The following is a 68,506-nucleotide window of genomic DNA, read 5'->3' as shown; positions in this document are numbered from 1 at the left end:
GCTCCCAGAGCACTGGGAGAGGAATGATGGGTGCACTGGGGATGGATCAGAACCAAGGAGGGGACAACTGAGACCTAAACAATGTAAAGATGGGCCTGCAAAGTCTGGGGCCAGATGTTGCAAACCTCAAGTTTGGGCAGTGTTTAGATCCAGGGTTTTGATTCATTTAACGGAAGGAGATAGAGTTTGGGCATCTCCAAATTCAGTGGTGTTCAGGCCCAAGTTTTGGTTCAGGCCAATCTGGAGAGAGGCGAAACCAAACCGGACTCGGGCCTCTTTGGAAAACATGAGTTAAACTTTTTAGGGGGTTGATTCAAATCAATGAAGTGCTCCAAGAGCAGCTGCTCTTGTAGGATTTCCCACCCAGTTGAAACCAGAAGGCGCTGGTGAGACAGCCTTGGCTCCCGAGCCGACCAGCCTGATTCTCATCCCAAAGAGATTCAGCCAAGTTCAGCTCCTAGGGGCATCTCCAAGAGTTTGAAGGAGCTACATGCTTCGAGTTATTCTCGCTTTTGCATTCCTTGTTAGACCTGTTATCTATCTACCTTTTAGTCTTAGGCTTCTGGTCAGAGACCATTGGCAAGTCCTAGGTGGAAAGATCTGCTGCAAGTTCCCAAAGCCCCCTGCACCAGCGTGATCTGCTGGGATTTTAGTGTCTTCTTAACCAGCTAGGAAGGGCAGAGGTTTGAGAACTTGTTGCCAGTTTCCTGAGCAGCGCCCAACCCTGACTCTAAGGCCTGGTCTACACTACGACTTTAATTCGGATTTAGCTGCTTTAATTCGAATTAACGCTTGACCCGTCCACACAACGAAGCCATTTAATTCGAATTAAAGAGCCCTTTAATTCGATTTCTGTACTCCTCCTCGACGAGAGGAGTAGCGTCAAAATCGGTATTGTTAATCCGAATTAAGGTTAGTGTGGCCGCAATTCGAAGTTATTGGCAATTCAATGTTATTGGCTACCCACAATGCAACGCTCTGGAAATCGATGCTACTACGGTAGCTTGGACGCACACCACCGAATTAATGGTGCCTAGTGTGGCCGAATACATTCGAATTTATAAAATCGGTTTCCTAAATTCGAATTATATAAATTCGGATTAATCCTGTAGTGTAGACATACCCTAAGCATGGCCAACCAGATCAAGGAAAAGCCATGTCTTCTTGTCTGGTCACATCTATGGTCATGTACATTTGCTGAGGACATGGTCAGCCGCTAAACAGCACTCAGTCGCCATGGGAAACAGGACCTTCTGATCCCAAACAGCCTTCTGCCCAGTGAGCTGAAGGAGATGCTCCATTGGGTTACAGCTCTTGTTGGTCTTTAGCCACTAGGCAGGGGGAAAAAACCCTAATAAACCTGGGAGGGCTGAGTCCAGCCAGCAGAGCTGCACGTAGGCATTAGCCACTCCATTACACCTCTGCTTATCGTAAGCTGCATCCCAGGTTCTGAGCCCCAGTGGGATGGTAGCAACAGGTACCAATCAGCCCTTCAGAGCTCCCAGCTTTGTCCCTCTGAAGGTTTTTTTCATGCCATGGTTTTAGTTTTGTCCAATTTCCTTTTTTCAGAAAATTTTAGTGATGCCAAACATGGATGATCTCATCATTCCCATCATGCACTCCGGCTTGGACCCCCAGCCCCCCATGGAGGGGTCCTTCAAGGACCTTCCAGCGGATAGTGAGAAGTGGCTCTGAAAAGTGACCCACTGGCTGGGTCAAGACACTTGGCAGAACTCTGGAGGATTTGCGGAGATGCCCAGCTAACCGGGGCCTGGCCACCAGTCGCCACACAGGAGCCAAGACACTAATCTGAAATCTCCGGGTTCATCTCTCCACCTCATCTTCAGCATCCCCCAGCCCAGCAAAGGAGCCTCTTCTTCAAATATGATGCAGCACGTTAAGGACAGAAACATACACCCCCAGGGGAGGAGCAAGTTGGAGTCACCCAAGCATACAAAACTCCAGGTAGCTCATCCATCACCACCAGGTTCCTCTGGATTAATACAACTCCCTTGTGGCCAGGTGGGCATCTTCTGTGCCAGCCGGGGCAGGAACTTGCTCAGCACTGTCTGCTTTACAAAGGGGGGGTGCAAGAAACCCCAGGGAGGGGGGAAGCCTGAGGTCCAAGGAGTGTTAATCAGATGTTGCGATCAGAAATGGTCCACGCTTATTGCATCAGCACTGGACATCCTTTAAACAGGCAGCCGGGTCTGCCAGGAAAACTGCAGGCAGGAAATGAACTGAAACACACACACAAAAACCCATAACCCCCATTGCCCCTACAAGTGTTTTATTGTACTCTCAGTCTCACCACCACGCAGCAGGCAGAGAGAGAGAGAGAGTGTGTGTGTGTGTGTCTGTGTGTGTGTGTGTGTCTGTCTGTCTGTCTGTCTGTGACAGGCTGCTTTGTATCTGTGTCTGGACACATAACAGTGATGTTACCTGGCTCTGACAGCCCCCAGCCCGGGGGAGGGGAGGACCATGTGCCCCTCAGCCTGGGGAGGAGCGCGTGGGAGGTACAGGCAGGGATGCACAGCCCTGCTCCTGGCCGGGCAATGGCTGTCACAGGGGGTTAGTTGAAGGGCGAGAGTGGGGAAAGCAGCCATTTGATGGTAACCAGGCAGCAGCAGTGCGGGGAGGGACTGAAACAGTCACATGTCAAAATCCACCGACTGTTCCGTCAGGCGAAGTTGGGGCAGAGGGTAGGGACGTGGGGGTGAATCCCCCAATACCTAAGGGGCGGGGAGCCTGGGGGGGAAGCGCTCAGTATGTCAGGGAAGGGAGCGGAGGGGAAGTCCCATGAGCCTCAGAGAGAGAGAGAGAGCGGCTTGTAGCCAAAAAGAGAGGCAGCATTGTCAGCTGCCTAGGTTCAGCCCGTCCTGAGCTCATGCCCTCAGCCCAGGCAGTGCACCCTGCGCCTGGGGAAAGCGGAGGCCATGGGAATGCCTGGGCACGAGCCCCCGTGCAGGTCAGGGCTCGTGGCAGCACCTCTAATGGGTCAAAAGCAGGGGAGGAGACAGCAACAGCCCTCTTCTCCCATCCCAGGCCCAGGGGAGCCCCCAAATGGAGGACTGGAGTGAGCCAGCCTCACTGGGGATCAGGAAGCCGGTGGAGCGGAGGTCGGAGGGAGATCGAGTGGTGTGTGTCAAGCTTTGCAGCCATGTGAGAGCACTGCCGGGCATTAAGGGGTTAACGCTTCAGCTGGCACAGCTTCCCTTGGCCCGCCTTTGTCCACACTGACGCTCACCGACATTGTGCCCCGAGTCCATCCTGCCCTGGGAGTTACCCCTGATGGGGGCATTAGCAGGAGGAGCCTGGGCTCCCTTGGTATTGAAGCCTCACTGCACGAGGCCTGTGCCCCACTGAAGCTGGCCCCCTCTGCCTTGCAGTGAACGAGGCAGAGAGAAGTAGCCTCCTACCGGCATTTTCGTTTGCTCCATGCTTCCTCGCTGTGGCGCATTTCAGGAGAGACACATCTCAGCCGCCAGCAACGCCACAAGCATCTGAAAACACCAAGAGGACCAACCCTGAGCTGGGCAGCGATGGAAGGCGCCCGTCTGGACGACAGCACGAGGCACGAAGTGGGACCATTTGATCCTCCATGCAATAAAAGTAACCGATTCTGTCAAGTAATGTCACGGCACCGCGTTAAAACAAAGGGCTTTGCAGACCAGGTGGATGTGTAAGAGAGAAGAGCTGAACTGAAGCAATAAAGTTTGCAGTCATCCACCAGGGATTCAGGCTGGGATGTGTTTGTTGTTATATTTATTGTCCTTCGTGTCTATATTGCCATTTCAGTGTGGCTTTTCTTTATAGCCACTCACTAAAGACCAGGATGTAGAACTCCCTATCCATGGTCCATCTAGGCCAGTAGCTCATCTTCCAACAGGGGCCGGTGCCAGATGCTTCAGAGCGAGTGAATAGAACAGGGTAAGATATTGAGTTATCCATCCCCTGTTGGCCAGTCCCAGCTTCTGGTAGGCAGAGGTTTAGGGACACCCAGAGCCTGGGGTTGTACCCCTACCATCTTGGTGAAGAGCCATTGATGGACTTGTCCTCCAAGAACTTATTTCTGAACCCAGTTATACTTTTGACTTTCACAACATTCCCTGGCAATAAGTGCTATAGGTTGATTCTGTGTTCATAGAATATCAGGGTTGGAAGAGACCGCAGAAGATCATCTAGTCCAACCCCCTGCTCAAAGCAGGACCAATCCCCAGATAGATTTTTGCCCCAGATTCCCTAAATGGCCCCCTCAAGGATTGAACTCACAACCCTGGGTTTAGGAGGCCAATGCTCAAACCATTGAGCTATCCCTCCTGTGAAGTATAGGTTACATACCAGTTAGTAGTTTTGCAATTTCACAAATGAGTTCCTTCAGAACTCTTCGGTGAATCCCATCTGGTCCTGGTGATGTATTACTGTCGAATTTATCAATTTGTTCCAAAACCTGCTCTGTTGACACCTCAGTCAGGGACTGACTTCTTCGAGTGCTCCGTTAGCACCTCGATCATCCTGTGGCACCACTGATTGTTTGGCAGCCTTCCTGCTTCTGATGTACTTAAAAAAAAAAAAAAATTTGCGGTTAGTTTTTGAGTCTTTGGCTAAATGCTCGTCACATTCTTTTTTGGCCTGCCTAATTATACTTTTACACGGTACTTGTCAGAGTTTATGTTCCTTGCTATTTTCCTGGGTAGGATTTGACGTCCACTGTTTAAAACACGCCTTCTTGTCTCTAACTGCCTCTTTTACTTGGTTGTTTAGCCACGGTGGCTTTTTTTTTGGTCCTCTTCCTATTTTTTTTATTTGGGGGTAGACATATTGTTTGAACCTCTATTATGGTGTTTTTCCAAAAGTTTCCATGCAGCTTGCAGGCATTTCACTCGTGGGTTTTTTTTTATTTCCATTTAACTAGCCTCCTCATTTTTGTGTAGTTGCCCTTTTTGAAGTAAAATGCTACTGTGGTGGGTTTCTTGGGTATTTCCCCCCCATGAAGGTAAATTTAATTACATTAGGGTCATTATTACCAATCGGTTCAGTTATATTCACCTCTTAGACCAGATCCTGTATACCACTTAGGACTAAATCAAGAATTGCCTCTCCCCTTGTGGGGTCCAGAGCTAGCTGCTCCAAGAAGCAGTCATTAATGGCGTCTAGAAATTTTACCTCTGCATCCCGTTGTGAGGTGACATGTTCCCAGTCAATATGGGCATAGTTGAAATCCCCCATTATTATTGGGTTTTTTGTTTTTGTAGCTTCTGTAATTTTCCCAGGGATTTCACAGTCACCATCACCATCTTAGTCATGTGGTCAGTAGAATATTCCTACTGCTATACTCTTACTGTTCAAGCATGGACTTTCTATCCATAGAGATGCTATGGTATTGTTTGATTTCTTTAAGATTTTTACTGTGTTTGACTCTATGCTTTCTTTCATATAGTGTCACTCCCCCACCAGCACGACCTGCTCAGTCATTCCTCTATATTTTGTACCCTGGTATTACTGTGTCCCATTGATTATCATTGTTCCACCAAGTTTCTGTTATGCCTATTATATCAATATCCTCATTTAATGCCAGGCACTCAAATTCACCGATTATATTATTTAGACTTCTTGCATTGATATACCAGCACTTATAAAATGTGTCCATATTTAGTTGTCTGCCTTCATGTGATGTAATTGAATGGGATTCTTTTTTATTTGACTGTTTCTCTTCCATTCCTACCTGTACTTTACCAACGTACTAGGATATAGAGTATCCCCTTTAATAAATCCACCCTCTCAAGGGATGTGTCTGTCCGAACCACATGGTCCTCCCCACCTGTCGGCTTCCCCCAGCCCTTAATTTACAAACTATTCCCAGCTTTGGCTATTTCCCAACTCTCCAATCTATGTACCTTGGTTTACTTGTGTGTAAAATGGGAATAATATTATTTCCTTACCTTTTATGGAGTGGACACGAAGTATTACTGACGACTTTGTGAAGTGGGTTGAAGTCCTCTGAACGGATCCAGGGCTATCTTCCCTCTTTCTGTGCTAGTATCACAGAGTTCAAACAGCGGCCTAACCTCGCACCATTCAGACTGGGAACAAGGCGTAAATTGGTAATGGTCAGAGTAATTAACCATGGGAACAATTTACGCAGGATCATGGTGGATTCTCCATCACTGACCATTTTTAAATCAAGATCGGATGTTTTTTTAGATCTGCTCTAGGAATTATTTGGGGGGAAGTCTCTGGTCTGTGTCCTACAGAAGGTCAGACTAGATGATCGTAATGATCCCTTCTGGCCTTAGAATCTATAAATCTATGATCATGGCTCTGAGGGGCCACGCTAGGGTGGACCCCTGTCATTCAAACACAAGGGAGAGGTTTTTGATTGCTCAGCGTTCCTTTTCGGAGAATAATGAGCCAATCTCCTCTCCTGTTCTCTGCTCATTTTGTTCTGTTCTATCCGGGTGCCAGCCCGGCGTGGGGCTCTGTAACGATTTGTGACAGGTGATGACGCTGTCCCAACCACGTTCACTTCTCATCGTCTCCAGCAAAGGCCTGTGACAGGCAGCGATGCAGACGGACAATGCTGCATCCTCAGGAGCCCCTGCAGCAGCAAAGTGCCTGCCTGCCTTCCCTTGTAATCAGCTGGGTAAAATGTCAGCTAGCGACAGTGCAGGAGGGAGCCAGAGCCCTCCCCCTACCTCCCTCCTGAGGCATGTGAACACAAATCGCTTTAGACTAGTCCTGCATGAAAGGACATCTCTCTCACCCTCCCAATCGGTACCAATGGGACCTTCCCCTCCTTCTGCAATTGGCACAATCCTGAGCCCCTGCTAACGGCCCCATCTCCCCATTTGTACAATGGATACTTCCCCCCTCCCTTGAGATCCAGGGATGAGTAGCTCATAGATCCATGGGGTTAGAAGGGACCATCTTGTCTTACCCCCTGCTAAGATGCAGGATTTGTTGGGTCTAAACCATCCAGGACAGATGCTATCCAGCCTCCTTTGGAAAACCTCCAGTGAAGGCGCTTCCACGACCTCCCGAGGCGTCTGCTCCATAGGCCGACTGTTCTTACGGTTAGGGAGTTTTTCCTGAGATTTAATCTAAATCTGCTGTGCTGTAGTTTGAACCCAACGCCTCTTGTCCTGCCCTCCATGGCAGGAGAGAACAACTTTTCTCCATCCTTTTTATGGCAGCCTTTCAAGTATCGGAAGACCGCTCTCATGTCCCCCCTTAATCTCCTCTTTTCCAAACTAAACACACCCTGTTCCTTCAGCCTTTGCTCATCTGGCTGCATTCCATCCCTTTGATCATCTTCGTCGCTCGCCTCTGGATCCTTTCCAGTTTCTCCACCTCCTTTCTATATCTTGGTGACCAAAATTGGACACAGTCCTCCAGCTGAGGCCTAACCAGCACCGAGTAGCACTGGGCAAGTGCGTTACTAGACTCCGCAGAGCATCTGGAGCTGGGGACGAGGCGTCCTGGGGAACTTCTTCCTCTCCACTGCTGCTGTCCAGGAAAAGCAGGTTCTTCAAGGAATTCATCTAGTTTCAACTTCCAGAAAAAAGTATCCCCTCCTTGTTGGACCCGTTTTTCTGGAAGTTGAAGCAAGACAAATCCAGACAGGAAATAAGGTGTACATTTTTAACAGTGAGGGTAATTAATCATTGAATACCTTACCAAGGGTCGTGGGGGAGTCTCCATCACTGGCAATTTTTCAATCAAGATTGGATGTTGTTCTAAAAGCTCTGCTCTAGGAATGATTGTGGGGACGTTTTCTGGCCTGGGTTATCCAGGAGGTCAGACTAGATGATCACAATAGTCCCTTAAGGCCTTGGAATGTGTGAATATGCAGTCCACTGAAGTCACAGGAAATGTACTTGCTTCCACTCAGGCTGAATTTTGACCCTGGTCACATACATAGACAAAGCCGTGGTGCATATTATCATGCTGAGCCAAATTCTGCTCTCAGATACATCAGTGTAAATCTGGAGTAGCGCCAGTGAGGTCAATGGAGTCACTCTGGATTCATAGATCACTGTAGTCAGAAGCAGACCGTGACTGATACTAGCGAATCAGACAGAGTAAAAATCCACTTCAATAGCCTTGTCTGACCCTTCCATCCTTCTGGCCTTGGAATCTATGAATCTATGAAAGATGTAATCATCCTGGCCAAACAAGGCAGGGCAGAACCAGCCTTGCTGACATGCCCGGGTTTTCCAGGCCTTACAGGATTCATCTGTGCCAGGTCTTCTTTTCCTTTCCTGGAACAGATGCCAAACACTGGGGCCTTGATCGGACAGGGATTTCTCCTGAGCACTGAGGAGGACGGGGAAGCCTGGTCAGATGGGGTCTCACCTGGGAGGGAAAAAGCAAAGGCAGCATGTCAGTTGCAGAAAAAGTCCCCCAGCTGGTGCTCCCGGTAGAGCAGGAGTGACTCTGACGTGCCTCTTCTGCAGCTTTCTGGAGGATTCCCCCCACTCCTGGCTGTGCCCAGCCTAGCAGGAAGGATGGGAGAACTCGATGACCTGAGGACAGGCTTTAGGCCCAAGTCTCCATCCATGGAAGTCGATAGCAAAACTCCCATTGACTTGAAAAAGGGTCAGTTAGCTAACGAACCCCAGAGCGGCCTCATTAGGCCCACCATAAACAGCCCTGCGTGGAGTGGCGCAGTCACCTCACTTCTGGGACCAGCCAGGTGTAAACGGCTTCTCCTTGCACTGCCAGCAGGGGTAGTGCACAACTGATGCCTTGTATCTCAGAGCGCCAATGGCCATTCCCTAGACAGCCCAAAAGAGTTAGAGGACAGGACCTAGGGGATGTTCCTGAGTCACAACAGACCCCTATACAGCTCAGCTAAGAAAAGGCATCTCCAGGTCTCACTGGACCAATTTCCCCCGTGACTGTCCTCTCGGCAGCCTGTGGATATCAATACATGGGGAGAAGACTCTGGGATTGACTGATACCAAACTCTCCTTACACCAGACACCGATAACAGAGGCTAGTTTAAGCTTATTAATAACGGCGCCAGAAGAAAGACAGAACGGCTGAGGCCTGGTTTGAAGTCCCTTTATTGGAGGTGCCAGGTTAAGGTGGCCATGTGTATTTCAATCCTCTACAATTCTTCCTGGGATTCTGGCTTCTCCTTCACCAGGTGTTTCTTCTGGGGGCCCTAAAACACAAGTGAAATGGTGAGAAGAAGAGATCCCATTGCCACAAGCTGATGAGTTCAAGATCCACATTACAAGCCTTCCCCAAGTGTTACCTAGAGAGGCAGTAGGTGAGCTGGAGGCTGTGGAATTTCTATTCAGACATGACCCCTTTTCACTGCACAAGGCTTGCAACACTAGCTGTTCACTTCTATTCCCTGGCTGCTAACTCTCAGCTCTCCTCCTGAACGGCAGCAGCTGTGTAGCTGTGGGCTCTAGAAACCCTCCGAACCCTGGAGGAATGGGGGTAATGAATTGCCCGTCCCTGAGCTGGCAGTTTGCTTAGCTGAGCAGCATGGAAAGCTGGCCTATGTGCTTCGAAGACTGGTTTGCTACTGAGCCCGGCAAGCTGGCCTGGGGTGATGGGGAAGATTGAATGGTAAAGTAATCATATTGATTACACTATTATAGCATCATGACTGTGACCGGCTAGATGAGGTTGTGTCAGGAGAATTTCCTATACAATCCCCTGTTTCAGGAGGTTGCATATGACAACTCCTTCTGAGCAGAATTTTGGAGCAGAAGGGGTTTCTGGTTTGGGTTACCATCAAGGGGATAGATTCTCAGCTGGTTAAATCGGCTGAGTCAATGAAGCTACACAGATTTACACCAGCTGAGGACAGGGTCCCAGCTCTTCTAGTTTACAAGAGTGGGAGGAAATGGTGGTTTTGGGGCTATTGTTTTGCTTCTGCCCAGCTAAATGTTACTGAATTAAATTAAAATGTGGGGAAGGTTCTGCAGCTTTAAAATAACAAGCTTAATGGAGCAGTCTTCCTGTGGCCACTTAAGACTTAATCAATGTCACCGTGCTGCCACCCTGGCCACTCGGAGGTGACAGCAGGGACAGAACTCTCATCTTCCTGCTCCAAAAGCTCAGCCCCCTAGCACATGAGCAAAAGGAGAATCTCCAGCAGTGGTTAGTGCAGAAGCTACAGCCCTATGCATTAACCTCCAGCCATCCCGAGAGTGATGTGAAGGGGTTTCATAGCCAGTCCTTCTTACCTGGAGAGAAGTTAAACACATGTGAAACTGACTAGCCTAGTAGTCAGTCGGCCAGATCCAAACCTGGTTTAAATCAGCATCGCACTATTGGAGCCAGGCTGATTCACACCGGCTGTGGATCTGGTCCACTTCGTATCTAGTCAATTTCACTTTCAGATTGCTACCACAGCACAAGGTGGTGGCGGGGTGGGGGGCAAACTCTATAAAGGAATGTCTGTCTGGTTTTTTGTTTATAAACCTGTTTCCGCTGGGATTTTTAAAAGGTACATGATTTGGGCATTGAAAAGCTTATTTACACAAAATCCCAAATATGAGGCCAAATCCGACCTGACCTTTTTCCTTTAAAAACATTAAAAGTTTAAGGCAATCCAACCAAATCAAAGAAATGTACAATTCGGAGCGAAAGACACCATATGTCCAACAAGATGCTGCCAATTTAACGGCTTGTTGAATGCATCCCACTGTGGGTGCAAACTGGCTGACCATATGGTGCATTATTTGCTGGCTTTGGCTGGCTTGTATGACTCTCTCAACCATCATGTTCCCTCCTTAGCATTGTTTCTGGCAGCTGAACTGCCTTTTATGCAAGACAGTCCTGTTCATTCGTTTGGTGGTCTTTATTTTCTGGGCCAGGCCCTCAGCTGGTGTTAATCGGAGCAGCTCCTTTGAAATCGATTGAGCTAGGTTAATTGACACCAGCTGAGAACCTGGCCCTTTGATTGAGAGAATTCACTCACCATGAAAGCTCTCTTCTCTTGAGCAGTCTGGAAGCAGCCGTGGCCAAACTTGGAAGTGGTATCAATGAACTTCAGTTCGATGGGTTCCAGAGCCCGACGGCTGCTGTGCCCCAGAAGGGACTGGAGAGGAAAAGTCACAACACATTAGGCTTATGTTTAACCAGAGATTTGAAAGCATGCTTTGATGTGAGTGGAGTTAAGACATTTCACGCATGTCCATCAGCCAATCACTCCAGCAACAGTGGTTTCCTCGGAGACACACCCAGAGTAGCATGACTTTGAGTGCCATTGCTTCTCAGTGCCCACTTGGAACTGAAACGAAGTAGCCGAGTGTGTCAGATCATGCAAGGATCGCTTCCAATGAACAGCAAAACAGTTCCTAAGGGAGACGAGACTGGCTGATCTGAAACTGGAAACACCGTTATCAGCGAGAATGGCCTGGCAACACACCTCTCTGGGAAATGGCCCCCTGGAAAATCACTACATGACTCACAAAGTCAGCTCCTTCCTTATGTGTGCGCAGCCTCAGCACTTAATTTCGAAGGGGGGAGGAGTTTACCTTTCTGAGAGTGAGCACACGTTTCTTAGTGCCCATGACGCAGCCCTTCAGCATGATGAAATCATTGTTGACTGCACCGTAGTGAGGAAATCCACCCTGTGGGGAAAGGCAGAGGTCAGGATTGCAGTAGTGAGATGTGTGGCTAACAGATATGCATCAGCAAGTGACATTTGCTATAGCAAAGCTGGGTATTTATTATTTAATTATTAATCATCCTAATTATTAACTAACCATTAATATGCTTTGCGCTTATCATACACAGCGCAGCCCGCCCGTGAGGTCTACAAAATACTATTATCATTTTACACGGGGACAAGCTGTCACCGAGGATAGAGCTGGCTGCAGTTTTTTGTTCAAAGCCATTTTTTAAAAAATGGGAAATTGACTTTTTGTCCAAACTGACATTTCCAACTTTGATGAGATTTTTCTGGGTTTTTGCTGACAAACCAGAAGCCTGTAAGGCAAAAACGCCAGCTGAAAACAATTGTTTGTTGTTGTTTTTTGGGTGTGGAAAAGCAAAACCTCTGCAGCTTTTCGTTACTAAAAAGAAAACAAAACAAAAAGGAAGACAATCAAAATTTGTGTGGCCAGAAAAAATATTTCCCAACCAGCTTTTCCCCAACAGAAACCATAAGTGACTTGCCCCAGGCCACGTCCCTGGACAGTGGCAGAGTCGGGAATGCAGGAGTCCCAGCTCCAGCCCCACCACTTCCTATTTCTTTAGCCCTTTTACCAGCGGCGTGATCATCTTCTCGGTGACGTCGTAGTTCGTCGCGGCGCTGTTCTTCACTATTTTGCCATCTTGTACGTGGACCCCACGGCCAATACGGTAAATCTGGGTGAGAGCCCAGGTTGAAATGGAGTTAATGGCTTTAGGCCACATTTGCAAACAAAGTGTCACAAACTGAGCACAAAAAGCAGAGATGCCGGGTTGGGACAAAACTCATAGGCTCATCTCAGATGTCGTCAGCAGGCAATGGATAGAGCACATCCCCGCCCCCAGGCACAGATCACTGGGTCTGGACGGTGCCTAGCACAATGGGGTCATGGTCAGTGACTCAGGCTCCCAGGCACTATGGTAATAAAAATAACCAATAACAATAACACCACCAAACGAAGCCCTAAATTCCCTCCTGCCCTGAAATTATGTGCATGACAGAGATAGGACAGGAGAGGGAAGGGAGCTCGAAAGAAGGAGAAGCTGCACTAGGCCCAAGGGAGGTGTCGCACCGGTGCCATACCTTCTTGTTGAGCTCCGTGCGATGGTGGTAGCCCTTCTGGCCAGCCCGGGCAATGGAGTAGCCCACCCGGGCTGGATGCCAGGCTCCAATGCAGGCGACTTTGCGTAAGCCTTTGTGAGTTTTCCTTGGGAGCTTCTTGGCATGCCAGCGGCTGGTCACCCCTAGGAAAGCAGGACAGGATGATGCTGTCAGAGGAGCCAAGGGGGACGGGTGCTGGTGCCTCAGAGCCAGAAATCAGAGCAAGTGTCTGTGGGTTTTGTCTTATGTTGCATCTCAAGTTATGAGAAGCCGGTGGGTCAGGTTGAGGCAAACAGCCATTTTCAGAATCAAGGGCCCATGGACAGAACTGTACTCGCTCCGCATTAAACTGACTGGACTATGGTGTGTCCTACACACACACACACACACACATACACTGGTTTTGTCAGCACTGAAATGACTTTTTGTCCTTATTTTGTTTACTTCAGATTACGGCAAGCCAAGTGCCCTTAGGGCTCCCATGGGACCTAAGCCCATAACTGATGACAGGGCATTTTGAACCAGGTAAATGGAACCAAATCTGCTAAAAAGAGAACAGACGTATGGGTACAAATCCAGCGACTCTTTGGTGTCCCTCATGAAATGAGTTGGGGGTCTCTTAGTCTGGCTGCTGCTCAGCCTACATCTCAAGGACGACCACCAATACTGGCACTAATTGTCCCCAACGTTGGTCGTTTTGGCTGTGAGGCCGAGGATGAAATGAGGGAATGAGAAATGAACTCCCCTCTTGTCCTCCGGAAGAGGATCCCCAGGACATGGAGGGATTGCCGTGTACAGTATGTGGGACAGCCGCACTACCACTGCCTCTGCTGTACCTGCTCTGGGAATAGGCATTTCACCGAAACTAAAAACAATGTTTTAAAGAAATGTACAGTCATAATAAACTGGAGTCTGTTCTCCTCTGGATGTCACACAAGGGGAAGCTTCTATGCATCAATGTTAATTATTCACAATGACGCATGGATTCTTCACTGTGTTTAATTGTGAATTACTATTAATTAGATGAGGTCAAGAAGCCGTGCCTTGACAATGACAGATTAGTAAATAATTACTATGAGTAATAATATTAAGTACTCAGCACTCGTATGGCTTTTTCATCCATAGATCTTGAAGCACTTGCCACAGCTGTCAGTGTCGCTATTCCCATTCTACAGATGGAGAAACTGAGGCACAGAGAGGGCAAGCGACTGGCTCAGGGCCACAGAGTGAGTTGATCTGAGCACTGGGATTATAATTTAGGTCTCCCGACTCACAGTCCTGTGCTCACTCCACTACAAAACAGCCTCCCCCAAGAGCATCAAGGAGGCCCCACAGCACAATGCCCTTGCAATGTGTAAGCACCCCTCTGCCCATCCTCCTCAGAGGATTCATGCCAAGCCCCATGGCAAAGGGCCCTCCCTCCCCCTGTACCTTTCATCCCGCGCCCCTTGGTCACCCCGATGACATCGATCGTTTCGTTCTGGCTGAAGACCGCGTGCACAGAGACCTGCTTCTCCAGCTTCTCGTGAGCCCAGTCCACCTTGTCGGCCACCGTCCCGCCGTTCAGCTGAATCTCCATCACGTGGGCCTTCTTCTGACGTAGAGGGAGCAGCTTCATCTGCATTGGGCAGCGAGGGCCAAGAAATGACACCAGGCCTGTGGGTGTGAACGTGTTCCCAGGGGCAATATCCCTGAGTGCTGGGAGGAGGATACAGGGCCCGCTTGGACCCAAGCGGGCTGTTTGCGGTTTAGTCTGCCTGCGTCTAGCTAATCTGTCTACCCAGGGGTACGTAAAGCACCCACTCACCGTGCTGTGTCCCCAGCAGCGAAGCCCAAGACATGGCATTTCAGGGTCTCTTGCTTTTATTATATCTCAGCATGGCTGCAGGCTCCTGGCTGGGGACGGGGAGAAGAGCACTCACAAGGGGGAGGGGGGGGTCCTTTCGCCCCGGGAAAGAGCGAGGCAAGGAGGTGGCACCTGGCTTTACTCTCCCGCCACCCCAGCCAGGCAGCAGCATGAACAGGACTCTGAGGGAGCTGCCTCCAGCGCCTGCAGCTTGGGGACAAGGCCTGAGAGAGAGAGAGGATGGAACCGAGAGAGGCAGAATCCGAGAGGGTCCTCCACAAACTAAACCCTGACGGGGAAAAATAACCCATCAAGCCTTGGTGTGACTGAGGCACATCCAGTGCACACACTCACTTGCTGAGCACACACACACCTTCACTAAGCATCCATCCCCATGTGTGTGCACACATCTATATATGCATGCGCACACAGCATATATGTACACACACACTCACTAAGCACACACACTCGCTAAGCACACACGCACACGCTCACTAAGCATATATCCCCCATGTGTGCACACATCTATATATGTACACATGCACACACAGCATATATGTACACACACACATACACTAAGCACACACAGTAAGCACACGTCTCCCATGTATGCACACACAGCATATATGTGTACACACACACACATACACTAAGGACACCCACCCTCCCACATGTACACACACTCTCACTAAGCACACACATAGCATACATGTGCACCCATGTGTACCCACACACACTAAACTCAAACACACACACACTTTCACTAAGCACACATGCACACACACTCGCCAAGTGCAAACACACACATTCTCACTGAACGCACCAACACATGCACACCAGGCATGGGTGCACGCACACACACACACACACTCACCCAGCATGCCATCAGGCTACGTGGTGATTGACACAAGCTGCATTTCTGTAGCATGAGTTATTACTAGTTCCTAGGAAGCAGGCCTTCCCCTTCCCCACCCACCATCAGAAACACGTGTTCACCTCCTGACCACTCTGCTACTATTGCTAGCTGAGACGCTGTTTCACGCTTAACTGGAATCCCAGAGAACAAAACGCTAAGACATGCCATGTGCACCCCCGACTAAGCAGGGCGTGGCTAGGAACAGAGCGACGCCCACCCTTCCGGGGCCAGCCGGGCACAGACATGGAAACTGGGCTCTGCAGAGAACCCTCTGAGCCCGGGGCTAGCTGGATGGATTTTAACAGGAGCTGAGCTGTGTGTCTCACTGGAGCTCACCAGCTGTGCAGCAGCTGCATGGATACGGCCACAGGGACAAACCCTCCAGCCCTGACTCGCAGGGGCAGTCCCACTGTCTCCAACGGGACTGTTCAGAGGCACACGTGCAGCAGACTGGGGGCTAGTCCGGCAGCGTTTTGTGCTTTCGGCCTGTATTTCCACCCACCGTGGGCGGCGTTCTCCTCTCCCTGGCCTCAGCAGCACTTGCCAGCCCCACCAATGCAGCTCAGATCGATGCAATCCCACAAATGGCCATGTGACCAGCCCTGGGCTCCCCGAGAAGATCCCCTCCTCACGCAGTGCTAGACGGCAGCGCTGCGGCGTCACATCACCTCCCAGCGCTGGTGTCGCATCCCACTTTTCAAAAATCAGCGGGTAGTGATGGCGGCAGCCCGGGCCTATCCGTGTCGTGTGGCCAGACACAACTTTAGACCTGCCGTGGCGAGCTGACAAGCCCGAACTAGCCCAAAGGGCCCTCGGGCCAGCCCAGATCCTCCTGGGCTCTGAGGAGTTGAGAGCTCCCTGAGGATCCCAATTCAAATAGCCCCTGAGTATCCAGTAGCTCTGGCATCTGGCAAGCCCTTCCCTGCGGCCAGGATCACAGGTTATTTTTACCCCATCACCTGACACCAGTGGCTAGCGTTACACCGTTCACTGAGGGGCTTGGGACCAATGCCTGCTTCCTCCCAACGAACTTGTGAGTGCCTCTGGCACTGCCCACTGCGAGCCCTGTGGCTTCTCCAGGGTCCCGAGCAGCAGCAAGGAGATGGAAAACCCCAGGCCCAACCCTTCCACAGCAGCCGGGGTGTCAGTGCCAGGCTCCTGGGCGAATCCCAGTGTAGAGACTTCCATTGTGCCCGTTGGATTCCCCCTTGCACTTTCAAATGGACGAGGTTGCTCTTTGATAAGTGGCTGCAACGTCAGCATGCACCTCCTGCAGCGTGCACATACCGCAGCTCCAGCACCCACTAACCCGCCTGCCACTCCAAATCCCGCACCAGTGACAAGAGGCCCCAGCCGACAAGACCCTCCATTCCCCCCCAGTGATGAGAAGTGCCCCGATTCCCACCTGCTAGTTGCTCTCGGCTTCCAAGCCCTCGCCCCACTCCAACAGGCTATTGGGATCAAGCCCCACACCCTGTGTGAAGTTCTGACCTGAGTGTGGACGATGACTCGAATGACCTTGCAGTACTTCTTCATGGCTGCAAAATCCTTCTCTAGCTGTTTCTTCCCATCCTTGTCCTGCCACTTTTTGCAGTACTTGGTGAAGGCCTTCTTCTTGCTCTTGTGCCTAAGGACAGGAGCCTTTTAATTATGCTGGAGACTGGAATAATGAAGCACCGAATCTCAGAAACACAGTACAACATGTGTGACAAGGTTGCTTAACGGAGGGAGGGATAGCTTAGTGGTTTGAGCATTGGCCTGCTAAACCCAGGGTTGTGAGTTCAATCCTTGAGGGGGCCACTTAGGGATCTGGGGCAAAAATCACTACTTGGTCCTGCTAGTGAAGGCAGGGGGCTGGACTCAATGACCTTTCAAGGTCCCTTCCAGCTCTATGAGATAGGTATATCTCCATCTATTATTAAGGCATGCTATTGGAAGCATCATGCATCCATCATTGCACCAAGCTGAGGTGAGCAAATGCAATACACACAAGACCATTAGAGGGAGCTCAGAGGAGGAAATGGTGGAAGGACATTAATGGACCAACAACACTTGCAATTCTGGCAGCTTTTTGTATAGTGAATCCAGTTGACACCCACTGATTTGCTCAGTTGACACCCACTGATTTGCTCACTTAGGCCTGATCCACACTAACCCCCCACTTCGAACTAAGATACGCAACTTCAGCTACGTTAATAACGTAGCTGAAGTCGAAGTACCTTAGTTCAAACTTACCGCGGGTCCAGACGCGGCAGGCAGGCTCCCCCGTTGACTCCGTGTACCGGCGTCGACGGCGAGCACTTCCGGGATCGATTTATCACGTCTAGACAAGATGCAATAAATCGATCCCAGAAGATCGATTGCTTACCGCCAGACCCAGAGGTAAGTATAGACGTACCCTTAGTGACATCAAAATACAACAGCAAAAATAGAGCTAAATGGAAATGAGACAAAACAGTCTCTCTATTGAGGATCAGGGACATTTTAGGGGTCAGATAGAAGGCATGGCTACACAGCCATAAGTTTACTCAATTACAAAGACTCAAGCGATCACTTTCCCCACTGCTGCTCCAAAATTTGGGGAGTCAATCTCTACAAAGGTGCCGAAGGGCCACGGGCTAGATTTTGCTTTAATTTGCACCCCCGTAAAACTGGAATTACTCTATCAGTAGAGTTACTTTGATGAACCAATTACAATGGTGAGCAGAAGCTGGCCTCAGCTACGCAATGTATAATTGACCTGTGGAACTCACTGCCACATCACCGAGACAAATAACTCAGTACTATTATTACGTGAACCAGAAATTTGTGCGCACACGTTCTTATTCACAGTAGCCAAAATGGTCGTGTCGTGCAGCTGTGCGCAATTAAACAGCTGCTGCATTTCACCCCCGAGTGAAGGATTCCAATGTGGAGACATTACGAAGAGCCTCTTGTGGCTAACGTGGGGGTGGGGAAAGGCGACGCTGTTACAATTGCCAGGAAACCCATGCGCCGAGAGATTCTTACCAGTTCTTGTAGAAGCGGCGTCTGCACTCATCGCTGAGGTGCTCAGCAAAAATGGTCCTGAAATTTCTCAGGCCCCTGGGAGTGTCTATGTATCCCACAAGCCCAACCACTACCAGGGGTGGGGTCTCCACTATTGTGACTGCTTCCACCTCTTCCCTCTTGGAAAGCTCTGAAATCAAAGGGTGTAGCAGTGAAGTCAATGGGAGCTGACTATGCTCAGTTCTCACAGGACCAGGTTCTTTCAGGGGAGCCGTGGGTGGCCAGTAATTCTCTTAATTAGATACCCAAGTTCCTGGTGCCCAATGCACCTTCAACTACATCGTGTCCCAGCAGAGGGCAACTGTCTATTGGTGTCTCCGCCTTTTATAAAGGCAAATTAACTTAGAGCAGATTGGGATGCCAGTTGCACTGAACTGGAGACCTACCTTTGTCTACTGCTCAGAAAGCAACAGTACACAACGTCCCCACCTAAACCCTGGGACCCCATGCAGAGTATGAGGGAAGTTATCCCTCCATGGGCTATTCACTGCTTGGCTTCTCTGCCAACAGGGAGCTAACTAATACCAGCTGTGCTGGTGACCTTATGATGTAAGGTAGGAATTGCACTGAGAACGTCTAAACAGCTGCCAGATGATTTTTGGTCATTGGTGAACTGCCATTTCAAATCCAGGCTAAGCTAGAGCTCCATAACCCATTCCCAATCCCCATGAGCTATCCATCCCAGCCGGCCATAAGAGACTTTTCCCTCTATCCTTCCCTGGACTCAAACTAGCTGATTCAATCAAAGCCTCTTACTCAGTCCTGGCCTGTGAACTTCTCGTAGGATGTGCGTCATGCCAGCTTTGTAGCCCAGAAAGGCTGTCAGGTGGACTGGCTTGCTGGGATCATCCTTGGGCCAGGTCTTCACCTTCCCGCGGTGACGCCGGCTTCTCTTATGAGGGAGGAAGCCCAGGTGGCCATGCCTGGGAGCTGAAAACTTGCGATGGGACTGGGGGAAGGCAAGAAACAAAAAGGATTCAGTTTTACCTTCAAACCCAGAAGGCTATGGGCCTGAGGCAATGCTGATTGAAGACAATGGGAAGGAATCCTTGGACTTCAGTTAGATCGGCTCTATGTATATTACAGATTTCAGGACAGCAGCTTGTTACATCAGGCCCATCTGCTATAAGATGTTTAGAAATAAAAAAGGAATTATATGAATTACGAAGGCCATTATGTATCTCGCCGATGGATGCATAATCTCAAAGTCTTCTCAGACCTGAGAGAGGAAATTCACAAATAATTTTTTCCTCTATTTCCAATAACAGAGCAAAAGATCTCCCTAAAGGGACAGATTTTATTTAAGTTTATAAATGTAGTCCCCATCCTTTGCATCAAAGCATTCGAGTCTCTGTGAAAACTGCTGATGAGGATTTGCTAAATAAAACATCTTGACTAAAATTGTCCTTCTTTCTGCTAAGAGAAGCACAATGTTTTCCAGATTTGCCCCACTTTGGCGTTCATTATTATTCTTAATATGTGTCACGGCCACACATAGAGGGCCCAGTCAGGGTTTGTACAGCATTGTGTTCAGTGCTGCACAAACCCAGAGTGAAAGCTAGGCCCTGCCTTGATAGCCGTACATTCTCATCCAGACAAGTCACAACCTATGGAGGTAACTAACAACTGGAAGAAATGGGGGAGGGTGGACAAAGGAAACCATAATAAGAACATGCCACATATACAGGCCAAATATAATTATGAGAATTAACTAGAAAAGTCACAATCATGAACTCAACCTGTGCATAACAACCACTACCACCTTGGAGAAAGTTGGACAAATTCCTACAATAGCAGCATAAAGTCGAGGTTAAGGGAATCAGCCCAGCAGCAAAGGAGTAAATTTACACTCACTACAACTCCCTCTTGTTTATTCAGTAATTCCAGTACCAGATTTCCCTTTCCCCTAAACTTATTCTCCAGCCCAAAGTGGAACTGATTGTTGATTTCAAGCCAGTTTCAAATGTGCTTGTTTAATCTGCCGAATGAATATCTCAAGCCCATTAAATGTTCTACCCTACAAGCTATAAGACATTAACATGGAACGTTACAGACCATGGGACGTCTTCAGCACAGGTCAGCAGCACAACGAGGCAGTCACCAAGTGCCTCTACAGTCTAATACCTAAGATGTTTATCAGTCTGAAGACACAAATTTAGCTGCTGGCTTCATTCAATGCTATATTCATTTCATACTCAGAGTCAGATCCTGGCAGATTTGCTAACAACAGTTGTGATGTGGTAAAGGTCAATTGCCAGTGTCTCAATTTACCACAGAAACAAATTGAACATGAATGGAGGGAATTACAATTGCTACCTACAGCACAATATATGAAGACAATATTCTGCCCTCACTTATACCTAAGCAACCCCATCACTTCCAGCTAGATAACTACATGCCTAATTAACTACCTCCAGAGTTTTTTTTCTCATGCATGCCTGCCCTGCTGGCAACTCCCCAAGGGCAGGGGCCTAGGCCAGGTATTCCCAAAGGGGATGTTATGATTGCTTTGTAACCCCGGGGCAGGGAAGAATTCCCCTCCTCTCAGTAGTGTGATTTCCTGTACTTAGCAGCACTATATTTAGAACTACTGTATCACTAAAGGGCAGTCAACATATTCTGTGTATATACTGCTACATAAAATGGCCAAATCCTGAGCTCAGACCCCGATCCTGCAACAAGCTCCATGCAGGTGGATCCCTGAGCCCACGCAGAGCTCATCACAAGACTGGGGCTTTCAATTCATACTCAGGCCAAACTCATCCATTTCACTAGGTACGAACAGAGTAAAAATCTCAGGGTCCCCTCCCACCCACCAGCCCTGTATTGTCTCCTGTGCTCTGTTCCGCCCAAATGATGAGGGCTTTCACCACTCCACTTTAGAGAGACTATTCCACACACAAACAGATCGCATGGCAGGGAAGCTTTTCCTCATATCTCTTTATCCCTTTCACTGTGCAACACTGACACAGTGTCTATTCAACAGCAGTAGCATTTCTTTAAGTGATGATATTTCATTAGACCTATCCAGAGAGGACATAACTGGTGCATTGCCCAGCACTGGTGCTGTGCTTTAGCTCAAGTAACTAGCTGTGCAGTAAGAAAGAGGTTAAAATCTATCAGTAAAGTATAATTTAATAGCCCTTGTTTGTTTTTATTCACTTCAGTTACTTGGGATCTGGTTAGTCCTTTACTTCAGGTCTTCCATAGCCACACCGTCTTACCTATCCGGAGACTAACAGGATCTGACAGGATATGTAACAGTTAATATTATCACCCATCTCTATGAAAATCAAGACTGTCCTGATTTTCAATTATTTTTCCTGGACCCACAAACAGCAGCTCACAGAGTTCTCCAAAATATCCCATCTTTGAGCAGCAGTGGGGTGGATTGGGGGGGCAGGGAATATGCAAATACAATCCCTTCTTTCTTGTAGGTCAGTACCATGTTGTGCTGGTACTTGCACTAAATGAAGATTTTAAAAAGAGAGGGAAATTGGCTGTCTGATAGGATGCCACCCGGCCTAGATTTTTTCCTCTTTTTTTACTAGCTTGGCTGAGGTTTGCATTTGCACGAAAACCAGTTAAAGCTCGACCGATGCCAGATCTTATATCCAGCTAAAGCATTACTACAGGTCGCTGCGGGATTGCCCACTGTTTGTCTTCAAGGGCCTGATCCTGCCCCCTTTGACATCTAAAGGAATTTTGTCCTCGACTTCAATGAGAGCACAAGCCTTCCCCCTCCCAAAAGCTACAGAACCACTTAACCGGGGGCCTATCCTTTTTCTCTTTTGAAAAGGTGGCAGGATTACAACACGCAGGGCTGCGTGTGCCCGTGTTTTTGAACGCAGCAGTGCACTCTGCTCGGCGGGATCGCGCAGGGTGCCTGTGTGGGGTTGCCACAAGGGGCGAGCCAGGGGAGTCAGTGCTGTGGACTGGGACTCAGGACTCCGGGGTTCCACTCCTGGCTCTCAGAGCAATCAAAGGCAGAAATGGAGCCCTAGATGCCCAACAGGCAGAGTCAGGTTTCCTGAGCTTGTTTCTGCCCCTGGGGGGGAGTCAGAGCAGGGCTTGTGGAGTTTGTGCCAGGGGGGCTAATAGGTGGTAGGCTCCTGGGTCCCCTGGGGCTAGTGCTGCTGGAAGGAGCCCTGGGGGCGATTCCCTAGGGTGGCCAAACTCTATTCGAATGGGGGGCAGAGAGGTGGGGGAGGGGAGGTACCAGGCTCGCCGGGGGGGGGGGGGGGTCGGTTCGAGGCTGGGAAGGGGGTCCCAGGGATACTGACCCGTTCCAGCCCGTCTGGATCCCGCTCTCGCCCCCTCCCCTGGGGCTGCAGGAGTTTACGTGCCCCCCCCCTTAGGAAGGAGCGAGGGGTGCATGGGGCGGGGACACCATTTGCGGGGGGGAGGCAGTTGCCCCTCAGCCCCCCTTGCCAGGCTCTATAATCACATACCGCGTGCTACATGCTGACCCCCCTCCCCGGGCAGAGGCTGCCGCGGCCCCCAGAGGCGGCGTTCTCCACTTTACCCCTCCCCCAGGCTCGCGGAGAGTCCGGAGCATCAGGCTGTAACGACCGGAACTACATATCCCAGGGGGCATCGGGGGACACGTGGCGCTGCGCATGCGTATTGGCGGGCCCCCGTTTTCTGCCCCGGAAACGAGACTCTCGAAGCGCAGCGCGGCAGGACGCTACCCGGGTTGCGCATGCGTCACCTTTGACCTTTGCCCCCACCTGACCCCCCTTCCAGCTTTTGTAGGTGGTCGCCATCTTGTCCGGGCCGGCGGTGAAGGAGAATCCGCTGCTGTGTCGCGATGCCGGACGACTGGGACCCGGAGGTGTACAAGAGCCCGCCGAGCCGCACCCCCATCCCCGAGAAGCGGTCGTCGCTGCCTAACCCGGTTACTATCGTCGAGACCCTCTTCTACTACAGCGTCGACGCGCCGGTCACCTTGTTCCGAGGTAGCGGGCCGGGCCCCCGGCTGCTCCCCGGGCAGCACCCGCGCCCTGCCCCGCTGTGTGGATCGCCCCCCCTGCAGCCGCGCGGGGGTCGGTGCAGGGGGGGCCTTCCCCGCCCCCAGCCGTGCCCCCTGTGGCCCATCCCCGTGGAGCTAGGCCTAGCCCCGGGGCACGCCCCTGACCTGCTGTGGGGCAGGGCTTCGGGCTGCACGCCAGGGTCTGGGTTCACCCCGACCCCGTGCTGGGTCCCAGCCGCCTCAGGGAGCCCCTCGGGCACCTCTCCCTGCCTGACAGCGCCTAAGCAGAGGCTGTGGGAACAGCCAGCTGACCTGTTGCTGCCAGAGTGTCACGGGGGACCGTCCCCTCCGAGCTCCCTCAGAGCCACGTGCGATGGCTTATTGTCACCTGTTCTGTCCATTGCCTCTGGGGCACCTGTCAGAAGACAGGATACCGGGCTGGATGGATCACTGATCTAACCCAGTATGGCCGTTCTTATGATCTGCCCAGGACGGGGCTTGGCGCTCCGGGGATGTGTCCCACTCCCGTCTGGCGGAACTGCCCGGTACCAGGTTGCTTTCAGTGCCATGTGCTCTCTGGAGACTCTCCCCCGGGGTAGGCACTGACTCCTTATCGCTTTTTGATGGAGAGTCATTTATCACTTCTGATAACATGAGGAACGCTGGTCTCCCTTCCCTGGTTAGTTTTGAACTCTGTGATAGAAAATATCAGGCTAATAACCCAGAGGGCAAGTGACTTGCCTGATCTTGTGAAGCTTAGACATCATAGTGTAGCGTTTACTGTATTTCCATAGGGTTACAGCTTGGCATTCTCTCTGTAGAGTTAGTTCTGGAAAGTGAGGGCAGGTGGACATGCACCTGATATTATCAATCATTCCTGCCCAGTCAGTGGCACATAGGCTGTATAGAAAGTAACTCAAGATTTTGTTGCAGAACAAAATACATATTGCAAAATTCCTTTCATTTTTATTTTCCAAGTCACCCAGTACACGTTAGGTTATGGAGACAATTTGTGTCATGTGTCCTGTATGCTTTCCATCCTAAACAAGAACTGTACCCTGCCCAGTAGTTGTTTTAGTTGGTTCTGTCCATCTCTTTGATTAGTACCTTGAAGATGCATGAATGTGGTGGTTGACTCTTGCAGAATGGATGGAACGCCAACATGCGAAGAGAAGATCTTATTACTATCATCGGAATTACACCCGTGTGCCGGATCTGACTGAGTGCTTGGAGGATGACTATGTATGCTTCTTTGAAGCTGAGGCGCAGTGGAGGAGGGACATGTATGTATATCTACAGCATAGCTGTAATGATTTTGTAGCCTTATTCAGTTGAAGAAAACCAGTAGAGCACAGTATTTTTTTTTTTCTGGCAGTAGATTGCTTGGGATTGGTATGCAGCTTTCATGTGGTTTGAAGCTGCAAAATCATAATAGATTTCCCCCCCCCGTGAAAGTTTAGAAGCCTGTTCCTGATTCAATCATCGCTTGTCACTGTAGATACTCCACACTGAGGTTTCCCCTAGCTCCTGCTCCAATTTAGGAAGCTTCTCTTCTGCTAGTAGCAAAGCCAATAAGCTTCCTTAGAAGCTTATTTCAAATACTGGGCAGCTTCTGGTGTTCCTCTATCCCTGACAGAGTTCCAAGTATCTTTTCTGCAGCATGCCTGAGTTGGGCTCTGAGTAGAACCCAAAAATCACTACTGATTCTCCTTCTCTGTTGCCACTACATATGGCATTGCTGCCAAGCCCCTGCGGCTTGATTTTGCTTAGTTGTGCCTTTTAATTGTATCCCATATTAAAGCAGCTAATAAAATGGTCTCTTCTATCCAGAATGTAACTTATTACACTCTCCAGCTGCGGGAAGTTATTGCCACTGCTGCAGTCACACTGATCGATCGATCTCTCTCTCTCACACACAGGAAAGTTGATCAGGAAATTGTGAAGATAATTCTGGAAAGGGTAGAAGTTTGCCAGACCAGGGAAGGACCTAACTTCCGTCAGAACTGTGCAAAGGAGATGGAGCAGTTTGCTCAGGTTGCTCAAGCCTATCAAGATAGATGTGAGTAAGGCCAACTAAGGCCTCTTAATTTATTTGAAAAATGTTCAGGTTTGACTGTGGCATGACTTGTGGGGGAGAGCAGGAGAGGATGTCTAATATCCTAAACCTAACCTAAAGATTTGGAGACTGGTGTCCTCCTGAAAGAGGGGCCATAGAGTAACTCTCTTTGATAAGTGCTCAGAAAGGAACTGTGGCTATGCTTTGTTCAGAGCAGGGGTGGGCAAACTATGGCGGCCTGTGGGATTGCCACCCCTGTGGTGCCACGGGCCCCGTGCTGCTCCGGGAAGCAGCCGGCACCACGTCCCTGCGGCGGGGAAGAAGAGGGCTCCTCACGCTGCTCTTGCCTGTGGGTGCCTCCCCTGGAACTCTCATTGGCCGTGGTTCCATTCCCAGCCAATTGGAGCTTTGGGGGAGGTACCTACAGGCAAGAGCAGTGTGTGGAGCCCTCTTCCCCCCCCTCCCCAGAGCGGTGCAGGGCCGAGGACAGGGCAGACGGAGCCTGCCCCGGCCCCAGTGTGCACCACTGCCATCCTGGAGCTGCTCCAGGTAAGCGGCGCCGGGCTGGAGCCTGCACCCCTCGTGCACCCTGCCCCCCAACTCCATGCCCTGAGCCCCCTGCTGCACCCCACACCCCTTGTCCTGAGCACCTTCCTGCACACCATGCCCCAGCCCTACATTCATGGCTCAGCATACAATTTCCCCACCCAGATGTCACTCTTGGGCCAAAAAGTTTGCCCACCCCGGTTCAGAGGATGGAACTGTAATGAAGGGGGGGGGTGTATTTATAACCTTGTTAAAGTCTTCAGTGGGGCATCAAGCTAAAGGGCCTGATTGAACACTTCACAGCATTTCTTCTCATCTTGTTTTAGATGCTGATCTTGGTGCCCATGGAAATGCTAGAAAATGTTTAATGAAGCAGAAACACAGAATGATTGCAGAAAGAAAAGCACAAGCACAAGCAGAAGCAAAAAACTAAGCTCAAATCCTCAATGCATAGTATTTGAAGTTTAAGGTTTGAATACTGTATTGTGATAGGTTTCAGAGTGGTAGCTGTGTTACTTCTCATTGTATTATGTGAATCTTCCAATGTACCTGGATGCTGAGGCTTTTATGAGTTGTATTACTCAACTGTACAATAAAGCATTTGCAGAGGACATCTCTGCCAAATAACTAGGTTCTAGGGCTTATGATGCTGTCAGCCTTGCTAAGAGATGAATGTATTAGAACTATCAATGCCACTTTGTAAAGAAATACAAGCAAAAACATTGGCAGTACTCATCCTTGCACTGCAGAACACAGCAGTGTTCCCTTATCAGCATAGTCATGCACACTACTAGAAAAAGTGCTCTGGCCAGCAGACTGCAAGCAAAATTGTTCATCTTTATAAACGAAGCAGGAAGACTTCCCTTGGTTTGGCATGAAAGCTTGAACTAAGATTATCTGAGATTGACTCATAGACTTTAAGGTCAGAAGGGACCATTATGATCATCTAGTCTGACCTCCCGCATGATGCAGGCCACAAAAGCTGACCCACCCACTCCTGGAATAATTCTCTCCCTTGACTCAGCTGTTGAAGTCCCCAAATCATGATTTAAAGACTTCAAGTCGCAGAGAATCCTCCAGCAAGCGACCCCTGCCCCATGCTGCGGAGGAAGGCGAAAAACCTCCAGGGTCTCTGCCAATTTACCCTGGAGGAAAATTCCTTCCCGACCCCAAATATGGCGATCAGCAGAACCCTGAGCATGCGGGCAAGATTCTCCAGCCAGACCCGCATTGACCATTGATACTAATTACCTGCGATGGCATGTTATTGACCTATTGACTAAAATCACGTTATCCCATCAAACCATCCCCTCCATAAACTTATCAAGCTTAATCTTCAAGCCAGAGCGGTCTTTTGCCCCCACTGTTTCCCTCGGAAGGCTGTTCCAGAACTTCACCCCTCTGACGGTTAGAAACCGTCATCTAATTTCAAGCCTAAACTTCCCGACGGCCAGTTTATATCCATTTGTTCTTGTGTCCTCATTAGTACTGAGCTGAAATAATTCCTCTCCCTCCCTGGTATTTATCCCTCTGATATATTTAAAGAGAGCAATCATATCCCCCCTCAGCCTTCTTTTGGTTAGGGTAAACAAACCTAGCTCCTTGAGTCTCTTTTCATATGACAGGTTTTCCATTCCTCGGATCATCCTAGTGGCCCTTCTCTGTACCCGTTCCAGTTTGAGTTCATCCTTTTTAAACATGGGAGACCAGAACTGCACACAGTACTCCAAATGAGGTCTCACCAGTGCCTTGTATAACGGAAGCAGCACCTCCTTATCCCTACTAGAAATACCTTGCCTAATGCATCCCAAGACCGCATTAGCTTTTTTCACGGCCACGTCACATTGCCGACTCATAGTCATCCTGTGATCAACCAGGACTCCGAGGTCCTTCTCATCCGTTACTTCCAACCGATGCGTCCCCAGCTTATAACTAAAATTCTTGTTAGTCATCCCTAAATGTATCACCTTACACTTCTCACTATTAAATTTCATCCTATTACTATTACTCCAGTTTACAAGGTCATCCAAGTCTCCCTGCAGGATATCCCAATCCTTCTCCGAATTGGCAATACCTCCCAACTTCGTGTCATCCGCAAACTTTATCAGCCCACTTCTACATTTGGTTCCGAGGTCAGTAATAAATAGATTAAATAAAATCCGACCCAAAACCGAACCTTGAGGAACTCCACTGGTAACCTCCCTCCAACCTGACAGTTCACCTTTCAGTACGACCCGCTGCAGTCTCCCCTTTAACCAGTTCTTTATCCACCTCTGGATTTTCATATCGATCCCCATCTTTTCCAATGTAACCAATAATTCCTCATGCCGTACCGTATCAAACGCTTTACTGAAATCGAGGTATATTAGATCCACCGCATTTCCTTTATCTAAAAAATCTGTTACTTTCTCAAAGAAGGAGATCAGGTTGGTTTGGCACGATCTGCCTTTCGTAAAACCATGTTGTAATTTGTCCCAATTGCCATTGACCTCAAGGTCCTTAACTACTTTCTCCTTCAAAATTTTTTCCAAGACCTTGCATATTACAGATGTTAAACTAACAGGCCTGTAGTTACCTGGGTCACTTTTTTTTCCCCTTCTTGAAAATAGGAACCACATTAGCTATTCTCCAATCCAACGGTACCACCCCCAAGTTTACAGATTCATTAAAAATTATCGCTAACAGGCTTGCAATTTCTCGCGCCAGTTCCTTTAATACTCTCAGATGAAGATCATCCGGTCCGCCTGATTTAGTCCCGTTAAGCTGTTCGAGTTTGGCTTCTACCTCGGATACGGTAATGTCAACCCCCCCTCTATTCCCCTCTGTCACGCTGCCTCTATTCCTAAACCCTTCATTAGCCTCATTAAAGACCGAATGCAAAATATTCGTTTAGATATTGTGCCATGCCTAGATTATCCTTAATCTCCACTCCATCTACAGTCTTCAGCGGTCCCACTTCTTCTTTCTTTTTTTCTTCCTATTTACATGGCTATAAAACCTCTTGCTATTGGTTTTAATTCCCCTCGCAAGGTCCAACTCTACACGGCTTTTGGCCTTTCTCACTTTGTTTGAGTTGAAGATTATAACTCAGGGAGCCCTTTCATGGTCAACTATGTCAATGGATCAAGGATTTTTAACATTAATAGGTCATTTTAAACATTTAAGTCCAAAAACCCCCGCTTGATTTTTCCCTTGGTCTCTTTTAGAAAGGCAACTCCTGATGCTTGAAAGCAGAGCACCTTTAGGCATGTTAACTGGTTGTGAGGGTTTTAACTTCTCCCAAGCAGATGACTTGGGAGTTTATTTTCCCCCTTAAACATTAACTGGATAATGCATTATTTGTCCTTTAGTAATAATGCTCTGTATGGAACGCAGCCATTGATTGCATCAAAGTACATTTCTTTCTACCTTGAGAAAGTCCTAACTGGGGATGCAATTTTTATTTCAAGTCTTTGAAGGTAATTACTGCAGTTCTCTTCAGATAAAGTTGCTTTTGACAGCTTTAGTGACTAGCCTTGTGAATCACTACTACTGTATTGAAGAATTATCCCATCCTTGACTGGCAGAAAATTCTTAGTTTGCTTTCCAAGTGGGGCCCTGTGGTATTGATAGTCTTTAAAAATAATTGAAGTACTTACAAGCTACTTTTGTATGGTCTACATTAGTCAGTCTGTTAGACTGACTTTTCATGAAAGCTACCACCAGATCCTGCAGAACACATAAGTTTTATCTGATCTCATTTCTAGAGCAGCAGACCCTCATTAGTAGTGAGGAAGTTTCAGTCTGGGCCCACATCAGTGAGTAGTGGGTATCTTTACACTAACTCCCAACAACAGTATTCTTTCAGACATAACCTCAAAGATGTTCTGGTTTCTTTCAGCATCACTTAAGTGGGAGTCTTCAGTGCTTTACTTGCATTTGATCTCTGCTTCCATTTTTTTTAAAAACAGTCTTCCTAAAAATTAACCATTAACGGTTTTTGTTTCAGTAATCCTATTACATGCTGATCATTCAAACCTACTTCACTTTTCTCTGAGGAAAAAAGTGTTTCCTCTGTCCCACCAGTTATTGTAAGTTGTTGAACAAGTGAGTGCTGCTGTCTCTGAATTCATTTGTTTGGGCAAGTCAATCAGAAAAACTTAATTTTTCAAGTAGCAATTTTTTTAAAAAGTCATTCAGATGTTTAGCAAATTAAGGATTAGTCAAAAGTAACTTTGGCTACTGTATCACATTTAGCGTATGTTCAACTGAACCTTTCACTGTACCCATATCTTTCATGAACAGAGATTTCACTTAAACACAGAAATCCACATTGTCAGCTGAATCTGCATCCCCCCTCCAATGGATTAAAAATCCACCAAACTCTTGTTCACTTATCACTTTATTTTGTACAAAAACATTTAAGTAGTTGCGACAGCAGCTGCTTGGGTTCTCTGCACTGAAACTCTGGTGTGGGTCTTAGCCAGATGATCAGTGAATTCCTGCAAAAGAATGAAACATTTCACTGCCTTGAACCAAATGATGTTGCAGGCCTCACTGTACAGCGGATCCATTTTAAACTAGAGACTGAGTTTTTACAAATGTAATTGTATCTTTCCCTGAACCTTCCAAGCTCCCTCCCTCCCCATTTTATTCTCTAGCTAGCTTGGCATCCAGGAGATACTAATGACCAGAGTCCAGAGGAGAGCAACGAAAATGATAAGGTTAAAAACTAGGCATATTTAATCTTGAAAAAAAGACTGGGGGGGGGACCTGATAAGTCTTCAGATATGTAGTGAGTCCGTGTGGCTCCCCTCCTGCCCAGCAGAGGGAGTGCCCTTACAGACACCCAAGTGGGCGGAGCCACCGCCGCCTGTTCCCGCCCCCCGGAAGTCAAGGGGCGGGACAGGAAGTATAAAAGCCGGCCGCCAGAGCTCAGTGAGGCCCCAGCCACCGCAGGGAGCAGACGTGCAGCCGGGAGATCGCGGCCGGGAGACCTCCACGGCCTGAGGCCGTTGCCCTGACTGGCTGGAGCTGCCCCGAGCCCACTACGAGGAGGAGCCACCGGAGACCGCCCGCTCCCGTCACTGGGAGGAGCCATTGGAACTCCCCCACCCCAACCCCGAAGGTGAGACGCCACCAGAGCCCCTCAGCCCCTGCTGTTACCCAGAGGAGCCGCCTGAGTCCAATTAGCCGGACTTCCCCGAGGAGCTGCCAGACCTGCCTCCAAGCCCCGGCCGAGAGGTACCCATGCTGGTGGACTGGCCTGGGCCCAGTGCCACGGACGAGGCAGGCCCTGAGGGGGAACCTGGAAGTAGCCCGGGGGTAGCCGACCCCGGTCAGGCTGTAGACATGTATGAGCCGATGTCAGTGTGTTTCGGTCAGGACACCCCACTGACCAGCAGCGGCAGTGGCCACTGCTAGGGCCCCGGGCTGGGACGCAGTGGAGTGGGTGGGCCTGCGTCCCCGTCCCCCCCGCCACCCCGTGCACGGCTGGCAGTCTTCCCCCTCACCCACCGCTCGGGTGTAGGGCCCTGGCCCTATCCCAATCACTATACTGTGGTATTGTGACTCAGCCCCTGCACCAGAGGGCCTGGGCTCCCTAACTGTTGTGCTGTTGCTCAGCCCCTGCACCAGAGGGCCTGAGCTCCTTAACTGTGGTACTGTTGCTCAGCCCCTGCCCCCAAGGGCTTGAGCTCCCTAAACTGTGTGTCGCTCAGCCCTGTGCCAAAGGGCCTGAGCCCTAACCCCGAGAACTATACCGTTGTCTCACCGGCAGTGAGTCGGTGTGGCTCCCCTCCTGCCCAGGAGGGTCGAGCCCCGACACGAACGCACCACAGATATATTATGGGCTTTTATAAAGAGGACAGTGATGGTTGTTCTCAGTCCACTGAAGATAGGACAAGTAGTAATGGGCTTAATATGCAGCAAGGAAAATTTAGGTTAGATACTAGGAAAAATAACTAAGGGTAGTTATGGACTGGAATCCCAATCACTGAAGGTTTAAGAACAGGTTAGACAAAACCTGTCAGGGATTGTTTAGGTATACTTGAGTCCTGCCTCAGCACAGGGGCTGAACTAGATGACTTCTCAAAATCTCTTCCAGGCCTACATTTCTATGATTCTATATGAAACCACATCCTCACTTTATTAACTGCAATAGAAATTTTAAGGAAGTCCACTCCTAATGAAGTCAGCCTTCAGGAGTTTGGCATGATGAACTCTGAGATGAAGAACAAATGCCCTGATTTAATTCTTACCTGATAAGGAGACTTGGTGAACACAGTCTCCTTCCAGAGGTCAGGGGTCAGATAACTGTAGGTCTTGGAGATCGCATCAAAGGTGGCTTTAGCTATTGAGAAAGGTCAGACATTGCACTTTGTTACACAGTACCAATGAGAGGCCCCAACAAAACTGGGACTCCATTGTGCAAGGCACAATACAGACAGCAAAAGCCAGTGCCTGCCTCAGAATTTAATGGCCCTCAATCTAAAAAAATGTAGAGTTTGAAAAGGAACAGGGGGACCATATCACACGGTCCCTCTGTCGTGCATATTGAACTCATTTTCTCTCTCTCTCCAATGACGACAATTACACTACTTCAGCCAAGTGTAACTGAGCAGAGCTGAGAGAATTTTGAACAGAACACACAGGAGGAGGAGGTTTTATAATTCAATGCCTCAAAGCCTTTATTACAAGACAGATCTAACTTCAGAATAAATTTTGGCAGGATCAATCTGCACTGTACAATCTGGTAGTATATGGGGCTCAATTCCTAGTTTGATAAGGGCTTTTAATTTAACATTAACTAAAATAAGTATTAAATAAAACAGGTAATTTAGTCATCCACTGGGACTATATTACAAAGGCATCTAAAATGGCCAGAGGTACAGTATGATTTTAAGCCAGACAGTTTAAACTGCTAACAGATTTGACATCTGACCCAAAACTTAACTTACCAAAGTTGCCCAGGGTAGCAGTACAACCCCTAGCTGAAGTATAACAGTCATCAATTCCAGCCATCATCAGCAGTTTCTTTGGAACAGGGGCAGATACAATTCCTGTACCACGGGGTGCTGGGATCAGACGCACCAGAACAGACCCACAACGACCAGTAACCTAAACAGAACAGCAGATTACATTCAACTAATCTATGAGACTATTTAAGCTCCAATAACTCCTTCATGCTTTGAAATGCAGCACAGAGCTATAGTGAAGCAAATTAGTCTTTACCTTGCAAGGTACAGTATGAGGCTTGCCAATCTTGTTACCCCAGTAGCCTCGTCGTACTGGTACGATGGATAGTTTAGCCAAGATGATTGCCCCACGAATAGCCGTGGCAACTTCCTTGGAGCATTTTACACCAAGGCCAACATGACCATTGTAGTCACCAATAGCAACAAAAGCCTAAAATTAAAAGAAAAGCTTTTTAGCTGTGTATACATGTTGCAGTTACAAACCTCCTTTCAATAAGAACATACCCTATCACCCTTTTACCACCTCAGACTACATCCAGCACAGATTTTGCCCCTTGGTTATGGTAGAGTCCTTTATCTCCAGCACAATCTTGAGAATCTCCAGTTTTCCAAACTTGCTGTACACCTCTTGCAGCAGATTCTGCACTGCAACTCCAGAAGTGTAAAGAGACCATTAAAGGCAGCAGATTTTTTCAATGGGTCAATACCCCCAACTATGCCACCATCCTTGCAGCTCCCCATACAGCAGGGGTGACTGGAACACTGCTACCTTCCATTTACGCAGTTACACACCACTCCAGCCAAGTATAAATTACAGCAACTCCAACTACTCAAATTTGTACCGGGGGCTGGTAGGCTGTTAAACCCACTTTTACCCCCAAACCCTGTTTCTAAGCCAAGGACAGTTCAGGTTGGAGAGAACTGGGGATCTTGATTCTTGAATACCCTCTGCAGCCACCACCTGGCCAGAAGGCTGCATTTGAAAACTGGCCACATGGCATTCCCTCTTTTGGACCAAATACAGTGTCTCCACAACACTCAGTTCCTGGTGAATCATACCAGTATCATGCAATATAAATGAATTGTGAATTTTTGTAAGAGCTATTTATGAGGCTACATTCAGAAGGATATAACTGGTATTCAATAAATAATTAACACAACAGTGCTTATGAGCTGACTTCTGTATATTTGGTAGGTGGTCTCATGAATATCTATGATTTACCATCTAATAATTCCTATACCACCTAATGTTGTGAACACCAGTGAAAGTAACTGTAGATTCTTTACTATCCAACAACAATATATACCAGGAGAATAAGTATCACATCAGCCAAAAGATGGAACAGTTTCCAATTAAATGAAACAATCTGCTTCCACTTTAGTCAAGAGTGAAAAGCTACCTTGAACCTGGTACGCTGACCAGCACGAGTCTGTTTCTGGACAGGCATGATCTTCAGAACCTCATCCTTCAGGGAAGATACCAGAAAGAAGTCGATGATTTCTGATTCCTGCAGAAAGCAAAGTAACTTAGTCAATCACAGTTCAAAAGCTACCCATTACCTCATGACAGGCTTAAGATGCTATTGATAAGCTTCCTGCAACACAGCACAGAAATGAGCAGTTCTATGTACCAATATGGAGTGATAGTATTAACATATTTTAGGTAAGATTTGAATAATCTACTATAGAAAACGCGAGTTTTTAAATATTCAAACTATCATATAATGCACAGTACAATCCAATGTACTTAAGTCATAATAAATTTGATTTGCGTTTTGAAACCTGTATTTTCCACTTTCATCAGAACACAGCTGCTGCATTGTATCAGGCATTATACTACCTTTACATAGCCTATTCCCAATAACTCAAAGGAAGGCAGGAGACTCAATCCACTTGAGACAACTATGTAGTGTTCTATCACAAGGGAGCAGATGAATCCCATCTACTGTCAACCACTTAAGCCCTAAAGCAGGACAGATCTTTATAATCAGAACTTCCCAACTGGCTAATGCAACACCTGTTATATGATAAAAATAACTTGATTTGCAAATGTATTAGTATGCACTCTAATTCTGAGACACCTACACAATTCATATAGGCTTACCTTGATTGGAAGGGAAAAGAGATAAATCTCTTCAAGAGACTTGATTTTCATATCCTTGACTAGGCGACCAAGTTTGGTGACAGGAATCCACTGTAAAAAAGGAAACACCCAATAAATGTCAGTGACAATCCAGGGTGTCATAATCATGCAAGAATTATGCTGTGCCCCTTAGAGCTTATAAGTTTTTATTTTTCCTTTAGCTTTATCAATAACATACTTTTTATCATTAAAGTGCAACAGCAATAGAAAAAATTGCTTTATGTAGAGCTTGAAAAACTTTTTAGAAAACCAATCATGCAGTACCAATTTTCTATTAACAATCACATGATTATCAAAGTATAACAGAGCTCCCAGTTCTAACAATGCATTTGTCATTGGTGTCCACATGTGACCATTAACACATGTAAACTTCACGAAACATTAAACACAGATACATGTCTTAGAACTACAGAGAGAAAGACAGCAGTCTTTAAAGACATCCGAAGAAGTGGGTTGTAGCCCACGAAAGCTTATGCTCTAATAAATTTGTTAGTCTCTAAGGTGCCACAAGTACTCCTGTTCTTTTTGTGGATACAGACTAACACGGCTGCTACTCTGAAACCTTTAAAGACTGGGTAAAGATAGCAGAGTTGACAAATGGGCTTACTTCTTTGTCTTCAGCTTTGCCACGGGCCCCACGCCCTCTTCCACGACCCCTGCCACGACCCCGACCACGGCCTCGGAGACCACTGCCAAAGCCACCTCGGAAACCCCCTCTTGCAGCTCCTCCTGCACCTCCCGCACCTCCTGCGGGAGCAGCACCGGCGTCGTCCGCCATTTGCTATACAAAAGGGACAAATACATATTTACTTGCACAACTGTTTAACTTACACACATTCCCAAGGGCAGCGTAGGCACCAGGACCATGCAATTCCTCAAACTAAAGTGATCTGGTCTAAAGTACAAGACAGGGAGCATGCCCCTTTTTGGCATTTGCTCCAGTTACCACTATCCCTAATCCACTTCAAACTAGTTTTTCTAAATAGATTCTTATTCCTCTTCCACAGTCCCAAGGGAATTCAGCTCCCATTTCCATCTCTCCACCATCCCGAAATGGGGCACAGCCTGGAAACGTTTCGGTAACCCATGGTCTCAGGGAAAGATGCCCTCAGCCCTTTTTAGAGTAGAGCTTTCTCTACACTCGCCTCATACTGCACCAGCTGCTATCCCCTCTTCTCCTCAGGCCAGGACTGGAGACTGCACCGTGGGCTCCTCGCAGAGCACACACTAAACTAGCCGGGGAGGGGGGTTGGCTCTCCCTTTCAGGGCAATACTATCTCATCCCACCAGTTCCTCCTGGGCAGAGATCAGGCCCCAAACACGCCAGACGCCCTCCCTTCCTCCCCCCGGCCCCAAACACTCCAGATCCCTCCCCCCCCGCGTCCCTAAACCCCTCCTCCCGGGCCGGCCCCCCCGGATCCCTCCCCTCCCCCCGGGCCGGGCCCCAACCCCCCCGGCCGCCTGAAGGAGCGAAAACGGGTCGAACAGCCCCACCCGGGGCAGGAAATAGGCCTGTGCCCGAGAGGCGGACCCCCGGCACAGACTCCGCAGCGGGACCCCTGTCCCGCCCGGACCGCGGCCAGGCCCGATGGCAGCGGATGCCCGCCCCGGCAGCGCAGCCTTACGTGTTTTCTCAGACTAGAAGGCCGCCGCCTCGCGCAGCTGGGTATTTATAGCAAACGAGGTCTCGCGAGATCTCCTCGCAAAGGCGGTGGAGCGCCCCGCCCCCTAAATACAGAACGCCTGCGCCGCCTGCCATGATTCGAGGCTCCCTCTCTCCCCAGAGCCCCGGCTGTGCGCATGCGTGGGTAATGGCGGCGGAGCCCCGGATCGAGCATGACTTAGACTATCCCCTTACTGGTGAAACGCCCTGGAGCAGCCCGGGACCCTGCACTGCGCATGCGCAAAGCTGTCTGCCGGCAGCTCCCAGCAAGCACGTGTTCCGTGTTAGGTAAGTGCCTGCCCGCGTCTTAAGCAGCCTGTTGGGGGAGGGGAGGGCTTTTTCTGATTGTTTTTTAATTTCCCGCCGGAGAGCGTGATTGGCTCATGGTTGTGCAATCGGTTAAAAAAAAAAGCTTTAAAAGGCTGCTGGCTGCCTCGGTCTCCTTTCGCTTACGGGGCTTGCTGCTGCCTGCGCTCTCCACCCCCCTTCCCCGCCCCCCCGCACGTGGCTGCCGGCTCGCTAGGTAAAGGGGGGAGGTCGGTTTGGATTGTGGTTTGGGTGGTACAGGGGGGTTGGTTGGGGGAGGCTAGAGCAGCCTGCGATTTGCCTGCCCTTGACTGGCAGTTGTACCTCCGGGGGGGGGACACGGGCTGTGGGGGTTTGAGTGGTGGAGGGGGCACTGGAGAGGTGTCACCTGAGAGGGACCCCAGAGCATGGGGGGGGGTGATAGGGAAGCAGAATGAGGAGGCGGGGTTCTCCTGCCCATTGGGGAATGTGAGGGGGAAATCGGGGGGGGGGAGTCTGAAATGGGGGGGACAAGAATCTTGGTCTAATGAAGGGCGGGGTATGTGGGGCCCTGGTGGGCAGGTGTCTGATTGGACAGTGCAGAGCACTGGGGGAATACATGGGGGCCCCCTAACTGCCCCTGCCAGGGGCCCCATCTGTGGCTACTAGCTGCTCAGTCAGTCGTCTCTGTTCCTTGGGTGGCTCTGATCTTCAGGCAGGCACATAAAGTAGCTGGTGCGGCTAGGCCTGGTCAGCCTGTGACTGAGGAGCAGGAGTGGGTGGAGGTGGGGGAGAGACAGCGAAACCTAGCCCCTTCCTCCCTGCCCGTGGGATACTGCAGTGCTGGCAGGAAAATAGTGCACCAGAGACCCCTGAGATCCTTGTTGGGGGGGGGGGGGAGCAGATGCTGTGTGCAACTCCCACTCCCCTACCCCAAGCTCCTTGCAGCCTGGGTGGGTGGTGGGGTAAATGTTGTATGCAAATCCCATTACCCTACCCCAGCTCCCTGCAGTGGGGGCTGCGGGGCGGTCAGATGCTGCATGCAAGTCATATTCCCCTACCCAGAGTTCCTTGCAGGGTGGGTGGCAAGTTTGTGAACTTTCTGGCCCACCCACTTGACACATCCTATCATGTTTCAGTTAAGCCATGCTTAGACGCCATTTTGATGTTAAGCTAACAAAAGAGCAGTATGCCGTCAACAAAATGGGCAAAATATAGAAACAACTACCAAAAGGTGTGGGTAAAAGAAAAGGAGTTGGAAGATTGGATAAAGCCTGTGGTTAGTGAGGACGACAGTAAAGCTGCATGCAAATTTTGTAAAAATCTAGATTCGTGCACATCATGCAGGGACTGACAAACATGAAACAAATACAACACCATTTTCTTCTATGCACCTGACAGATACTGGATTTACAGAATCAAAGCCTTCAACCACGATGCACCAAGCAGATTTAAATCTGGCCTGCTACGTTGCCTGCCACTCAGAAATTAGTTCCATGGATCACCTTGGGGAAGTTGTCGGATCAGCGTTCGAAAAAGAGGTAAGTTTGCATCGCACAAAATGCATGGCATTAATAAAACAATGTTATTGCTCCCTGTATGTTCTCTGACCTCATCAGACATTGGTGAGTCTAAGTATTCACTGGTTATAGATGAGAGCACAGATATTGTTGCAGTAAAACAGCTTTGCATTGTAGTGCGCTACTTCAGTTCCTCCTTCAACAAAATTGTATCTGCATTTTTGGGATTAGTCAGTTTGGAAAGTGAAACAGCAGATGCAATTGCTACAGCACTGATTCAGTTTCTTGACCATGTTGGTCTGGATTTCAGCAGGTGTATTGGGACTGGGACTGATGGCTGTAGCATCATGATTGGAAAGAAAAGTTCTGTCTACACACATCTCCAAAGGAATGAGAATCTGTTTGATCAAATGTATATGTCACTCTATCCAGCTGTGTACCAGTAAAACAGTAGAAATGCTGCCAGCCAATCTAGAGTTGTTTTAGTCTCGCATTCCTACAGCTGGTTTTATCACAGCTCCCTGAGACTTGGTACATATTCACCACCTGAGTAATCACGGTAACATGCCCTCCAGTCTCTTTCCTACTCTTCTATCAAGAGCAGCAAAGAGTCCTGTGGCACCTTATAGGCTAACAGACGTATAGGAGCATGAGCTTTCGTGGGTGAATACCCACTTCTTTGGATGCATGTAGTGGAAATTTCCACTACATGCATCTGAAGAAGTGGGTATTCACCCACGAAAGCTCATGCTCCTATACGTCTGTTAGCCTATAAGGTGCCACAGGACTTTGCTGCTTTTACAGATCCAGACTAACAGGGCTACCCTTTTGATACTTTCTAGAAACAACTCTCTTGATATAAAGTATCCCTTTATCTGATCGCAAACTCCTTGACTTCAATTTGAGTAACCTAGCCAGCCACTTGGCACTGTGTGCTGTTAATTTTGGAACATAAGAACATAAGAAAGGCCGTACTGGGTCAGACCAAAGGTCCATCTAGCCCAGTATCTGTCTACCGACAGTGGCCAATGCCAGGTGCCCCAGAGGGAGTGAACCTAACAGGCAATGATCAAGTGATCTCTCTCCTGCCATCCATCTCCATCCTCTGACGAACAGAGGCTAGGGACACCATTCTTACCCATCCTGGCTAATAGCCATTTATGGACTTAGCCACCATGAATTTATCCAGTCCCCTTTTAAACATTGTTATAGTCCTAGCCTTCACAACCTCCTCAGGTAAGGAGTTCCACAAGAACTGTTTACTGTTGCTTTAGGAGATGCAAAGCTTGACAATGCTCTTGAAGCTGCTAAACAAGTACAGTTGAGACTTCCAGAAAATATTAATCTGTGGGAATCTATGTCTGTGTTCAGTCCATCAGTTATTCTCTTTCAGGGAAAACCTCAACTAATGACCTCTCCATGCTGAAAATTTTCAAAGATGACTTGGGGGCCTTGGATGCACAGTATCAAGCCATCAACTTCCAGCAATGGAAGAGCACAGATGATGACAATGCGGAGCAGTTCTGGGTGGAAGTATACACTTTTCAAGACAGTAGTGGTGAACAGTGCTTTAAAGAGCTAGCCCTGTTTGCACTTTCCCTACTGAGTAATGCTGATGTGGAACAAGTGTTCTCATTGTTCACCCGAGAGCAGTCCAAGCACTGGAACAGGATGGATGACTCTGCGCCGTATACTGCACCTCCGCTATAGGTTAAGAAGACTGGGGATTTGTTATCAGGATTTTGTCCCACACCAGGATATGGTAGTACATTCCCGCGTTGAACATTGAGGCAACAGAGACCGTGGAGGATGGAGAGAGCAAGGATAACATTTCTTAATGTATGTACACACAAATTATTATTTTAATGTGTCACAATGTTGTATGCAGCAAAACTGAACAACTGAAAAAATGGTGGAGTTTGTATAAACACCCCCACTGCCCTCCCTCTGAAAGGAGCTGAGCTTGTTTTGAAAGGGGTTGGGCTTGTTTCGAAAGGCAGTGCCACTCCCCTTCCCCCCCCCCCCCCCCCCCTTGTGAGACTTGGCAACACTCTCCTACAGGTGAGCTCAAGGGGAGCAGATCTTGGTAGCCGATAAGAGCAAGGGATGGTGTGGAGCCTGGCAGCAGACTGCAGAAGGGCAGGTTAGCCCCGCTGTCACCCCAGGTGCTGTGCTGTGTTGGGTGACTGGGCATTATGGTGGGGGTGGGGGGGGGGGTCCTAACAGTGCATGCGGCGGGCATATGTCAAGGACTACACCTCCCAGCATGCCCTGCTCCACCCTTCCTCTCTGGCTGTGGGCTGGCTTCCACAGGGCATGCTGGGAGGTGTAGTTCTACTGGTGCCTTATGGACTGTGGGCCCCCAGCGTGCCTAGGCTGCTAGGGACCTGCCCTTGCAGGGGATCCCACACTTCTTCCTGGGCTCTGCATGGAGTCCAGTGTCTCTTGGAGTCTCGCATTCTGGTGAGCTGGCTCCGTGCCTGCCCTCAGAGGCCTGAGAGGCTAATTGTCTCTCCAGGGCCCTTTCCCCATTAGCACCAAACTGCCATCAGGCTGTGGTAGGGCACAGGGTGTTCTCTGGCACTGTCTGAAAATCACCTCTGGCCTCTGCAATGGCTTCTGGGGAGATCACCGTGCCTACAGCAACAGGAGCATTAAGCTTATTGCCCACAGACCCAATGTGTGGGGAATAAAACCCATGTTCCTATAATTCAGGCCAATGGGAGGTGGCTGATAATAACACTGTCGGTCCTGTCTGGGAGGAGAGGGACATACTGGGGTGTTATTGTTTTAAGTCTGGTATAACTGGTATTTCTAAACAGAAATGTTTGGTTTTTCTTCCAGCACACGCTGGGAGTCCGAAGAGCCATGGATCACACATGAACAATCAAGAGTATGTGGAGCACCTCAGCAACATTCCACATTTGTACCCCTTTCTAGATGAATATACTAAATGCAGATGTTCTGCTTATAAATGGGACACTTTGAAGACAATCTCACTTAAACACCAATAGTCTTTAACGCTGAAAACATCTGAGTCTCCAGCCCTTACTCAGCAAAATAAGTTGACTGCATGAGTAGTCAAATTGTAGTGAGTAATGCTGACAGGAGCATATTATGGTGGTGTAGTACAAAGCCCAAAGGTATAAGATGCTCTTTTGGTACTGCATTGGAATAGGGCTATTCTATTTGTATTCCAGCAGTGCCTAGAGGCCTATAGTGAGACTGGGGCTCTGTTGTAACTGCTGTAGAAAGGTAATGGATTTAATGCTTTCAGGTAGGGCAGAATGTCTACGCAGGGGTTCTCGTGACCCCTCAGGGTTGCAAGGTGATTACATGGAGGTCATGAGCCCTCATTAAATTTCCTCCCCCCATTTTTAATTTATCAGGGGGTCACACAGAGGCTTGCTGTGTGAAAGGGGTCACCAATGCAAAAAGTTTGAAAACCGTTGCTCTACAGAATAAGAGGATGTTGTGCCCTGCTATAATGAGTTATGATTTAATTTGAGGCAGCAATTTAAAGGCCTTTACTTCCATATGTACTACTCAGTAGTTTGTGTGGCAGGGGAAATGCTGCCCTCTAGTGAGCAAAACCACTTAAATAGGATGCTTAGAGAAAGTGGTGGCCTGGTTACTGTCTGTGCGTACAATATGTCAAACTTATTGGAATGTCTTTCAGTGCTAAAAATGCTGCTTCTAGGGGACGGTATAAATTTCAGTGTGTAATAAAATATTTGCTTACTGACAGTTTTTGGTTTCATTCATTATTCCAGTAAACAACTTGCTATTTGCAGTGTCTGTAAGAGCAAATCTATCTGCCTCAGGCTGTTCCTTCCCCAAATTGTCACCTTTCAAAGCAGCCTTAAGAGTAGCCACTTGTCTCTGCTTTTTTTCCAAATGGGGTTAATCCTGGCTAGAGTGTCTTTGTAATTGGTTTATCAAATGCTTTACCATTAGGAAGTAAATGATCACTATTCATAATTGCGTTTGACACTTAATCTGTGCGCTTGTAGAGCAATCATATGTTCAGATACCCAGTTGTACAAGTTTATTAATCTCATAATGAGGCATAACCCGAACACAGTACAGAATGAACAAGCTTGCACTAATTTGTCATAGAGATGCTTATTGTCCAAGGGGTTCTACCTATGCCCATGTGTGTAAGGATAAGGCCTTTGTCTGCAGCCATATTAAGAGAGCAGCAGCCACTATCTAAGAAGCAGGAAGTCACATCCTCACTTTCCATCTAAATTACATTAAAACAATGTAATAGGCTGTTAAGAAGGAGATTCTGTCCTAGTAGCCCCCACTATCACCAGATAAAGAAACAGATCTTAAGGTGGCTAAAGAAAACTTGGTTTGATAGCATTCTGTCTGGCAAGAAATCACTTATCAGGCTGTGAAATCCTCATTTCTTTATTGTTTTATCTTTATGGTCCTCACTTGCCTATTTTTCTGTATGATTGCTGATTCTTTGATTTTTGTTACATAATTAATTTTGCTAGGTGTAAATTATTTAAGATGGTGTAGGAGTATGGTTAGAGAATTTTATTACAGTATGGTAGGATTGATTAGTAAAATCATTAGTTAAGGTATAGCTAAGCAGGACTCCAGTTTCGCTATATAAACTGGGGTCCAAAAGGAAGTTCTTTGGGAACCAACTTCAGGACACAGCCCCAAGAACAGAGCTGCCAGACCTCAACATTCTGCCACTGACATCATGCAGAAACTGGAGTCCCCCAGATGGACCTGATCCTGACTGGCCATTAAGAAAAGTTAATCTGTCTTATTGGGAGTGGTGAGCATTGTTTGTATAGCATGTGTATTTTGTTTATTAACAATCACCAAAAAACACACGTTAAGTAGGATATTACTGTGTGAAGCTCTTTCACTGGTAAAAGATCCTGCAGAGTGTAGGGTTATGCCTGAGCTCACAGAAGGGTAAGGGTGGGTGCCTAAATTGACAGGGTTATGCCTTGAGCCCTAGGACCTGGATAAAGGCGGGTACCCCTAGAGGCTAAGAGTAACAGAACTTTTGGGTGGGTCCTGGAATTTTTGCATGCTTAACCAGTCTCAAGTGTACAAAATGCTTTTTGCACGTGTAATACAGCTGCACATGCAGTTACTCTAATTTGGAAATGTCTAGTATCAGAGGAGTAGCTGTGTTAGTCTGAATCTGTAAAAAGCAACAGAGGGTCCTGTGGCACCTTTAAGACTAACAAGTATTGGGAGCATAAGCTTTCGTGGGTAAGAGCCTCACTTCTGCATCTGAAGAAGTGAGGTTCTTACCCACGAAAGTTTATGCTCCCAATACTTCTGTTAGTCTTAAAGGTGCCCCAGGACCCTCTATTGCTTTTTGAAAATGTCTGCCTTTCTCCATCGGACTTGCTTATAACCTGAAGGGCTGTTGTAAACATTAAGGGCAAATTCAGTGTCTGCTCTGCCAATACACCAGACCATCTGCATGATGAAGGACGTACAAGTACTAGCTGGCATTGACAGCCATCACATCTTTCTCTTCTCCCCCCCCCCCTTGTTTGAAACTGTGGGCTAGGTGCAAAAGCTGCTTAAAATTTGCTTTTTCGTAGGCTACGGGAGGCAGCAATGTGTTAATAAAATATATATTAAAAGTAGATCCTACCCCTACCCGGTTCGCTTGGGCACAGCATGAGTATCTGGAGTAGGGGGGTAAAACCTGGTGTAGTGGCCAAATCCCAGTTTGTCACTCTAGTTTTCAGACACCAATACCGACTAGTGGCATTAGGCTGCTGTGGGTGGCCTTGTTTCCTACCCCCCCAGAGGTGGCTGCACGGCAGGGCAGGGGGAAGGATCCCATCCCCACAGCACACACCGGTCTCCCTGTCTCAGCCCCCGGCACGATCTGCCCGCATTCAACATGGCCGGGGGGCGGGGTACGAACGCCCAGCCCGTACTTAATATGGCGCCCGGGAGAGGTGACGTGTGACGTCAGGTGGGAGCGCCGGAAGTGATGCTTTCGCCCTTGGCAACCTGAGAGCGCCGGAACCACATGTGCTCCCTGCGATCGGTGGGGGGGCGGGGAAGCGAGATTCCGAGCCGCTGAGGGGCCCAGCGGGAGCATGGCGGCTACCCGCCCCGGCAGCGCCCCCGTGCGCTTCAAATCCAAGTGAGCGGTGGGGACGGCGAGGGCATCAGGGAGCCAAGGGGCCGGGGTGTGTGTGTGGAGAGGAGCTGAGATCCCCGGGGAGCCAAGGGGCCGGGGGGGGAGGAGCTGAGTTCCCCGGGGAGCAAAAAGGGCCTGTGGGGCCCCTTGTGTCTCAGAGATCCGAAAGCCTTTTGGGGGTGGCGTGGGGGAGGCATTCTCTGCCTGTGCTGCCGCCAATGTGGAGGGGCCCGTTTGTGCCATCACTTTGGGGGTGCCCTGGTGGGAGCCCTGGTGTTGCTGTGGCGCTAAGGGGTACTGTGGCATAGGGGTGTCTGCCAGGAAGGTGGCTGGGAGGGTGCCAGGCCAGTGGCCAGTCTCTGTGCTGTTGTGCAGATGGGACAAGCCTGGGATTCTGTCACATACACGTGATATCGAGTTTGTCAGATACCAGTTGCTTTCCCCTCCCCAGGCTCTCCTCCCTTCCTTCCAAAGTGCTGCCGCTTAATAGTTGTTATTTAATAACACCCACAGAACACATTGGGAGTGAGGGTTCTACCTCTGGTTCTACCTCTGGCATATTGGTCTCATCTCCTTAAGGAAAAGCTGGGTAGATTTAATACAGAATGATTCCGTACTGTAGAGAATGGTCGGATTTGTCAAACCCACTTTTGACAGGATCTTATCGTCTGTTGCATTCTATAGGTGTTTAACAGTGCTTTTTATCATCACTGTGATAAGGAGCTAGTGAGCAGATTTTGTGCTCAAGCTACTGTTTTACACTGCTCCATTTGAATCACCTGGTTCCAGATCACCTAAACATAACATGATGCACATTGAATCACTGGTAGTTACAATGCTGTCTCAGTGGGGCATGTTTGCCATGTCAGCCTCTGACGCTTTTAGTGGGATAACGCATCTCTATTTGAAACTCAACTTTCACTAGTCCCTGAACACAACAATAAAATAGTTCTGGGAAATCCAGAGTAGTTTGTTGTTGGACTCCCTTGTCTTCACAAACTTGAAGCAGGGATTCATGAAGGAAAAGATGTTACAGGAATAGACTTGAGCAGTTACGTAGAAGCATTTTACTGTAATTTATGTTCCTGGTACATGACTCAGATAATCCATTTCTTTCTATACATAGCACATATTGGTCTTTTTTATTTTCTGATATTTATTTAGCAACAATTTTTCTAGCAGGTTTAATTCTGGTAAGACGTGTACATATAGTGTTCCTGCATATGAATAATCACTTCAAAGTGCTTTTAATGCAAATGGTGTAAACAAATCAGTCTATTTTAACTGTTCTCTATTTATGTTTCTTTTTCTCCTTTCAGCTATGCTGTGTCTAGGAAAATTGAGCCTTTCTACAAAGGAGGGAAAGTTCAGGTAATGCCAAACTCCAAATTCTTTTACTGAAGTCTTTGGGGAGGAAAGTAAACAATGATGTGTTAATGTATAAAAACATACATCAACTCTCTTTTTGGTGCCATAGACTTTTTTTTTTTTTTTTCTAGATCAGCCGAGATGGAAAACACATGTTTTGCCCCTGTGGAACGAAACTAAATATAATGGACATAGCAACAGGAGCCCTTGTTCATAGCATCGAACAGGTGAGATGATGCAAAATCAAACTAACTTAAGTTTTCTAGATTAACTTTTATCTACTAACATGTGATGTATTTAATTCAGTATTTTCAAATGACTTTCAAAGGGTGTTTTACCTTTATTACTGGGGCATTCATCTAAAGGCACTGAGAAGAAAGTTTGAGTATTGAAGAATGAGAAATGTATCTGTATCTAGACAGATACATTATTTATTTGCAATGTCCCTGGCTACTATGAGATTTGAAAACATTTTCAAAGTTTAGTTCTTGCTAGGAAGTGGCTAATACAGTTTCATGTCTCACTATAAAAGAGGGCCTTTTTCACTGGTGCAAAGAAGCAGTTCTGAGTTTCCATGAACAAGCACTGTCTGCACATGGAATGAAAGGGAATGTATTTTTTCCCAGTACTTTTGTACTACACACAGGTTTTTCTTCTTGAATGGACCACTTTCCTACCCATCCAAGTGGGATCCGTGCAGTCATGGTCCACTATATAAATCCCTGGTACACCTTGAGTACTGCGTGCAGTTCCGGTCACTCCATCTCAAAAAAGATATATTGGAATTGGAAAAGGTGCAGAGAAGGACAACAAAAATGATCATGGGTATGGAACAGCTTCCATATGAGGAGAGATGAAAAAGACTGTGACTGTTCATCTTAGAAAAGAGATGACTACAGGTGGGATATGATCGAGGTCTATAAAATCATGAATGTAGGAAGTGTTACTTACTCCTGCACATAACACAAGAACCAGGGGTTACCCGGTGAAATTAATAGGCCAGCAGGTTTAAAACAAACAAAAGAGAGTATTTCTTCACGCAATGCACAGTCAACCTGTGGAACTCATTGTCAGGGGATGTTGTGAAGGCCAAAAGTATGAGTGGGTTCAAAAAGAATTAGATAAGCTCATGGAGGATAAGTCCATCAATGGCTATTAGCCAAGATGGTCAAGGATGCAACCACATGCTCCAGGTGTCCTTAAACCTCCAACTGCCAGAAGCTGGGACTGGACGACAGGATGGATCACTCGAAACTTCCCTGTTCTGTTCATTCCCTCTGAAGCGCTGGCACTGGCCACTCTGAGGCCAGGACACTGGGCTAGATGCACCATTGGTCTGACCCAGCATGGTGGTTTTTATGTACTTGTTATTTATCATGGGAAACTGGATTTAGTCTCAAACTCCAGACCCCAGTGGTGAAACATGCTTGCAGACATGCATCCTGGTGGGCTGAAGCAATATAGTCGGCATGGGAGCTTTCTGGTCAGAGTAGGAAACTTGCCTGTGAACAGTCTCTCTGGAAATTATTCACCTTTTGGATTGCCACTGAAATGAAGAGTCTGCACTTGACAGTGACATGAGCTAAATGAAAGCTAGAAGCAGCTCCCTGGGAAGATATCTCATTCACACACTTCACCCTGTTTCTGTCCCTGTCCCGCATGTCCACAGGTTGGAACTGCTCAGTCAGGGAAAGAAGTGTAGCATTGTGGGAACCAGGATTCCTTAGCCCTGTACATTGTACCCAGTCCTGTTAGTCTTTCTTGTTCATGGGTATTCTGCAGTTTCCTCTGCAGGAGATTCTGTGATGAAGCGCAAGAAACGATGTAGCATGTGTAGGCCATGTAAAACTTGTAAAGAGAATAGGCCAACATGGCAGTTAAAAATATTGCACAGATGATTTAACTGCCTTTTTCTTCCATTTATAGGATGATCAAGAGGACATTACATCATTTGTTCTTAGCCCTGATGATGAGGTATGTGACAAGTTACACTTGGTTCCTTTTTTTTCCATCCCACTTTAATAGGTCCCATAAATAATCATGTCAGCACTGGAGAATATTCTGCATGGAATCATCCTGCACTCGCAAAGGGTGATGGTCCAAATGGGGTCTGATTGGACTCTCCCATCTTTAATTTCTGACAGGATTTTCTAATAAATTTTGTGCAGTCTGAATTGCTACTTCCAACAAACTTGCATCCTGTATAAATTAAAGGGAATTATTATTTAATAATTATTTTACAATAGTGCCCAGAGGTAGCAATCTGGATTGAAACTATATTGTGACAAGCTCCGAGCAAACACATACAGGGAAATGGTCCCTGTCTCAAAAATCTTATAATCTAGGAAGACAAAAAACAGAGCGAAAGGGATGCAATCAAATATATTCAATTTGTTCATGGGCATAGATTGTACCAGCTGCTATTTTAATTTACTCCATGAGTTAACTCTAGACCCATTCTTGCAAATATGCACGTGCTTAAGAGTTTGCAGGATTGGAGCCTATGGTATTAATTTTGATGGAATATTATGACCCAAAGAGCCAAAGATGTTAATGTGACCCAGTCACTGTCCAACACTGAACAGTTTTAAACAAAGTTCAGGGTTTCGTAAACAGAGACATCATCTTCTTAGTACACTGGCAAACACTGCTAATTTGTGTGTTTGTTTTTTAACCTTTTACTAAAGATGCAGGAAAGAAAGAAAAACCACGAAAACATGTGAAATGTAAAACGTTAAGACTTTAATTCTAACAACTTTCACATTTTAAAGGTGGTAATAACTGTCCTTTTTGGGGAAAAGAGAAGGTAGTTGAAATTGACTGGAGCTGTTGTAGTTGCTGTTAAAATCCAGTACTGTTTCCTAGAAGACAAAACAAGGCAAACACAAGAGGGAAGAGAAAAGAATAGTAAAGAGAGAAAATTCAGTCTCTGTCTCTGGTGTTGACTTTCACTTGCAACCTCACTGTTGGAGAAACATAGGCATGGCACATGGTCTCATCAGCCACTCCAAGACCTGGCAAACTTGTACCAGCATCGGGCTGTTTAAAGCATTGCTTTTAACTTACGGCAATGTTGCAAAATGTACAGTCTTGGTTGGCTAATCCGGATGCTTATTAGGGCTTGTCTATACTTACGCGCTGGTTCGGCGGCAGGCAATCGAACTTCTGGGTTCGATTTATCGCGTCTTGTCTGGACGCGATAAATCGAACCCAGAAGTGCTCGCCGTCGACTCCGGTAATCCTGCTCGGCGCGAGGAGTACGCGGAGTCGACGGGGGAGCCTGCCTGCCGCATCTGGACCGCGATAAGTTCGAACTAAGGTACGTCGACTTCAGCTACGTTATTCACGTAGCTGAAGTTGCGTACCTTAGTTCTAATTGGGGGGTTAGTGTAGACCAGGCCTTAGACAGAAGACAAAAGGAAAGAAATAAGAAAAAGGAGAAGGAAGGTCAGGAAGAAAAAGAACATACCAGGGGGAGGACAGTGACAGCAGGAACCAGATCTCTGGGATTCCAACAGGATTTAGCCAGAGCCAGCAGAGATGATGTCATCTGGGTCCTTCTCTCTGGCCTGGTCTGGTCAGGTCAGGACATCTCTCAGGATCAGGATGACGAAGGCCCAGTGGTGTCATGGTGGATCCCAGGGTCCCAGAAGATGGTGGGAGTGGCAGCCATGCTGGTGTAGCTAGCTTCTTCTGTTTTGCCTCTCTCCCAGCCAGTAATTGTTGTTAGCTTGAACTTTATTTTCCCCCTAAGTCTTTTCTTTTAGGGACCCCAAAGGGAACGATTGGTGGAATAGCCCATTCCCTCATTAATTTATTTACCAATTAGGAGTAATTTCCGACACACCAATTTTGATCTGTCAATTTCTGGTCCCATCCTTCTCTTGTTTACCAGGCATAATTTTAACACAGTCATTGAGTTATATTATAATAGGCCTTTTTGTTTGTACTAATAGGTTCTGTGTCCCTTTTGCATCTTGTCCCCGTCACTATTTATTGTTCTAGGTTATTGTGACATTTTATGAACTTATTCACATACCACAATTACAGTAAATTTATAGGCCCAATTATTACAACAGGTCTTTATTAGCTGTTTGTTATTATCTGTAATGCCTTCTTCTGAAAGACTAGCAGTTGCTTCTAAACTTACTTGATATATATATATATTGGGGCGGGGGGACAGAATTTTATCTGTTTGTTGCATTACAGCATTGCGTTTCTGTCCAGTTCATTTGTGATGTACTTACATTTTTATGTTATTTATATGGCTTCCAGGCTTTTGCTATAAAAAAAAATGCTGGGAAATAAATTTAGTTTCAGAATTAGCTTCTTTTGGTAACTGAAATTTCCTGGCTTTTGTCTGTCTCTGGGTTTTCTGAATTTTGCTGTGAACATAATGCAGAATGTGAATATACTGGCTAACTTAATCTCTGTATTTTCCTCTTTTGCCTGCTGTGTGTTTCTGTTAGATTCTTGTGACGGGAAGCCGGGCATTGCTGTTAAAGCAGTGGGAATGGCGACAGAACAAGTGTAGACGTACGTGGAAAGCAATGCACACGGCACCAGTGGCCACCATGATCTTTGACCCCACTTCCACTTTGTTGGCCACAGGTACAGTCTGACTTCAGTGTCGCATGATGGGGGAGTCTGTTTTTGTGATGAAATGACCTTAAGTTCTGTGATGTTAGACAGTGACCCCTGCTGTTCGAATAAAATCAAAAGAGAACTTGAGAGCCTCTCAAGACTTTCCTGTTATTGCAATAAGAAGATTGTTTTTATGTAAAAATATATTATTAATTGAAAATTCTACAAATTATCACCTGCACCTAGAGAGAAGCTTGTCTAGTGGGCTGAGCACGTATCTGGAAATCAGAAAATCCAGCTCTGAAACTCACTCTCTGTCAGGGAGTGGGTGCGGGTGGGGTTGGGCAAGTCCTTTAACTTTTCTGTGTCTCAGGGTCCTCATCTCTGAGTAAGGACAGTAACCGTACCTGTCTTTTGTGAGGACCAGTGAGTTAATACTTACAAAGCCCTCTGAAAATGCAAAGTGCTATAATCCGTGAAACCTCCCTGGGTGTTGTGACTAACTGTTCTCTCTTTCATTTTCCCTCTTCTGCTTTTGTAATCTGTGAAACTGATACAACTGCTAGTGTCCCAGCCCTGCTGTGTTGTTAATTCCTTCATGTCCTTTCTTCTTGTAGGTGGCTGTGACAGCACCATTAAGATCTGGGATGTAGTCAAACAGTACTGCACGCATAACCTGAAAGGATCTACGGGGGTTGTACAGTAAGGAGAAAATCTTCTTATCCTCCATTTTCCGTTAGGGAAACTAGCAGAGACAGTTTTACCAAAACACTGAAATTCCACCCAGGTGTTCTGTCCGAAATAAGGATCAGCAGCTTGGGGATCTGGGTTTGTAACCCCAATTCTGTTAGCAGATCTTGCTGTACAATTGCAGTCTTTGCCAGTCCTTTTGGCTCAATCCCAGTCTGGTCATTAGTATTATCCTGAGATGACTGAGTAAGAAGAGCATTCTGGGTAAGGGAAATGCAAATGACTGTACTAAGCAGGTCCAAAACTGTTCTCGGTTTCCGATTTTTGATCTGCTTAACGGAGGGACCAGGGCTATATCTGGCTGTTGCTTTGGGAGGAAAAGATAGGGAGGGAGATGATGTGGTTAAGGAAATCTGGGAGCTCCAGTTCAGACACCCACAATTGACAGTTTATGGACTCTTTAGAGCATTTCCTAGGGCAAAGACCTATGGTAAATTTTCCCAGTGGGCGGACTGTGGATAAATGAGATTCCACAAAGGAGGTCAATAATTTAAGCCCAGTTCAGCTAATGTGAATGATCTGTCATAGATGCTAGACATTTACGTTATTGCCGTATCAGAGACGATGCTGATTGGTTTGTGCCTGCATTATGCTAATCTCTCTCTACCCTCCCTTGCTAGCATCGTTGAGTTCCATCCCGATATCTCCCGCTTGCAGCTCTTCTCCTCCTCAATGGACTATATAATCCGGATCTGGGACCTGAAATCCAGCAAGTGTATCGCCTCTCTCGACGGCCACTACAGTGCTGTCACCTCTCTGGCTTTTGCTGCAGATAAAGACACGCTCATCAGGTAAACTTGTTATGGGCTTATCAGATATCCATTCAGATTCCCTCTCCCCAAGAAACATATGGCATTCTCGTGCTGCCCATGGGGTTTGCTGTTTGAGAGAAGGAAGGGGTGACAATACAGCACGTTAGGGCTCCGAGAGAGAGAGAGGTTGAGGGTCTGGGTTTCACCTAATCATGCTCTGTGCCTCAGTGTCTCACGTGTAAATTGGAGATAATACTGAACTGCCTCACAGGGTTGTGTGTGGCTTTGTTCATCCCGCGCCTGACCTAGAGAGAGGTTGACCAGCCACAGCTCCACGTCTGACTTTGCTTTGAGATTCTTGGCTGGAAGGTGCTGGTAGTGAATTTTTCTTTATAACCTTTGTTGCAGCTCTGGTCGTGATAAAATCTGTATGGTATGGGACCTGAAAACAAGAGAAGCCAAGAGGACCGTCCCTATATATGAGGTGAGATTACTTCCCCGGTGATATTTGACTTCTAGTCAGGAAAAAAAGGACCTGCTTTTGATTCCAAGTGGTTACTCAGGCTGTTAAATTCTACTTACCTTTTACTGCGCCTCATGGTTTGTCAATGTCTCTCGCAGAGCGTGGAAGCTGCAGTATTGTTACCCGAGGATGGAGATTTCTCACACTTGGGTGTGAAGAAACGAGGGCTTCACTTTCTCACAGCTGGCAGCAAAGGTGAGTGAGCCCCGTGGAATTTCCTGTCTTGTCGCTGCCAGACTCAGGTGTAAGAAGGAGTAAATTACACTCTGTGGCCAGCCATTGTCAGGGCTCGGCACCCTTTCCATTGTCTTGTATCTGTTGAAAGCCAGGTCCAGTTCAGTGAGCCTGTTCTGGCACTCTTGGGATATTTAAGGTAGCACTTTCTCCCCCTCCCCATCTCTGCTAAGCTTTTACAGTCCCAGATACCACGGTGATGAGTGGGGGATGAACGCCTGCTCAGATTTCATAGTCTAGATTTAATTTAGAAAACACCTTCTGTCTTAGGCATCATGTTTACATGAGAAAATTGCACTGGTTTAAATGAAATTGAGTTTTAAACCAGTGCAAACCCCTCTGTGGACACTTCAGTTTGAGTGGCTTATTTTGGTTTAGCTTAAACCTGTTCCTAATCAATTTTAGCTAACCTGAAATAAGTCTGGCTTAGACCAAAGTCAGAGTGTCCAGGCAGCCTTTCACATCCACGGAACTAAATCAGTTTAAAAATCACACCATTAGTTACACCAGCACAGCTGTCTCCTATAGACAAGGCTGGAGTTTGAACGGACACACCTCGGAGGACCTTTCTGAGCATACTGTGCAGGTAACGTAATGCCACTTACAGGCAGTATACATCCCATGCATTAGGGATCCTGCACATCTGGGAAGCCGCCACAGCTGCCTGCGTGTACACCCAGCCCGTGCCCTACCAACGTGTGGACGCCAAGGAGGAAGAAGAGAGCAGCACACACAGTCTGACACACTGCATGCTGGTACCTGGGAAAAATGAGATCGCAACTGTGACTGCTGAGCATAATATCATCTTTTATGATGCCCAGACGCTTCAGCTCAGAAAGCAGGTACCATGTACCAAACCTCAGTGCCTCTTCTCTTCCCCCACCGTACCTTGGGACAACTCCATGTCCAATGACAACATTTTGTCAAATGGTTCCATCTTCCCCAGCTGTTGCTACATCTAAAATGATGGCATCTAAATTAACTGTTACCACTCAAGAGAGAGATCTTGGAGTCATTGTGGATAGTTCTCAGAAAACATCCACTCAGTGTGCAGCGGCAGTCAAAAATGCGAACAGAATGTTGGGAATCGTTAAGAAAGGGATAGATAATAAGACAGAAAATATCATATTGCCTCTATATAAATCCGTGGTATGCCCACATCTTGAATACTGTGTGCAGATGTGGTCACCCCATCTCAAAAAAGATGTATTGGAATTGGAAAAGGTTCAGAAAAGGGCAACAAAAACGATTAGGGGTATGGAACGGCTTCCATATGAGGAGAAATTAATAAGACTGGGACTTTTCAGCTTGGAAAAGAGACAACTAAGGGGGGATGTGATAGAGGTCTATAAAATCATGATTGGTGTGGAGAAAGTAAATAAGGAAGTGTTATTTACTCCTTCTCATAACACAAGAACTAGGGGTCACCAAATGAAATTAATAGGCAGCAGATTTAATACAAACAAAAGGAAGTATTTTTTCACACAATGCACAGTCAACCTGTGGAACTCCTTGTCAGAGGATGCTGTGAAGGCCAAGACTATAACAGGGTTCAAAAAAGAACTAGATAAGTATATGGAGGATAGGTCCATCAATGGCTATTAGCCAGGATGGACAGGAATGGTGTCCTTAGCCTCTTTTTGCCAGAAGCTGGGAATGGGCGACAGGGGATGGATCACTTAATGATTCCCTGTTCTGTTCATTCCCTCTGAAGCACCTGGCATTGGCCACTATTGGAAGACAGGATACTGGGCTAGATGGACCTTTCGTCTGACCCAGTATGGCCGTTCTTATGTTCTTTCCCTTTTCTCCTTGGTACTCAGATCTATTTCCAATGCACAGAGCACAGGTTCATTGATAAGGTTTCTTTGGGAGAGCTTTGCATTGTCCTGAGTTGGTGTCTATGCAGTATGAACCAAAGACCTGGCATCAGGAGTTATAGGTTGTTCTTTGCAGGGATTTCTTCTTAAAGAAATGAAACAGAGACGAAAGGGCAGTGAGGGCCAGACCATCGAGGAATGCTCCACATCCTTAAATGTCTATGTATTTAAATGGAGGCTGTGCTATGTGAGATTGTTTTTAAGCATGGCATCAAATGAAAGATCCCCAGGAATGCACATGAATGCAGTGCTACCAGCCACCGTGGCTGTCATTTGGGTCTTTTGTCGCCAGCTCGTTCCTTGCCTGTTAAGCTGTCTCTTGTTTCGTTGCCCCCAGTTTGCAGGTTACAACGAGGAGGTTCTGGATGTGCGGTTCCTTGGCCCTGCTGACTCTCACATTGTTGTGGCTACCAACAGCCCTCAGCTGAAAGTGTTTGAGCTGGCAACGTCGCACTGCCAGATCCTGTACGGCCACACAGGTACGCAGGGACCTAGAGGCTTGTCAGCTCTGCAATGGGCAGGGAGGAGCTGTGTGGGTCACCCCTGGAACTGGCTTCTCTCCTCCCAAGACTCGTCTGCGTGGTGGCAGCAGTGCCCTCTAGTTCTCCAGAGCAGGATGGAGGCATCTGCTCTGCAGGCGTTGTGCATGGAAGCGCCTGCTGCTCTCCATGCTGTCCCTGTTTTGCTTAAAGAGAAGCCTTTATTCTCCAGGGCTGTTGGTTTAGTATCTTTCGCCAGCACTGAAATCCCCTTAAATTCTAGATAGGGTGTGGGGGGTCGAAGACCGACTCTGAGTGTTAATGCACTTTGTGACTGCAAGTGTCTAATCAAATCACACCAGGTCCACAAACGTAGCCAAGTACTTACTAGAAAACGACAGAGCTCACAGCGTAGGTGTGTTTTTAAGTGCCACAGAGCTTCCCCTCACCCCTACTGGGCGGTGGACTCTGCCTTATTTCATGCATTTCTGTTGTCTAAATACAATATTTTGTTGCTTTCCCTCATGCGTGGGAGGTGCTCCCTGTAACCATCCACAAATCTCATTAGCCTTCAAAACCCTTCTTAAAACCCCCCTTTTTTTTCGTAGCCATCACAGCAACTTGGCAGTGGTTATCCCAGTGGTGTGCTGAGACCGCTGCTGAGCATGCTGACCAGTATTCCCATTGTTCCTTGTGCTGCCCCATCTGTCTGCCTCCATCTGTTATCTCTTGTTTTATATTGGACCCTGCTCTGAAGTGCTTAGAATTAATCTTTTTATTCTGTTTGAAATATGCCTAGGCCAATAGGGTTCTGGTCCACAACTAGGGCTCCTAGGCGCTACAAATAATGAACAATAATTGCTGCCGTCTTTCCTTTCAGAAACCGTTCTTGCCCTGGATGTCTTCAGAAAGGGCTTGATGTTTTCTAGCTGTGCTAAGGTAATCTAATATTTCCTTTCCTGGGTACTTAGTAAGGCCCATTGCTTATAGTGACCTTTATTGTTGTGGGCAGTTTTCTGCTCATTGTCCTTGATTTTGGAAAGGGCTTTTGTACCGATGGAAACTTCTGTCCACTCCACCTTCGAAATTCTAGAGAATATCTAGAGATATCCAAGCTCTTTTTAAATCCTATCATTTGTTTAACATTGTCCTTAGAAAAATATGGGTTGGTTTTATTATACTGGCCCAACAGGAAATCCCAGTTGTTTTATCTTCCTGGGATCTTTAGTATTTGTGCTACTCTTAGTAAGCATGTGAGCTCAGAGCTATTCATTGCTGCAAAAGTGGCTGGGAGCAGCGTGTAGCATAGATGATCAGAGGTAAGGAGACAAGGGGCAGGCTGTCTCAACATGCTCAGAAATAAAGTAACTAATGTAAACTGTAGCTTACCATTATAATGACCTTTAATTTGTCTAGCTTAGTTTGCAGAAACGGAGATTTAGGTTGGATATTAAGAGAGTTTTCTAACTCTGAGAATAGCTGAGCATTGGAAAAGGATAATAGGGCGGTTGTGGAATCCCCTTGAAAGATTTTTAAGCACAGGAGGGTGAATTTAGGTAATCTATTAAGTTCTACATTTCTATGATTCTATGAATATTGCTTGGTCCTGTAAGATGGAATCCCTCATTACAGTTGTCTGTCTGTGCCCTGAAGTGGTGATGATGAAATGACTGCAGGCATAGATTTTTTTATTTTATTTTTTTTAATACCAGGCACACTGGCTATTAATACTAATCTATTCACTTGTCAGAAAAGTATAACTGTTTGCCTCCTTTCCTGTTTCAGGACAGAAGCCTCCGGGTTTGGCGGATGGATAAAGCAGGCGATGTGGTCTGCGTGGCCGAAGGATTGGGTCATGCCCATGGAGTGGGTGCGCTGTCTTGCTCAAGGTAACGGAGGCATCAGTCTTCTTACATGTGGTCTGTGTTCACAATGAAGAAACCACACTCTGTTTGAACCAAGGCTGCTGCCTCTGCGGTATCCCAGGCCAGTCATGGTAAACGTGTTGACTTGTAATGTGATAAAGTTGGAAGAGAGACTTTTTTTGGCCCACCCTGTTGCCTCACCACCCCCAGCTCTTATGTTTGCGCTTCTCCTCTTTGTCCGTCTGGCTCAAGTTTGTCTAGGGCAGGGGTCGGCAACGTTTGGCACGCGGCTCGCCAGGGGTAAGCACCCTAGCGGGCCAGGCCAGCTTATTTACCTGCTGACGCGGCAGGTTCGGCCGATCGCGGCCCCCACTCACCGCGGTTCGCCGTCCTGGGCCAATGGGGGCGGTGGGAAGCGGCGCGGACGAGGGATGTGCTGACCGCGGCTTCTCGTCGCCCCCATTGGCCCGGGACAGCGAACCGCGGCCAGTGGGGGCCGCGATCGGCCGAACCTGCCGCGTCAACAGGTAAATAAGCTGGCCCGGCCCGCTAGGGTGCTTACCCTGGCGAGCCGCGTGCCGAACATTGCCGACCCCTGCTCTAGAGGAACAAAAAGCTGCAGGAGCCTTGATCCATCTAGCTCCTGGATTACGTTACAGTGACTTAGAGAGGGAAGGGGAGAAACACAGAGATAATAGACCTTGCTGGGAAATCTTGCTTGTTTATAAACTCTTCTCCTTTCTTCACATTTGTTTCTATTTGGAGTCCAATTTCTGTATTCAAAAGGTGCAATTCATTAAGTGATATTTGGCTCAGAGGAGTAATGGTGCCTGTGGCAAATAGCTGAACTGCTGGGGGCTGTTGTAAGGGTTTAAATGAAATGAACCGAAGCTTTTGAAAACATTCAAACGCTGAGCTGTTTGAAATCCCAACTGAGTGCGTAGGATGGTGCTGGAGAAAGAAAAGCCATTTTCTCTGTGCAGGTGAAGCAATTGTTTTGCTTTATTGCATTTGACATTTTTCCTCTTCATATCTTCCCCCCACTCCTGCTTCCAGAATGAAAGAGAGCTTTGTAGTCACCAGCAGCCAAGACTGTACGATCAAAGTCTGGAATCTCCCAGAGTCCCTCACTGCCAAAACAAAAGCAGGCTTGGTCTCCAGCCCTGAAATCCTTCATGCCCACGTGACGGAGAGGGGTCACGACAAGGTAAAACCTCAGTGGACTTGAGAAGGTTCTTTTTCTGTGGAAGCTCAGCGAGGCAGTTCTTGTGCTCTGTGCTTTGAGTGCCTTTGGCCGCAAGGTCCAGTACTTCGTAAAACATACGTTTATGGATTCCAGGCAGTAACATGACTGGTGAAATAACTTCCACTGACATCAGACAAGGAAAATCAATGATTTATTTGTAAAGTGGAGGCTAGGGAAATCCCCCCTGAAACTATTTGTTCCTTTCGCTAAAAAATAATTTCCCAAGCCAGGGCATGTATTTTTCTCCCCTCTCTGTCTGTGGCTTTCATTCAGATGTTTTAGTTCTCCTCTAGGAATCTCAGATCAGTACAGGAAACAGATGTGTGTCTGAGACTGACGGAGTTAGTGGGACTTGGCTTGGGGGCACCTGCCTATAAGCATAGAACAGCTGCACAAAAGGAAAGATTTCATGTGCTGTGGAGATCACATCATGGGAAAATGTTGTATTTAGTTTCTAGTTGAGCTGTAACAGGTGTGTTAGCTGTAAAACAGGTAAGGTCCTGGGAACAATGAATCTTGAGGGCTCAGAATGAGCATAGCCAGAACTTGTACCTCTCTCACGCCTCCGTTCTCAGCCCTGGGCTACCCTGGTTAGTGCTGGCAAGAGAATTTCATTGCTTCGCTCCTTTTGTGTGACTTTCTCTAGGATATAAATAGTGTGGCGGTTTCTCCAAATGACAAACTGATTGCCACCGGCTCACAGGACAGGACGGCCAAGCTGTGGTCCTGTCCTGATTGCTCTCTGATGGGCATCTTCTCGGGACACACGCGTGGGATCTGGTGCGTGCAGTTTTCTCCTGTGGATCAAGTCTTGGCCACCTCCTCAGCAGATGGCACTGTGAAGCTGTGGGGTCTTCATGACTTCAGCTGTCTGAAGGTAATGAAAATTCAAACTCCTGGGTCGTCTAGACAAACACTTGAATGTGGCAGAGATTCGTCAGGGCTGCTCCAAACAGACACGGCTTGGCCAGACTAGCAGAAGTGTAACAACACTGCCGTGATGAGGGAAAAGCTGTTCAGGCCTGGGTTTGTTCTCCAGGCCTCCAGGCCTGCACAGGCAGCAACCCCTTAGCAATACTCTTGAGTAACCTGCTTCCTTCTCTGGCCAACCCAGGAGCAGTGCAGGCTGGATTGACGGGACAGAGATAGGACCTTGGAGGAAATGGGCATAGAACAGAGTAATTTGACTCTTGGTCTTCAATGGAGAAACATCTCTCCAGTCTGTCTCATTATTAGGAGGAGGTAGATGCTAAATTGCACCCTTCTTATTGCATGCTCCTACCTTTAGATAACTTAGTAGTCCTAGTGCTGTGATCCCCACGTGACTCTTCCCCGATGGTGTTATCTCCCATCTGAATGTTTGCTTGACACAATAAGCAGGTGAATCAACTTTTCAGCAGCTGACTGATCCAGTTAATGTAAATGTCTCGCTCTGATCATGCTGTGATTTAACCTTGGATTGCATGTTCAAGCAGTTACACTAAGCTTTTATAAAGTAGTACTGGGGTGCGTCTTTTCTTCCCTCCTACCTCTCCCACCCTGTAGCAAAACACGGGTTCCAGGGATATGGTCTGCCTGCTTGGAACTTCTTTATCTAGAATCTGGGTACAGATTTTGTTCTCGTGAAAGAAGAGCGCCATTCCAAACTGCCTCTTAGCCCCAAACAGCGAGGCATGGTCTCCCCTGTGACCTGGCTGTCTAATATTCTGTTACTTCTTTTTATACTTATTTTTTTCCCACCCAGACTTTTGAAGGTCACGACGCCTCTGTGCTGAAGATAGTTTTCGTGAGCCGGGGGACACAGCTGCTTAGTAGGTATGACCTTTCTCTAGGAGCCTAAGTGAAGCTAGGCCAGTGCAGCGAACAGAGGCTTGAGCGGGAGGTTGAGTTGTTGATTTGAAAATCCCCTTTCCCAGGGAGAGAGGTGTGCTCGGCAGGTGGGATTCTGACGAGAGAGGGAACCACATTCAGTTCTGGAGTAAGCAGGTGAGACTCCCATTGAAGTCAGAGGGAGTTGGGCCTGCTTATGCTGACACTGGATTTGGGTCTCAAACCAGCAACCAGATGAGTCATCACCAGCTGCCTTGACTGTAGCCCTTTCCCAGAAGCAAATTGTACGTTCACCTTGCTGATGGGAAAATCCTCGATTTCTGCTCAGCTTTCCTGAAGTGCTAGTTCCGCCCCTACTCGTCCTCCAGTCTAGCACCTGTGCTGTTCTGTTCCAATAACCTCCACTGAACTATCTGGGACATGAGATATACCCAATACATGGGCAGCTCTGAAGGGGCATTTCACCTCTTGTGGCGGGCGTGAGCAGCAGAGGAAGGGTTAATCAGCCAAAGGGAAACGAATGCAGACCCCTCAAGGAAAGGATTTTCTGCCTTTACTAGTTGTAAACAGAAATAAAACCTGAATGAATGATCTTTGCACTCTCCAAGCAGAGAGAAATGGAAAAAGCCAATGAACTGCATACACAGCGAGACGTACATTGGGGTTTAAAACTCTTAGTTCAGAGAAGAAGAATGGTTCAGCCGCTAAAGCGCTAGCCTGGGTCTTGGGAGACACCGGTTCAGTTCCCACATCTGCTACCGACTTCCTGTCCCCAGCAAGTCACTTACTCTCTGTGCCTCAGTTCCCTGTCTGTACAATGGGGATAAGAGCACTGCCCTGCCTCCCAGGGTTGCTGGGAGGGTACATACATTCGGATTCTGAGTGCCTCAGATACTGCCATGATCGGGGATTTGGTTTAGTTTGAAATGATTTTTAACCTGACAGGGTCCCGTGATGGTGTGAGAGTGTCACTTTTACCAAGCCCTCACTTCTGACAGGTTGCAGCAGAGCAAGACTAGGACTGTCCAGTGCCGATTTAAATCCAGGGATTTACATTTGGTTTCTCTTTCCCCTTTCCAAAAGCGGTTCCGATGGGCTCTTGAAACTTTGGACGATTAAAACAAATGAGTGTGTGAAAACCTTAGACGGTCATGAAGATAAAGTGTGGGGTCTCCACTGTAACAAACAGGATGACCTGGTCGTGACAGCATCCAGCGATTCCTGTGTCATCCTGTGGAAGGTATCGTACATGGTCCTCCTTCAATTTGCTTTAAGAAAAGAATGGAGGGAGTGTGGTCTAGTGGTCAGAATGCAGGACTGGGAGCCAGGCTGCCTGAGTTCTGCTTTCCTCATCCTCCCCATCTGTAAAATGGGGATAGGCAGATACTGATTTCAGCCGAGAACAGCACTGGCTACTTCTCTCTAAAGGCAGAGACAGGAAAAGGCCCTGAGCAGCCTGCAAGCAATGAAAGGCACAATGGGAACACCAGCGAAGGGGAAAGGGTCAAGTCCATGGTACTGTACATAATTTGGGGAGCAGCTAGATTCAGCATTTGAAACCCCACGTAAAGATCTTGTTGTGGAGCACATGCTCCTGCTGAAAAGATGGGCAGGAAATCAAACTCTGTTTAAGCAAGACTGACAGCGGTTGTGTTGTGATCTGTTAAAGGATGTTACAGAAATTGAACTGGAAGAGGAGCAAGCTAAGCAAGAGGAGCAGATTATGAAGTGAGTAACCCTGAGCAATACTTTGGATAGTATATTTTCTCCTTTATCATGTGCCATCCCCATGAAACTGCACTTAAAGCCTTCCCTTTCCTTCTTATTCATAAAGCAAAGCCTTTGTTTATCTGGTTGTCTGCCCTGTAATCTCTCTTAGCTCTTCATCCGCTGGTGTAGGTTATCTTTGCTTCCCATAAAATCTTCATATAATAACTATTAGCTTGGAAGTCAATGAACTTCAAGGTTCTGTACTGCTGAGATAAGCCAAGTCAGACCATTGAAACTTACTCATCATTCATTTTCTCCTGTGTCAGCCAGCACAGAATAGCTCAGGAACCCCTTTAACATAATGCCAGGATAATTATCGACACAATGAGGGCACTGTGGTTTTCACTGGCTAGCCTACTTTTATTATCTTCTTGGCACTAAATCTCTATGCATTGTTAGCATTGAATTTGCTGCATTCTGCATAACGTTTTGTTCTCTCAAGCAAACGAACCTCTGACAACCTCTTCTCCCTGACTGCATTACAGAGATCAAGAGCTTTCCAACCTGCTCCATGAGAAAAAATACCTGAAAGCTTTAGGGCTGGCAATCTCTTTGGATCGGCCACACACGGTGCTGACAGTGATCAAGGGTAGGTGTCCATTGTCAGTCAATGTTCTTTCTGGAGTCTTCCAAATCATTCCCTTCTGTCAGGTAAAGGAGACAGAAACCCAGAGTCCAGGAGCCACCCACTTCTATTTTCCCCTTTTCTTGTCACCTCTATTTTTTTATTTGAAACCACCAATGCCCCACTGCATTGTGCCCAACAGCAAATGTTTCCTCTGATCTCAAAGCACAAGCGCATCTCAGGAAAGGTCAGAGCATGACCGACGTTAAACACAGCACTTTACAGACCTCAATGGCTCCTCTAAGCGTCGTGCACAGTGACTGACTGTCCAGGGGCAGTGGGCCTTGAGTTAGAGGACAGGGCAGCTTTCATCCCTAAAGCCAACAGCCTGAAACCAGACTCTTTATTGAGGTTAATTGTTACTTTGCAGTATTTTGTCTGCTCATGGCAGTGACTCCACAAACAGCTCTTCACAGCGCTGAGGGTCAGGTTGCTGATTTGGTTTTCCCGGAGATCAGATTCAGGTTTAGAGTTTGGCAGAGAAACTAGGCCTAGCTTTCATGTGTTTTCATTGGTGATGAGGAATTGGGCTGAGCCAGGGTGTTGACGCAGTACAGTATGCTAAACATTCTGAGTGAACGCAAAAAAACAGCACGCCTTAAGATATAGTGTTGCACACTCATTAAATACCCCAAATTGTTGGATACTTTCTGCTTCCAAAGCTTGGCTTCTGATTGTAACCTTTTTATTTTCTAGAAGTTAATCTTACCATTATTTCCTGTCTCTTCGCTTTCCCCTTTAGTTATCCTTAAGGAAACCAATGGGAAAGAGAACTTAGAAAAGAACATCCTTAGACTGCGGAAGGATCAGAAAGGTTAGTTGAGCTATTGCTCATGTGACTAAAAGAGTATTTTAGATTAGAAGCCTGTTTTCTGTACTGAAACTAGAAGGACTAGAATCTTCCTTCTATTCACTCCTTCATCACTGGCCTCCCACCCTGCCCAGCGCGACTGCTGCTATCAGTAAGGGTGCCAGTGGTGATGTAGGTAGCTACAGGCTGGTCTGTGGCCACACACTGCTGCCATGCAATGTTCCTTTTCACCCTGTCAAGTATCAGAGGGGTAGCCGTGTTAGTCTGAATCTGTAAAAAGCAACAGAGGGTCCTGTGGCACCTTTAAGACTAACAGAAGTATTGGGAGCATAAGCTTTCGTGGGTAAGAACCTCACTTCGAGGTTCTTACCCACGAAAGCTTATGCTCCCAATACTTCTGTTAGTCTTAAAGGTGCCACAGGACCCTCTGTTCCTTTTCACCCTGGTAGCATTTTCCATCCAGGTGTGTCAAAGCATCACAATGCCCCTAGGAGGCAGCTACGTTCTATTAGCCCTATTTTGCAGATGGGGAAATGGCGGCACACAGGAGAATAAGTAACTTGCCCAAGTTGGGTCCGGAGCAGAGCTAGGAATTTAGAACCCGGAGATTTGCATCCCTGTCACCATCTCTGTTCACAAGGCCACTTCCATACGTTATGATTAGTTGTTCTCAATCAATCCAGTGAGGGACTCTCTATACAATTACTATTGGCCCCCAAGCTTGTCACTCAGTCTTGCATGGAAGCTTGCCTGACCTGGCGGGTATGAAAACAGATCCCTCCTGAACTGGCATCTCTTGTGGGGTGATGTTGCCCTTGAGCTTGCGTGTGTGAACCGCACACTCCTGAATTTCTGGCTTTTCTCTGTAGAGTTAGTGTTGAAGTTTTTGGTGACATGGAACACAAACTCTCGAAACTGCCATGAGGCTCAGGCTGTCCTTGAAACCCTCCTAAAGCACGAAGCGCCAGAGTGTCTCCTGCAGTATGAGGGGATTAAAACTGCTGTGGAATCCCTTCTGCCTTACACCGGTGAGTTAGAAAAGAGACCGCATCTCAGCTCCGTTCAAACGTTGGCACAGTTGTCTCGCTCAGTGGCAACTCCTCCAGCACCAGCATATGGCGTCTGATCTCAGCCATGCCCTAGATCCAGGTCTCTGAGCTGTGCCTCGGACACAGCTTGTAGACAACAATACAGTATAGTGTTGCCAGCTGTATTGTCCTTCCATCCTCATACCAGTGCTATGTGGAATGAATAATTGCTTCCTGGCGTCTTATTACCAGCACTGAAAAATAATTGTTCAAAGTCTGTGAAGATGATACACACTCAGCATCCTCTCCTTCCCCCGTTAGCCTCAGTCAGGGCAGAGAAGAGAATTCTCTCTGATTTTCCTTGAACTTAACCCTTTCTGCTTAGCCATAATTTTTCTTTCCTCTTTACAGAGCGCCATTTCCAGAGACTCGGCCGCTTATTGCAAGCCTCCATGTTCATCGATTTCATGTGGCAAAATATGAGACTAGCAGATGTGTCAAAGTGGGAAGAGGACATGAGTCTGTGACCTTTTATATGCTGCTTGCAGTATGCTGAGGGGAATGACTGGCGAGCCAAGGACACGCACACTGACTGCAGTGCTGGACGCTAACATTAGTTGGCTTCTCCCCCACCCCCCCCCCAAGGTGCAGTTTGAGTATTTTTATAATAAATATTTCAAGTTCGATTTTATAAATGAGTGAGTCCAGTCTCGACTTGCTGTCTCCTCAGTGCCGTAGATAAGGAGGGGATAGGCTGCCTGCCCGAGTCGGTCTCCTGCTGTGTCCGTTCTAGAGCAAAGGTCCTCTTATCATTAGCACTGCACCCTGTTGGGAGACCATCCCAAACCCCCGATTTCTGTCTATGCACCAGCCTCTGCTCATTCTCCTCTGTATTGACTTCCAGGGAAGTATCCCTCGCTTATGGTGAGCTTGCTAAGACTTCAGCTCGCTTGTGGCTGTGTAGGTTGGGTGTTGGTGCACACAGCCCTTTCCTTAGGGTAACCTGGGGCATGGAGGGGGTGGGCATTACCAGCTTTCCATTCTACTCGAGAAAAAGACAGACAAATGCAAGCAATGTTTCCTGGGATGGATGCAGTAGACTTGCGTCACTGAAGCTGTTTGGAGGGTCATAGGAGCACACAGGTAAAGGGTAAAGTCCTAAATCTCATTGTTACTGAGCTGCTTGCTAATCTACAGCTGTGCAATAGGTAAGCAGATGCATCCCTAGAGAGTAGAGAGGGAGGAAGTTGCTTCTTAATGGCTTTTAATTTCTCTGTCTTGTCTGCATCTTTCTCCCTGTGAGAAGGAAACAGGAATTCCTCAAGTTGCTACAATGTATCGTAGCAGGAGGAGCAGTTTAAAGCTACTAATTCCCATAATAAGCAATTTCAGTCTTTAATCTTCAAAAGGAGAGGCTGCAGCACAAACTATACACTATTCAAAGGGTGTGCTTGTGCTGAGCTGTCCGAGTTTATAGAGACAGTCCCGATATTCAAGGCTGTGTCTTATATAGTACTTATATAGTACTGTGCCTTGTACTCCCCCATCTCCTGTCCTGATTATTCACACTTGCTATCTGGTCACCCTAGCTGAGATGCAGGAAGTGATTCAAGAAGGGCAGTGCCTGGGGAGTGGATAGGAGGCGAAGAGGTTGAAAAATAAACAGCAAGTACCACCCATTTTAGTCTGGAAGGAAGTAAAGCCTAAGAAACCAAACTGAGAACTGCCCCAGGGCAGCCATGAGACAATTGCAATGCCGCAGCCCTGCAGGGATGCCAAATGAGCAGTCACAAGATTCTGGAGGAAGGACTGTTAAAGAAATCACAGTCCATCCTGGGGCAGACATCTGGCTGTTACCCAAGGTTGTGGCCACGTGTTGAAATCTTTCTTTACACGGGCAAACTGAATTCAGGCATTTCCTAACTTTTCCATGTTTGACTTTGCAACCTTAATGTTCTTTTCACGTAGTTTTCGTCTGTAATTCTGTTCCTAGATGACTGGTTCCCTGTACATCCCCAGGGAGCTCTGACAATCCACAGGAGCTGCCCCAGGTTCCTAAGCTGTGCCCATCACCCTCGAAACTCACCACCTTGGATTGCTGCCAAAATTTAATTCCTAAAAGCAGCAGACCCTTGAAATGTAAAATAAACTGGGTACTGTGTCAGAGTTCTAAGCAACAGAGAGAGGTGTTCTAGCATATGTTTAATCCAAACCGAGGCGTAAATACATGTAATTCAGAACGATAAATACCTTGCAAGCTGAACAAAAGAGCTTGGTTCATAGTGATCTCACAGGCCTGGCTCAGAAAGTCAGAATAACAGATTTATGGAAGGGTAATTAAATTACTGCTCGGAGGGGATAGCTTAAAAAAGCACCTGTGAATTAAAAATAGGTTTTTCCATGAGCATCTTCGCGAGTGAGTTTACAAGTCGGAATGGTTGTGTAAAGGGTGAATTTAAGCTAATATTAGAGAATCTTCATTGGCAGTCAACACCTAACTCATAAGGGGGGAAATTCACACCAGAGACCTGATCCAAAGAATGACTATCCTCCACACAGATAACAAATGATACCATGGGATTTATGCGCCCAAGCCCGTACGGACCTGCCTTGGAAGGATAAAGCCAGCCAGCCAAGCTGCCTAACAGCTTGAATTTTCAGTTTTGGTGGCCGATCTGCAGATCCAGCGTGATTCACACAAACGGTTTGACCAGTACGTTGAATTCATTCATGATTCAACAACATCCCAAATTGACCTGCGAGCAGTTTGGAGACAGAGTGGAGGACCGGACAGTTTGAATAAATGGTTCCTATGATTTATTCACTTGGCTCTACCAAAATAAGCGAAAGGAAGTCTGGGTTAGAGAACGCCCTCTCCTCCCATCAAATGTGATGGTTTCATCCAGTAGTGTCTGATTGTTTCCAAGGGTGGGGACTGAACCGCCTAATGCTGCAGTGGAGCCTAAGAGAATACATGTGCTGAAGTGTGTGAGATGTGGTTACAATGTGTAAAGCAAACTGAGCCCAGCCTGCACTGATCTAACACTGCACTTTCGGATAAGTCTTTTAGAAGAAGGCTGGTCTGGTGGTTTGGTTGCTGGCCTTGCGCTTACAAGATGAGGGTTCGATTTCCTACTCTGATTTTCTGCGTGACCTTGACCAAGTCACTTAGCCTCTGGGCCTCAGTAATGGGGTAAAGCAATCATTAGGTCAATGGCTGGGATTAATTTAACTCTAAAGTTTAACCTCTTAACCAGTTAGTGGGCCAAAGCCTCAGCTGGCGTAAACAGCTCTACTGAAGTCAATGAAATGACCCCATTTACGCCAGTTGTGGATCTGGTACAGTATCTCCAGCAGGGACAATTCTGCGGCATTCCAGCCTCCAGTTCTTCCCGTGTGAACAGCGAAACTAGTGCATTAACGCAAACCAGCCAGTCAAGCAACCACGCAAGAGCAGCTTCCAACCAGGAGTTAAAGGCCGAGTCCATCCTCTCAGCACACGACCATCACAAGCGCTGAGCTTCCTCCGTCAGCTTCCCACAAAGATGGCCGAGCAAGGCTAATGTCAGGAATTTCAGCCACTGCAGTCTCCTCCCTCCAGCTCAGGGCGATAACGGAATCTCATCTGAGGCACACGTGCGCTAGAGCATCCGTCGGCTTTGCACACGTCTCCCCTCTGGGGTAGAGGTGAGGTGAGGAATGCAGGTTTGGCCTGGGGGCAGCCCTTTGCACGGCTCTCTTGGTCACAGTGCTGCATTTCTGGAGGATTTCCTGGACCGCGGGTCGCACCGGCAGCTTGGGGACGCTGGCGTAAGAGTCTGGGCTGTGAAGGAAAGAATCTGAGTCACTTGGAGACTCCTCCTCAAAGCCAGAATCATTCCTATCCTTGCTGGTGAGGTGAGGAG

At 47.5% G+C, this 68,506-nt stretch overlaps 6 protein-coding genes, 1 long non-coding RNA gene and 2 other non-coding genes across 11 annotated transcripts in view; 5 read left to right on the top strand and 4 right to left on the bottom strand.

Annotated features, from left to right (window-relative positions):
* LOC135884849 (testis-expressed protein 2-like) overlaps positions 1 to 1,695 on the top strand; it is a 22,449-nt gene extending 20,754 nt beyond the window's left edge. The window contains exon 11 of the mRNA XM_065412406.1: positions 1,570 to 1,695. Within this exon, the coding sequence (XP_065268478.1) occupies positions 1,570 to 1,695 (126 nt within the window). The remainder of the gene's footprint in view (positions 1 to 1,569) is intronic.
* A 7,356-nt stretch (positions 1,696 to 9,051) lies between these two features.
* RPL3L (ribosomal protein L3 like) lies at positions 9,052 to 23,059 on the bottom strand. 3 transcript variants are annotated; one of them, XM_065412192.1, is made up of 9 exons: positions 19,330 to 19,496; positions 18,535 to 18,703; positions 17,017 to 17,152; positions 14,195 to 14,381; positions 12,746 to 12,906; positions 12,238 to 12,339; positions 11,505 to 11,600; positions 10,946 to 11,065; positions 9,052 to 9,169 (listed from the first exon to the last, which is right to left on the bottom strand). In XM_065412192.1, exons 1-9 carry the CDS (start codon positions 19,367 to 19,369, stop codon positions 9,113 to 9,115), a joined length of 1,068 nt encoding a protein of 355 aa, XP_065268264.1. In that variant the 5' UTR covers positions 19,370 to 19,496; the 3' UTR covers positions 9,052 to 9,112. The 3 variants fall into 3 exon arrangements, with proteins under 3 accessions (XP_065268264.1, XP_065268263.1, XP_065268262.1); XM_065412191.1 differs by lacking the exons at positions 18,535 to 18,703; positions 19,330 to 19,496 and adding an exon at positions 23,025 to 23,059; XM_065412190.1 differs by lacking the exon at positions 12,238 to 12,339 and having other exon boundaries at positions 19,330 to 19,436.
* A 235-nt stretch (positions 23,060 to 23,294) lies between these two features.
* Positions 23,295 to 26,775, top strand: NDUFB10 (NADH:ubiquinone oxidoreductase subunit B10). Its single transcript, XM_065412163.1, has 4 exons — positions 23,295 to 23,531; positions 24,690 to 24,828; positions 25,465 to 25,604; positions 26,474 to 26,775. Exons 1-4 carry the CDS (start codon positions 23,384 to 23,386, stop codon positions 26,578 to 26,580), a joined length of 534 nt encoding a protein of 177 aa, XP_065268235.1. The 5' UTR covers positions 23,295 to 23,383; the 3' UTR covers positions 26,581 to 26,775.
* A 3,735-nt stretch (positions 26,776 to 30,510) lies between these two features.
* RPS2 (ribosomal protein S2) lies at positions 30,511 to 36,962 on the bottom strand. The gene is made up of 8 exons (XM_065411813.1): positions 36,872 to 36,962; positions 35,854 to 36,027; positions 35,208 to 35,297; positions 34,504 to 34,611; positions 33,360 to 33,533; positions 33,086 to 33,245; positions 32,387 to 32,478; positions 30,511 to 30,628 (listed from the first exon to the last, which is right to left on the bottom strand). Exons 2-8 carry the CDS (start codon positions 36,022 to 36,024, stop codon positions 30,548 to 30,550), a joined length of 876 nt encoding a protein of 291 aa, XP_065267885.1. The 5' UTR covers positions 36,025 to 36,027; positions 36,872 to 36,962; the 3' UTR covers positions 30,511 to 30,547.
* On the bottom strand, positions 32,622 to 32,761 carry LOC135885221 (small nucleolar RNA SNORA64/SNORA10 family). Its single transcript, XR_010561736.1, has one exon. It is a non-coding gene; the product is annotated as a small nucleolar RNA SNORA64/SNORA10 family (small nucleolar RNA).
* Positions 36,963 to 38,600: 1,638 nt separating the features above from the next.
* On the top strand, positions 38,601 to 42,452 carry LOC135884936 (uncharacterized). Its single transcript, XR_010561723.1, has 3 exons — positions 38,601 to 38,735; positions 40,108 to 40,553; positions 41,559 to 42,452. It is a non-coding gene; the product is annotated as an uncharacterized LOC135884936 (long non-coding RNA).
* LOC135885226 (small nucleolar RNA ACA64) lies at positions 41,297 to 41,426 on the top strand. Its single transcript, XR_010561741.1, has one exon. It is a non-coding gene; the product is annotated as a small nucleolar RNA ACA64 (small nucleolar RNA).
* Positions 42,453 to 44,794: 2,342 nt separating the features above from the next.
* TBL3 (transducin beta like 3) lies at positions 44,795 to 65,280 on the top strand. The gene is made up of 22 exons (XM_065411939.1): positions 44,795 to 44,859; positions 46,176 to 46,227; positions 46,356 to 46,451; positions 48,151 to 48,198; positions 50,694 to 50,835; positions 51,426 to 51,510; positions 52,179 to 52,349; positions 52,719 to 52,794; positions 52,932 to 53,028; positions 53,698 to 53,909; positions 55,285 to 55,426; positions 56,307 to 56,365; positions 57,212 to 57,315; positions 58,348 to 58,498; positions 59,184 to 59,414; positions 60,282 to 60,352; positions 61,451 to 61,607; positions 62,037 to 62,095; positions 62,623 to 62,726; positions 63,505 to 63,576; positions 64,443 to 64,601; positions 65,013 to 65,280. Exons 1-22 carry the CDS (start codon positions 44,813 to 44,815, stop codon positions 65,126 to 65,128), a joined length of 2,451 nt encoding a protein of 816 aa, XP_065268011.1. The 5' UTR covers positions 44,795 to 44,812; the 3' UTR covers positions 65,129 to 65,280.
* A 2,942-nt stretch (positions 65,281 to 68,222) lies between these two features.
* The window catches only part of NOXO1 (NADPH oxidase organizer 1), a 5,498-nt gene continuing 5,214 nt past the window's right edge, over positions 68,223 to 68,506 (bottom strand). The window contains exon 7 of the mRNA XM_065411959.1: positions 68,223 to 68,506. This exon is cut by the window's right edge and continues 470 nt beyond it. Coding sequence (XP_065268031.1) covers positions 68,223 to 68,506 — 284 coding nt within the window.

This window comes from Emys orbicularis, chromosome 10 (genome assembly GCF_028017835.1).
Source record: "Emys orbicularis isolate rEmyOrb1 chromosome 10, rEmyOrb1.hap1, whole genome shotgun sequence".
NCBI lineage: Eukaryota > Metazoa > Chordata > Testudines > Emydidae > Emys > Emys orbicularis.
The sequence above is the reverse complement of the archived record's forward strand: the minus strand, read 5'-3'. Positions and strand labels throughout refer to the sequence as shown.

Coding starts and splice junctions, on each gene's coding strand:
- RPL3L (XM_065412192.1), bottom strand. CDS start 19,369: ATGACGCACATCCTACGAGAAGTTCACAGGCCAGGACTGA. Junction 17,153..18,534: donor CGCCGCTTCTACAAGAACTG/GTAAGAATCTCT, acceptor TCCTGTCCTTAG/GCACAAGAGCAAGAAGAAGG. Junction 11,601..12,237: donor AGAAGATGATCACGCCGCTG/GTAAAAGGGCTA, acceptor CTTTCCCCACAG/GGTGGATTTCCTCACTACGG.
- TBL3 (XM_065411939.1), top strand. CDS start 44,813: ATGGCGGCTACCCGCCCCGGCAGCGCCCCCGTGCGCTTCAAATCCAA. Junction 52,350..52,718: donor GATAAAGACACGCTCATCAG/GTAAACTTGTTA, acceptor CCTTTGTTGCAG/CTCTGGTCGTGATAAAATCT. Junction 61,608..62,036: donor CCTGTGTCATCCTGTGGAAG/GTATCGTACATG, acceptor GATCTGTTAAAG/GATGTTACAGAAATTGAACT.
- NDUFB10 (XM_065412163.1), top strand. CDS start 23,384: ATGCCGGACGACTGGGACCCGGAGGTGTACAAGAGCCCGCCGAGCCGC. Junction 24,829..25,464: donor GCGCAGTGGAGGAGGGACAT/GTATGTATATCT, acceptor TCTCACACACAG/GAAAGTTGATCAGGAAATTG. Junction 25,605..26,473: donor TCAAGCCTATCAAGATAGAT/GTGAGTAAGGCC, acceptor ATCTTGTTTTAG/ATGCTGATCTTGGTGCCCAT.
- RPS2 (XM_065411813.1), bottom strand. CDS start 36,024: ATGGCGGACGACGCCGGTGCTGCTCCCGCAGGAGGTGCGGGAGGTGCA. Junction 33,246..33,359: donor CTCATACTGTACCTTGCAAG/GTAAAGACTAAT, acceptor TGTTCTGTTTAG/GTTACTGGTCGTTGTGGGTC. Junction 32,479..33,085: donor TGCTACCCTGGGCAACTTTG/GTAAGTTAAGTT, acceptor CTTTCTCAATAG/CTAAAGCCACCTTTGATGCG.